A 66,143-nucleotide genomic window follows, 5' to 3' on the forward strand; every position below is an offset into this window, starting at 1 on the left:
TATGCTATACGGCATTGATGCTACTGCTGTTGTTATGTGGCAACGGTCAAATTGGTCTATTATGTTGCAGGGCACTGACTTATCTCTTTACAGGAGCAACCTGCCTTTAGTAAGAAGGAATTTGTTGCCTGGGTGAAGAAATACATCAAGCTCCTGACTGGAAAGTTGGACGCTGAGAAGGCTGACGAGTTCAAGAAGAATATTGAACCAGCGACCAAGTTTCTCATGTCAAAGCTCAGCGACCTTCAATTGTATGTTCTTATTACTTGGTGAATTTAATCTGTGAAAGCAATGATTTGACATTTATATCCCACCATAGTAGTTTTGTTTAGATTGCCCTTTTTGTTCTTTGTTGACATTAGAGATAGGGTAGGATACGATTAATCTGGTGTTACCTGGCCATACAGTAGGAGTTTCTTAAATTTGATCTGGATACAATAGATTCAGGCAATCTACTATAGGAGCTAATTTTATTACTTTGTTAAATATTTGTTTGGTAATAGTGGTGTGATTGAGGATATTTTTGCATACTTGTGTATTGTCTTGGAATTGTAATTTTTGATAGAACTATAGATCCATTTTTCTTTGGTAAGTTTATGCAAGGAAAGTTGGACAGGGTAGAAAAAGTGGAATTGAGAGAGAGAGAAAGGATGGGGAGAAAGATAATTGGAAGTTAACTTGGAAAAAGAGATCAGCCTTTTTGCTCTTTAATGACATAGAAGTAGGGTTGCTTTGATCAAATCTTGTTTGACCTTGCTGCAGTAGGAGTCTGTTAAGAGGAATTGGGTAATGAAACTTGAAGTGGACATTGTTTATTTGGCCAGTTCATGTTAATAGTGTAATTCGTGTTTTCTTTGTTGAAGGTGGTAATGGTCGGTTGAGACGGGATGTTGAGAAGTCTGATAATTTATAATCAATAACTTGAAGGTTTCTGCTGTGTTTTTGAATTTGCTAATGATAATTCTTTCATTGTGCAGTTTTGTGGGCGAGAGCATGGGTGACGATGCTGGATTGGTCTTCGCTTACTACAAGGAAGGTGCTACTGACCCAACTTTCTTGTACTTTTCTCATGGGTTGAAGGAAGTTAAGTGTTAAGAGGATGAGTTTGTCCATAACACCTCTTAAGAGGTGTTGTCGTATTTTTAACTTTCTAGGTTAAGCTATTTTAAGTTACTTTAAGTTTTCTTTTTGCACTATATTTGGTCATTTTGGTGTGAGACTTTTGTTTGTTTGACAATGTGGAAGTTTGACATTGGTTGGCTTTCATACGTGTGTTAGTATGTTATCGTTTTGTTTCATTGAGAATTTTGGATATATATAACAATTATATACACTCCCATTTACTGATGAGCTACACAAAATCATAACAACCAATTTTGCATGGATGCTTTTCTTAATGGTATTCCAGTTAAGTTTTGACTTTGTGTGAAGCTTATGTGAATGTGAATATAGTGATGAAATTGGGCATAAGCTCTAGGTTTACTGGAAAAAGGTTCGAAGAACATATTCCCCTATGGGACTAGAGTGGGGAATCGGAAGTACTTGTGTCACTTTTTGTTTAGAGAATAGTTCTCTACTCAAGTATTCAACACTTGATATTGGAGTGGAAAACGTTTTGAATTGAATCTTCTTTGTAGAGGAAATATATAATTTAATGTTCTTATATCTGGTGTTTCAAAAAGGGGATGGGGAAAAGAAACAAAGAAAAAGCTAATTTTCCACCATTTTACAAACAAGAAACTAGTTTTCTTACAACTAAAAGTTTATCTTATGCCTGAAATTGGGTTACAAATTTGGTGGCATGAAACGGATGTTAATGATACGAATGCTGAAAAAGGAAGAACTATATAAACTTCTTTCAGCTAGAAAAAGTATCTTAGACACGAGCCTTGTGAAAATTCTGAAAACTTTCACAGTAGGTATCCAAATAATCGAGATTACTATTTCTCATAATCATAAAGTTTAAAATAGTACTTCCGAAAGTGTTGCAGTTTTGTAGCAGCATGATAAAGTACTTTTGATATAACTCGTTTCATTTTTTTTAGGGAGAAATAGTAGCTATAACTTGGTCTTCCGATGAGCATTAGACATAACTCATACAATAATTAGCCAGCCAAATACTTCCAAAGGATAGAAATGTGTCAAAAGGGGTTAAACCACCATCGCTAAGAGTCTAACATCAAAGAGCTCATACCAGCAGCTTGATCCCTGTTGCTTGTTACTGTTAGTAGCACCAACTTCAAGGCCGACCGAACATTCTTCTCAAAAGGTTCCAGAGTCCCAACACATACGTGTTGTATATTTCTTCCGGGAGCTATCATTGAGAATACTTTCTCTAGCGCCCAAGAATAAAAAAGCTTATGGTCAAGAGGGACAGGAAGAACCAACAAATTCCAAAGCCACCATGAGGTAGGATTTTAACATTACATAAACATAGTGATCAAGAATATCATGTATTAAGAAGTCCAGAAACTTGTGGATATAGTGGAATGGAGATTAATCAGGGTCCATGACTGATATCTGGTAGTAAATACTCTCAAGAGTGTAGTGAGGTACTTAATATTAAACCTTTTACGTATAATGCAAGAAATCGCGCAAGTGAATTATCAAAGAGCGCAGATTTATCATCTATCCAGGCACAACCTTAACGCTGCCAACAAAAACCTATTTGCAAAACAACTAAAATTTCAAAACACAGAAGAAAAAGATTACTAAGCATAATAGTTCAAGCTTGCTTTCTTCTTAGCTTGAACTTGAATAATGCCTTCATTGAAGTCCTCATGGTTCACCTGGAAACACAGGAATTGATTTTAGCAGGTATCTATCAAAGAGGGGGAGGGGTGGAGAGGGGAGAGAGGTAGAGAGAGAGGGACCTCAGTGGCATCTCGGCGAAGAGCCAACATGCCCGCCTCTACACAGACAGCCTTCAGTTGTGCACCATTGAAATCATCTGTTGACCGAGCTAATTCCTCAAAGTTCACATCTGGGTGAACATTCATCTTTCTTGAATGAATCTGCAACAGAGATCCAAAAAAATCAATAAATAGAACAAAGAGCTTAGTATTTAGAGCCAGATTCCCCATGAACCATACAAGGATGAATTAATAATTTGATATCTCTGGAATGCATACCTGCAAAATTCGAGCTCTAGCCTCTTCAGAAGGGTGAGGAAATTCAATTTTACGGTCCAATCGACCAGAACGCATGAGGGCAGGATCCAGAATATCTGCCCTGTTGGTAGCTGCAATGACCTGGAATATATAAATTGAGAATAAAATTGTTATTCTATCTACAAGTATCACATTTGAAAAATTGCCAGCAAAATATAAGTTTTAATGTGAGAGATAAATGACATCTGAAGTCTGAACTCAGAGATATATTTTGTCAGGTAGAGGGGAAGGGGAAGGGGAAGGGGAGGGGGAGGGGGAGGGGGAGGGGGAGGGGGAGTGGTGATTAAGAACTAACAATACCTTAATCCTATCATCGCTACTAAAACCATCAAGCTGATTTAACAACTCCAACATTGTTCGTTGCACTTCCCTGTCACCGCTCACTTCACTGCAGAAGAAGGAAACAATTAAAGCCCCTTAATACCAAAGATGTCTAAAGAGAACACAGTTTTCACTTGCATCAAGTAGGCTAACCAATACAGAACCAGCAGTGCAGCAAATAGATCACATAATGGTCACACACACACATCTGATCACCTGTCAAATCGCTTGGTTCCAATGGCATCAATTTCATCAATAAATATGATGCAGGGCGCCTTCTCTTTTGCAAGTTGAAAAGCATCACGTACAAGCTTTGCTCCATCACCAATGAACATCTAAATAATCAAAAATAAGAAATTCAGACCCACGCCTTGTATTTATGACCTGCCTAATTAGTAATGAGATGCATCATGCATAACAAATTCTACAAAGCAACTTCAACTTTTTGCTACAGCAACAAGATTAATAATCAGATCAGCTAGCAAGCAGGAATTTTTGAAGTGTATCTATATCCAGAAATAATTACTTAGCAAACTGGCATTCTCCCACAGATACATAAACTAGACACTAAATTTTTATCCAAATTCCATTCCTCATGCACTCACAAACCTTCGATCCTTTTTCTCTCTGCAGTCTAACATTGTTGAGTACCCACCCACAATCACAATGATTATCCATTAGAATTTTAAGAAGAATGAAGGTAGAAAAGCACAGATGTTAGGCTAGCCATTCAGCAGTAAAAGCAATCAATAGCTTTTCTAACCAAAATAATCTTCGAGTTCAAACCCTTGAAAGCACCTCAATGACCAAAATCCTCAAATTCAACATTGAACCCTATTCCTATTGCTGGACAAAAACTTAGACTTGATGTCTTAAAGCACTAAACAACCGCCTTAATAATACTGCTCTAGTCTCATAGGGCCAAAAGAGATGACAAGGACGGAAATAAGAAACTCCACGAGAAAGACTATGATGAAGGTACAATGGGAGGTGCTTACAAACAGATCAAACCAGTGAATGTGGCCAGGACTTGGGACAAATGATTTTACACCAAAATAAATCCCAGATCCGAAAGACCAATGAAGCAGGTAAAGCTCCTGATGTATAGACTCCTAGTCTCCTACCAATCATCCAACAATAGGCACCTCTCACGCATAGAAATTTCTATAATGGATTCAACATAACCTTAAGCATTATCACAGCACTCTATGATCCATCTAGAAATATTGTTCGGCTAGTGGAATCGAAAGGTCAATATCTGGTATGGGATTCTCAAAACAGGCGAAAGAGAGGATAATGCTTAAGGTTAGTAGATAATATTGAGCTTTTCTAGAAATATTGTTCAACTAGTGATCCAACATAATCTTAAGCATTATCACAGCATAACCTTAAGCATTACCACATAACTATAATGGATTCAACATAACCTAAAGCATTATCACAGCACTCTGTAATCCATCTAGAAATATTTTTCTGCTAGTGGATATCGAAAGGTCAATATTTCGTATGGGATTCTCAAAACAGATGACAGAGAGGGAAATGCTTAAGGTTGGTAGATAATATTGTGCTTTTCTAGAAATATTGTTCGGCTAGTGATGCAACATAACCTTAAGCATTATCACAGCATAACCGCATAACCTTAAGCATTATCATATAACTATAATGGATTCAACATAACCTTAAGCATTATCACAACACTCTGTGATCCATCCAGAAATATTGTTCGGCTAGTGGATATCAAAAGGTCAATATTTGGTATTGTTCGGCTATGTGAGAGAGGTTAGTAGATAATATTCATCTAGAAATATTGTTCGGCTAGTGGATATCGAAAGGACCAAACACTTCCAATTAATCAGATCAATGATAAGGTATGCATTCTCAGAATAGGCAAAAGGGGGGGCAGGGGGAAGAAGTTACATTTCAGGTGAGTATATAGAATAGACACTACACATTCCTAGCCAAGCTATTCAGACCCAACTATCCAAGTGCTACCACGAACTATTTAGGCCTGATTAATCATCTAAAATCTACACAACGTAGCCTACAACGAACCATCTGATCATCCCCAGGAAGTGTTTACCATCACGCCAAGCTCAACAAGATAAAACACTTTCAAGGAAGACCTAATAGATCAGCAAATTTAATTTTGCTCATATTCTAATCATGATCCCACCAAATTTTGATCTGAAGCATGGTCCAAAACCAACCATTCAGAAAACTAGTAAACTTGCAAAACCTCATATGCCAGCATCTAATCTCCAAAAGCAAGATAGACACTATGAAGTATGAATCTACCTGGACAAGCTGAGGGCCAGCTAACTTCAGAAAAGTGGCATTTGTTTGCGCTGCACATGCTCGTGCCATGAGAGTTTTCCCAGTTCCAGGAGGACCATAAAGAAGAACTCCTTTAGGTGGACGTATACCTATTGTCTGGAATCGTTCTTTGTGCGTCATTGGCAAAACAATAGCTTCAACAAGCTCTTGAATCTGTAGAAGCCAAAAATTAATTACAAAAAAGCTACAGGCTCTACTCATGGTTGGTAGAAGAGCAGAGAAAAATTGCCTGTTTTTCTAGGCCTCCAATATCACTGTAATCCTCAGTTGGTTTCTCGTCAACCTCCATAGCCTTTACTCGAGAATCATATTCGGATGGCAGTGTGTCCAGGATCAAATAACTATCTTTGTTAACCCCAACTAAATCCCCGGGCTTCAGCTCATCAGGATCAACAAGTCCAACAACAGGCAGAAATATGGTCTGCGAAAAATAAAAAGAATCAATCCTGAGTTTTGTTCCACCAAGTTAAAACCTAGATATGATAGAGAAAAAAAAGGAAAGCAAAGCCCAATAATTCATTAGTATCAACACAACCTGAAGACAAGGGCAGATAGTAGTAGAGTACTTGTTCAGTCCGAAGTGACATCAACTAGACAAGTATCAGCAATTTTTACATAATAGTTTTCACTGACAATGTATCTACTTCTTTTATTAGACAATGGAAAGTCCAAAAATTCCAAGGAACAAAACTATCTGAAAGGACAAAGAAATCACCTAGTCTAATAGGAACCCAACTCAATAGCACACCTGTCTGGTCGATGTTTTGAGCACAACACACTTCCCTTTTCTTTGAGAGTCAAGATCAATATTAGCACCATCTTCTTCAGCTTCATCTTCTGGATTCATTTCCAAAATCTGTGAACGTTAAGAGAAGAAAGAAAAAAAATGAGCCATACGTTTCTAGAAGAGCATACATACACACCAATCTCTATAAATTTCTTCAATCCCAACTCATATCCAGTAAAATGCAATCAAGATTCCAGCTAGTTAATTTCAGTCCTTACCGTAGCAGCATAAAGTGAATACATAATCTAAGACAAACATGAAATATTCATAATTAAAATAATGCGTGGTAACGACTCAAACTGATTAATACCCTTATACGCCTAAAACATAAGCATTGTCATATGGACTCTTCATTTCAACATAAAAATCATAACGTTGGATATCAGTTATTTAGGAATTGTTTCCGATTTCTCAAATTAGACCAAAAACATGCAAATCATTCAGAAATCTAATAAAATTGACACTTGTATTTGTGTCAAATGTCAGTATTTAAGTCTACATGACAGAGCAACTGACACCATAGATGCCGTAAACAGAATACCATACACTTCCAAAGTAGTAGTGATGCGGTAACTAATATATATGAACAATGCATTACAACCAGAACCCCAATGATGTCAATTCTTTTCTTGCATTAGGTCAAATAGAGGGACAGCACATCCTTATTTACAATCTTAACAGCAGTAAATTAAACTGATAGCTAATACATCTGATATCAAAATTTTAAAAAATTCAACCCTACAAAAATATAAACCACCTTAATTTCTTGTTTCCACAAGCCATCCAACATAAGGAGGTAGCCACAGCCCTAACTGTACTTTGACAACGATCAACTTTTAGATTACACGCTACACGAACGTAATTCTAGCAGACATTTGATTCCCAGAAAAAGCAACAAAACACAATAACTCGTCTTGCTTCTCAAATACCCCAATTAACTTGATTATAATCGCAAGCACAATCAAATCAGAAGATATCGATTGCATTAAAATTCAAATCTGACAAAATCAATAGTTTACCATTTCCAGTAACCAAAACCCTAATTGTATAGAACGAAGTTCAACAATCAAATTTGCATAAATAAGAAAACAACTAGCAAATACTAGATAAAATTCTATGAAATGCAATAATCACGATTAGTAATTTTAGTATCCAACAAAATCGCAAAAAGTTGTACTTCAACAATATTGCCGACAAGGTAAGGAAGCTGCTTATTAAGCTTAATTTTCTCTTGATTCTCCTTAGTTTTCTCCTTATATGAATCCAATTCTAAAGTTGTCCTCTGCACATCCTCCTACATAACAATAAAAATATGATTCAGTTTTGGCACAGAAAATTCCGCCATTTTTTGAGCTACGAACATGATTTAAACGATGAAAAAGACGTAAGTAAAGTGAACCTTTATAATGCGAATCTCGTTATCGAGGATGCGAGTAGCCCTAACGATGTCTTCTGTGGTGAGATTCGCGAGCTGGTCTTCCTGTGGATCTTCCACCATTGCGGAAGCCATTGAAGCTAAGCAAGTAGAGTATAGTTGACAGTCGACGGAGAGAGAAGACAGCGAGCGCAGAGAGAGAGAGAGAGAGTGTTGCTCAAGAAAACAACCCAAAATAAAGAACAAGAAGAGAGTCGAGTCCCCAAGACTCAAATAGAGGAAATGACATTATACATTTATACTAGTCTTTAACTATAGACAGATTTAGGTCCGTTATTTTGTATTAAGAGAACTAAACTGAATTGAACTGTATTGAACAAAAATTAACTGAATTAAACTGAAATTAATTGAATTAAACTGAAATTAATTGAATTAAAATGAACCAAGAAAAACTGAATGTTAGAGAGAAATTGAACTGATCTAAATTGAACTGAACGAGAATGTTTAGAAATACACCCTCTTTTCACATGAAGCCAAAAACTACATTTAAGGATAATTTCGAGTGTTGTCGAATCGTTCATTTGAGGTAAAAGGACGGAAAGTGGTTAGTCTTTATCAACCAATTGGTTTGGATCACCTTTAAGGAGGTGATAAATTTTTTTATAAAAGTGATGTTATATGATCGTAACTTTATTTTACTATGTTGAATTTTATATTTTGTATTTTTAATAAATCTAATATAATTTACGTCCATTGGTTGAATAATAAAAGGTCAAAACATAAGGTTGAGGGGATATTATAACATAATATGCTCAATGGTTGAAGTTATGAGCTTATGACTAATATAATATGCAATTAATAAATTTATGAAAAATCATTAGTAACACATATCAAGATTCAACAAGTCCAATGATTAAGAAAAATATGTAAAAATACACACTATTGATATTCGCTGAACATTACAACAATCAAATCTATTACACATATGATATGGCCGATCATTTCGGTAAGACCACTTATGATTGTTTTAAAGGGATTTAACAGATTATTCATTCCAATAAGATGCATCTTTCTTTTAGAGAGCTCAATTCCTTAGTTACTGACTGTATGGTGAATGAAGTAAGGCTAGAGCATCCAGTATATCTTGTGTAGCAACTAGCGAAGTTTTCTGTTTGGCTGTGATTTCTCGTGAGAACGTGGTTCGGTATTATTCAGCTTGGTTCAAATCTGAGATGCTGGTGCACATGAATTTCCAACTGAATCTCATGGTGCATATGAATTTCCTAGCGGTTTTGAAGAGGCTTTCATGAAACCGAAAGCTATGCTCTTTAGAATTAATTGTCATGTTTATTCATTTGGTAGGAGCTTTATTCTACTTCTTTGGACAAGTTTTTCAAGCCAAAAAACATGTATTGGACAAATTTGGAAAAATTGTAAGCACATCGTACAAGGATTGCAGCACATCCATGCAAAAGGAATTAGACATGGACATTTAAAGCCACAAACATATTCATTGTCGAACCAGACAATGTCAAAATTGCTGACTTTGGCTTAGGCAAGTCAACGATTACTATGTTAAGTTTTTACAGTTTTGCAATTTTGAATACCATAAATCCTTTCGATATAGTTTACCCTTACTTTTTTAATCATATCATTTGTCTAAATTTTTAAAATAATAATGGTTAATCAACCAATTAAAATATTTGCCAATTTTAAAATTTTAGGTTAAGAAGAAGGAAAGGCTAAAAAAGTTTTAAAAAAACAAAGATAGCAAATTAATTTAAGAATATCAAAATCTTCCATCAAAAGGAAAAATTGCCAAAATGATCATTTTAATGGGTTTATAAAATTTCAATTTGTGTAAATCAATTATATAGAGGATAATAAGATTAAATCAAGAACTTATCTGAAATTAATTTTGCTGAAAATAACTTGTAATAAGTCGAACAGAACATAGCCTTTATTGAAAAAAATTGTCAACTTAAACTATTATAATAAGTTGTCGCTACATATATTGTGTGCATGTAAAAATAGCTACTCGACATTACGAAGTATCATAATGAAAAAATTGTCATCACACGCATCGTGTGCTTAGAAAGCTAGTAATAACATAAAGACTAGAGCTTCCAGTATATCTTGAGCCGGTGCAAAATGCCAGCAACAACAGCCCAAAACAGGATTTCAGCAAAGATCACATACAATAAGATGCCAACTCTTTTGGAATGCCACACTCCTACAAAAACATGTTTTTTGGTCCAATATACCTGCAAAATTTGTCATCCAACAATACTTAGTATGAAACATTGATTCTTATCTCGAGTGACTTTAAGAACTTGCGTATAATTAAGGACCGATTTGTAGTAATATATATGATGTAATCACCCAATAACAATAACTTGGTTTTTCACATGATCTCATTATTTACTATGATGTTTCTCCAGTTAAGAAAAGAAAACCAAGTCTAGGAATTAGCCCCGGATATCACACAACGAACAAACTTAAAATGTTTCAATTATTTTAGCAGAGAGATAGAGGCGTAGAGCGACTCGAGGTGAAAAGCTCACCCCCTCCTCCAGGCTCCATCCCTACCAAGAAAAGGGGAAGTTAAAACAATAATAGTGATATAAGCATACCAGTGTATTATGAGGATCGTGATAGTACCACCCATTTATGAATCCTGCAAAAATACCCTCAGCAGCCATGACAAAGACAAGCATAGCGTTCATGCCAATCCACTTGAATGGGAGAAACAAGAATTTCGTATCCATTACGTCAACCTGCCATGATATATAACCAGAAGTTGAAAGGGGAGGTGGAAAAATGTAGGGCTGATACAGACGAGATGATCATGATCATGTTTATCCCTAACAAAACTGCAGAAACTTATGTTAAGGTTATATACCAGCAAATAGAAGGCCGAAAATACAAAGGCTGCTGCACCAGATGTCACACACACGTAGCTGAATGTATATAGTTGCTTGTTCAAAGGGATTGCTGTGTATATAAGTAAAGAGAATATTTAAATCCTTGTAAAAAAAAAATGTCACCCCCCCCCCCCCCGAGTTCTTGACTGTACCGTTGGTGAAATGAAGCAAGAGTCCCACGATAAGGAGGGCAAGACCCATTGAAACCCAATGCTTCAGCCTGTCAGTGTGATTCTGTAATTATTATTGAAACAAAAAATCAGTTTGCATTTGGAAGTGGAAAAGTATCATTCATGTCATACAAGCATTATGTTCGTATTAGGGCCAACCTTTATATGAATAAGCACATGGCCAAAATGTACTCCAACGATTGTTGAAAGTATGGCGGATATTGAGCTGCAAATCCATGAGCATATATGGTCTAAAGAATCTCTCTCAACTGCTAAAACCGGTGTAACTTCTTGGAGATTATTGTAAGGTGAAAGCAGGTATAAGCAGACAGAGGTAAAAGATAGCGACAACAACAATAAAAAAAAAGGGATTCTTTGTCTCATATTATATCAAAGATCCATGAGTGCATTGCAGCCGTTCTTTGCATGATATGACCTATACCTTGGCATTGTCACTCTTCACCAAACCATCTATTTTTTCAATTTCTATTGTATTATTAATAACCCTGAATTTGAGAGCTGAATTCTACACCTATCACACATGAAATTACAAAATGGATCTTATCAGAAATCTCTTTATCTCTTATATCCATATTGAGGGGCCAATCGTCCGTTCACAACAATGGCAACTGGAAAGGATAATCTGGTTAGGGTAAGTACAAAGGTAGTAGATCGTAAGTTCTGGCAGTTCTCTGAACACATAAGGTAAACCAGTTATTTGATGCAAATGGCTATAACTTGCGTAACGGGATATTGTGTGTGTAAATCATCGATCCAAGAAGAAAATTCAGATTATTGAAGAGCTGAGCCATGCTGCTTTAAACTTCAGAAGGTTCAGAAGGCATTAGGAACAAAATTTTGCAGTACCAAATAGGCAAATATCATGTTAGACCTAATAACAAGTTAGATTACCATCATTCAGTTATGTTTCATCTGTCAATTAGTCATCAACCATAAACAGGAACATAACCTCCAAATATAGAGTTAAAGTGAAGTAAAAACCTCAAAATTCCTTCTGGTTCAAATGGTGCATGACACCAGGATGGAGCATTTTCTAGAAGAGCCCCCTCAAACGGAGAGTTTGCTGTGCAATCCTGCAGTGTTTTCGACAAGAACACCATTATATAATCTCTCATTCAGGATCTAGATGTAACTCTATGACAGTACGTAATACTGTAGTTTTATAGAACTAATAACTATGTTCCACGGACCCTCTATTTCACAACAAGTACCCATGTCGTACCTTGACACTTTGACACATGTAATCTGGTACGCACACTTGATTATAGAAGTGTTAATTTGGACCAAAAGTAAAAAAAAATTCGTAATATAATTGAGTGCCCGAGTCCGTGTAACATAGACTAATATAAGTTTTTGGTTAATTTAATCTTTGTTTCTATTCTTATACCTAAAATCCACAGTTTCATCACTCACCTTAGATCTCCTCCATGCCGGATGCTGATACACATGATTAATACCCAGCAACTTTCTATCAACATATCCAACTGCATTACAAGGAGGATTTAATTTTCCTCTCACACCACAGGCCACCTGTGATAGTATAGTTGTTCTGTTACTATTCAAAAGCAGCGCAGTTCCATAACATTTTAAAAGTTCAGCAAAGTTAATAACGTAAGAACAAGGCAAGATATTACGTATTGATTCTAATCACTCTTCTAATACTAAATAGTTTGTAGGATGAAAGGTGAACTTTTGAGAATACTAGAACCACGATTTATCATTATTATTTATTTAAAAAATTCTATGAAGGTCCAATAACATGGAGGAGACTACTATACTAAGACAATAAATTCCTTTCTTTTTCCTTAAATATATAGCTTGGATAAGTTACGAGAAGTGTGAGCAGGGAATGACTAACAGTGAAATTTCTTCCATGATCAGGGCTCTCTGAAGTCTGAACGCTGAACTGCCAATCTGGGACATATACTCCATAGAGCACCGATAAGTAAATAACAAGAATGCATGCTCCAGTCACCCTAGAAAGTCAAGATCAATAACATAAAATTTATGTCAGGACAATCCAAGTCTGCAAGCAGAAGATCACCAAGGCCACTTTAAAATTGATTGATAAACATTGCGCACCACTGCCAGCAGTATAACTTAAATACAGAGAAACGGCTATCTAACTGGGTTGTGGCTTGAGAGGTTTTAGTTGCAATCTCCAGAAAGGCTACAACCAGATACGACAGTGCAATTCTCTAAACAAAGATCAGAATGGCTCATCAACTCCAAATTTCCACTTTATCAGGACTTTTTTATATGAAAATGTACTGATTACATTACCTGAAGAATTCCACACCATCTTATTCTTTTCATGTCAACTCCATATGTCAGCTTGTCAGGAGCATGAAAGTACCCTCCTTCAGATCATTGAAACTTCTAGTATCAGGTTCCAAATATTCTTCTTGTTTAGCATTCTTACTCATGATATTTCTTAATGATCTAATAACAAAAATATACTAATCATGCACATGTTTAAACTTTAAATCATTAGATAGTGAATACGAAATGGAGGAAAAATACTTAGTGTCCCTTGAATATGTAAGAGTCACATGCTTAATGCTTATGTATTATGTAGCATATGAAAGGAGGAAAGACAAACTAACCTTGCAAGAGGATGCCCCAAAATAGAAGTTTGAGGGTCCTGAAGATTACTTTTCGGCTAGCCATAATCTTGTTTGGTATCCTCTAAAAGAAAAGAACATAAGAAACACAAGCAAACAATTTGATATACTCTCTAAATGCCCACATGAAGCACACAGAAGATGAACCAAATTAGTAGAAATCGTAAGAAACCAACCTTTAGAGCTAAAGGAATTGCCATGCCAATGATGAACAAGAAGAAAGGCATAACGAAATCAGCTAGGTTGCAGCCATTCCATGGTGCATGTGAAATCATTGGCCATTCTCCTCCAGCATCATCTACCAATATCATCAGCTACAATCAATAGTGGTTCCAAGACAATTTAGGCCAGCAATTGATGATATGTAAACAAAAAGTGATTCAACTTCAATCTAAATCGTGTACAAATGTTAGAACTCTCTCTTTCTCCCATATTTAATGTAATCCAAATTCAATAAAATGAATACTAAGAGATAATAAATATCCAAGTAAAGATCAAAGAATGATTTTGACAATAGCAAACGGACACCGTTCCTCTGAACCAGTGGGCTAAACAGCTTAGGTAGCAAGGACATCCTAAATTCCTCCATGTTAGTTGCAAAACATCATGCTATATTTCTCCTTTTTTTTTTAAGATAAATTTCAAAAAAGATATCTTTATATCATACCTAATAGAAATTTCTTGAAGCAATCTTGATAGAGTATAAAACTATTCCTGGGAGGCTAGGACTCCGACCATCACTATAAAACTATTTCTGGGACTCCAACCATCAGCTTTAAGCTTTTGTTTGAGTTCGTTCTTTGACAAATCTCAACAATATTTCTTTTGCACTTATTACAGTTACAATAACTCATCTTCTTTTTGCTATATTGCACTAGATAAGCAGCTGAAAAGAACTTAACCAAGCTGAAATTGAGATAAAACTTTCATAAAATTCAATGAACTGGATTACATTTTGGTTCTTGCATAGACCAAAACTAGCTATTTGACATTAATCTTAACTAGTTCACTCCATGAGTTTAAAATAAATCCTCCTCTTTTTTATTGCACTGATTATTTCAAACTTTGAAGCTAATTATGAGAAAGAAAGGTAAAGACAAGTAGAGAAATGAAAAGGGTAAAGAATTTACAGCAACAGTGAAGCCTCTAAAAATGTCAAGAGAATCAATGCGTTTCTTCTGGTTGGAATTCTCAGGTGGAGCTACATCTGGTTTTGCCTTTTCAACACCTCCTATTCCTCCTGTTTTAGTTTCCATTTCTTCATCCATCACAACTACACTTTGCTCCTTCGCCTTTTCTTCTCTCTGGAATAACCCACTCACTGTGCCAACCTCAACTTTCAGAGTTGCAAATTAGCAGATTTCAGGTTTCAGCTTACCAAGAGTGCATGTTTAAGTTGGAGGAGCGGGGTCCTCGAAGAGAAACGTAGTCCCAGCTGTTATAACTAGGGGGAGTTAAGGGTACAAAGAGGACCCAAATTATCACGTTTTTCATTATTCAGGACCTATAATTATTTTTTTCATCCTTTGGTACCTGATGACAAGAATCCGGCAAGTTAACTCAACTTTAACTCACCTGAGGTTAACTAGAGCAAAAAAAAAAGCAAAATTAAATTGAAAAAGTAACCGTTGGAATTTTTGGAACTTTAGTTCCTGAAATACAGCTATAAAAACAAACAAACACAAAAAAAAAACAATTAAGATAAAATAAATAATACTTAATATCCAAAAAGTACAAGAACACCACAAAAATAAACTCCATTAAAAGTTCAATCTCCATTCTCATCTTCTCCAAAGCTTAAAAAAAATGATAATTAAAACCCCAAATGAACAAGACTAATTAGATCTTTTTTTTAGTTTTCTGAATGAAAATGAAAAACCCCATTTGCCAAATTCACATTTATCACAAGCCTTAGAAAATTCGAATTTATTGCTCCATTCTTGAAGATTAAAGAATCGAACAACAATACAAAACAATACGACCCAAAAATAAAAACAATTCAAACAAAAAAATCAAAACAATTCGAAAGAAAACCCAAAAAAATCTGAACAATTCCAACTGGAAAATAAGAACAACCCCAACAAAAATCACAACAAAAAAATCAAAACAAAAATCATACCACAAAAATCAAACATACCCATAAAATTTAAACAATACAAACAAATCCAAAAAAAAATCCACAAGAAAAAGAGAGTTCAAGAGTGAGAAAGATAGACCATACGACGAAGACCAACTTCGAGATTCATCCACATTGAACATATCTTGTGCTAAAAACCCAAAAATACGAATTTTTTTGTGTTTGAAACATCTAGATTCAAACTGAAAAATTCGATTTTTGGATTTGAACATCTTCTTCCAATTTGAATGATTTCAGATGTTTTTTCCCAAAAAAAAATGAAATCGTAAACCATAAATGGTTCAAACCCACAAAATAATGATCCATTAACTCGAAAAAAAACATAATAAGCGAATTTGTGGTAAATTTTGGTAGAAATTGGTGAACAAATGAGGAAGATCTGGGAAGAAAGAATAACGGAGGAGAGAGAAAAAAAAACTGGGTTAAAATTCTTGAGTTCTTAATTTTTTTTGGGAAAAACAACAAATGATAGTTTTTTTGGGTTTTAATTGTCAATTGGGTCCACAAGTTAACCAAGGTTAACATTTATGCTCAGAATCTCATTTTAGGTCCCAAACGGTGTACAAAAAAAGATCAGGTCTCAAACGGTGAAAAATCTGATAGTTAGGGTCCTCTTTGTACCCTTAACTCTAACTAGGGGTGATAATGATACGAGTCGAGTTCCGAGTTTGACCTAACTCGACTCGACTCGATTCGTTAGCATTTCGAATGAGTTTTAGTTGAGTCGAGCTTACTTGAGTCGAGTTTTGATCGGGTCGAGTTTTGACTGAGTTGATTTTGAGTAGCTTGCAAATGTCTCATGTTAAAAGCGACAATAAAGGTAAAAAGATATTGAATTTAAGTATTTTGCTATTGATAATTCTTATTCAAGCTTCTCGCGAGTTTTCTATTTGAGTATCGAGTTGCTCAACTCAATTCACCAACATCTAGAGTCGAGCTCAAGTTCGATTCGAGCACATTCGAGTCAAGCTTTGACCGAGTCGATATTGAGTAGCTTGCGAGTTGTCGAATCTTTATCACCCCTAGTTATAACTAATTATAATGAGTGATTTAGGAAAGAAAGTTGGCGGCATATAAATATATAAGAAGGCTTTTTTAGATGAATATACTTCATAACCTAGTAATAAATTTGGGCTATGCGGAGTAATCAAGGGACAAGAGGAGCACTTGATAGCCTAGTAGACGCATATGCTATCATTCTTACTATACTTCTGCCACTTGATTTGTAAGTTTAAATAGCGAATCAAGGTGATAAAGTTGAAGTTACTCCAAGTTGTCAATTTCTTGAAGAGAACTCAAAATTTGTCCTAAAACATTAGTTCCGAGGTGTTATTCTTAAATAATCCCATGTTTACTTTATTCAAGGACAATATTAATATGGTATAGGATTCATGTTTAACTATCCAAAATCTTAGAATTCCTTTTCTAATATTCATCTATATTATTATGTTTGATGATATATTGATATTATACAAGCTAGGGGATACTCCCTCCGTTTCCTAAAGATCTTCCCTCTTTCCGTTTAAGGGTGTTTCCAAAAGATCTTTCCACTTTTGCTTTATTCCTTATTTGGCAAAACAAATTTCCCTATTTACCCTCTCATGTCACTATCATATGATCCACCATTACATTATTAATTCAATTTTACTCCCTTTCTCTATCCTACTTTAACCCCTTTTTATTTGTTTATTTATCTTAACCTCTTTCTCTCTCCTACTTTACTCACACCATGCCTCACACAACTTGATTTTCCTTGGTATCTGTAGGAACAATAAGTGGGAAGATTTTTAGGAAACGGAGGGAGTATAACACAGGATTGAGAGTGCAAACATGAGGTTTGTCGAAGAGAAAAACCTAAAATATACATGTTAAAAGGCTACGTCGAACATGACTCCTCTCTAACTTATGCAACGCCATCAACAACATACTACTTGGGATTATTTCAAACTAATAGGTAGTAGGGCTATGATCGGTATCATTAGTGTCAAATATTTTGAAAACAAAAAAAATACAGCAAAGATTGTCAAATCAAAAGATTTTGTATATCATGTGGTACATTCAATATTTTAAGAAGTGAATTGAGAAAGATAATGTGATGCATTTGGAGTTTCTTGAACTTATTTAACATAGACGAATTAGAGTCTAATTCACCCATTAAGCACTATACTATTTCTGTATTTTTTTAATTGCACCATTTACTTTTTCACATATATCGAGACAATTATTTAACGTCAATATCTCTTATTGAGTGTGATTAAAAATTATTAAAATTTAATATTTGAAATTCTTACATTGAAAAGAATCTAATAAAACCCCACTTGATTATGTTTTTTTTTCTTATATAATAATGCGAAACAGTTTAACAAAGTTAATTAATGAATAGTATCACAAAACCAAATGGCGTAACTAAATAAATACGAATATAGTATCTATTGTGAAAGGAGAGGATTACATAAGCCGACATAAGTTAGGACACTTAATTTTTTATTATTTCCTCTAATACTTGTGTAGTGGGTATTTTCTTGGGCAGCTTCTGAGAAATTTCTTCTTTACTAAAATTGAAGAGCATGAAAGCAACTACCAATCTACTACTCTAAAAGAGATAAGCATCCAAGTAAAATACAAAGGGGAAATTGTGTTGATGGTATGATGTATCAATGTATGTGTCCACTTGAATTTCTGAACCTTGAAAGCAAACGATAACCCATTTCTCCTATTTCAATGTCTCTTCTACATGCATATTTAACATTATTTCATTCAGTGAACAATTAATTTTTAGTCTATGAACATTACCTTTAAAGACAAACTTAGAGGGAAGTTTCCGGGTAATAGAGGAAAGAGATCTCTTATTGCAAATAGCCAAAAGCCAGACAGCTTTCAACGAGAGCAGCATATTGTCTGAGATGACTAGAGCTAAGTAGTGTCGAGACTCGAGATCGAAGAAAAATTCCATTATCTCTTTGACAAATGCATTGAGAACTATACAATTGACTTATGAGGAATAGCCAGAATTTACTCTAGAAGAAAAAAACTGGACTCGTTTGCTGGAGCTTGACATAGATCTCAGTAACTGGGTGTTGCCGCGCTAGAGCTCAGTTGCGTCACTGCTCTGCTACATGAAGGTGTATGATCGGATACTGCTTCACCTGACCTGGTAATCCAGAATTCAGAAAATTTGAAATTGTATATTGTAATGTACAGGAACTGTAACCTAATGCCTAAAGCCACATGAAAATGAAAATGGGCAATGGCTCACTAGAAGTCTAATAAACTAAGCAAAATTAATGAATTTGAACCCACAAACAAAACATTTTCATCAGGGTACTTGAAATTTTAGGGGAAGAAACCAAGGGCGCAAATAAACATCACCTTTCAAAGTGCTCGGATGCAATATCATTACATTAGCATTTATAAGGTTACCTACCTGTGCTTAACTGCTTATGTAGGCCTTTCCATTATGTTGTTCATGGACAACTGGTCCTTATGTGCCACCCTGTAAAGCACCCTTGATAGAACCTCATAAAATGCTCACTAACTACATCTTCAAGGATGTGCATTCAGCGACAGCATAAAGGATATTTAGTCTCAGGAAAAACTCGCATGACGAGTAAAAGAAAATAAGTCATCAGTTTTAAACAAATAGAAGAATGTAATGAGCACTTCTCAACAGAATGGTTTCACTCTAGGTGTGAAAAGGAAGGAGCTTAAACCACTTTTGACAAAAAAGCGCTGGTAAGAGCAGTTGCAAAAAACTTGCTCAATGACGAAAGCACAAGCATATTCATATAACAACCAACCTCCAGAAAATTATCATCTACAGTAATGTACACAATGAGCCCAAGGAAGCTATCTGGTCAGCATGTAAACCGATCTCCAAAAGTTATCAATCACACAGATACGCTACAACTCATGACATCTCATCTAAAGACCAGCCAGTGCACAAAGGAGGTCACTCGCGTGACTTAGGATGGCAAGGTAATGACCTTAGAAGAAAATGCCACAAGGAGCACATCCATGTCAGATTTGGCTAAATTGCATCATTCCAGCAAAATCGAAGGAGGGCAAACATAACAAATTATAAGACTTGGTATATAAGATATCAAGAAGCAGGAAGGAAGCAGGAAGGAACCAGAAAATTATCTTAGGGGTGAGTGGTGACCATATTTATTTCGAATTTTTATGGGGGACCTTTACAAAAATGGCCCATTTCTATATCAAAATTAAAAGTTTGGGGGGGGGGGGGTACTGGGTTCCCACCCGTTCCCCAAGGGCACCCATGTCAAGAAGGAAACATAGTATTATGATTTATGAAGAAGATCAGCATATAGAACAATTAAGTGTGAAATTATTGATGATTTTTGTGCTTTGACTTAATTTCAACTTCACAAGTGTCTCACCGATATGGGTTAAATTGCAGCAAAATACACACAGCATCCAGAAATAGGGCCAACTAGTCACTGGCAGCAAAAGAAAGAGTGAGCTTCATAATAACTTAGAATGATGTATGACAGTAGAGAGAGTGATGACATTAGGACTACCTTAATTTACCTTTATGAGATTGAATGAAGCACGTATGGAGAATATACAACATTTTTGGAATCCAGGCCCAATCCTTGGGTAATGAGTACAACAGCCCCTTATCTTAACAGGTCTCCAACATTGTGATTTGCGACTTTGAGCATCTTTGTGATGCCAATCATTTTTGTATCGCCATAAAAGATCATACTTCACAAATAACCAGCTCAAAAGTGCCAGCCTTTCGAACGCCAATATCTCCTTGCATTTTCATTAGCACGAGCTTGTTTTACTTTCAGGAAAAGCTTATATGCCTTCTCTACTTTATCAAAGGCCATTAGTTTCTTATTCAACTTGCTATATGTGAGCCTACTTGGACAAAACCCCTTACGTAGAGCCTCCTCCATAACACAAAGAGCAGTGTCAAGTTGTCCATTATTGCACAACCCATTAACAACATGCTCATAAACATCCATGTCAGAGGTATGTCCGCTCTGTTGCATCTCATCCCACAACTCCAGAAGCATTCCACATTTACCAAAACGGGAAAGCCTCATAAACAATAACTTATAAGCAGTCAGTGATATTACACATCCACGTTTTCTGGCACTTTTGTAAATCATCATGGCAGCATGGGGCGGACCATAACTACACAAGGGCTCAATGAAAGAGGTTACCATCCCCGTAGAAGGATTAACTCCTCGACATAACATCTCGTCAAACAATTCAAGTGCATCGGCCACTTTTTGAGCCTTTAGTAAACCAATAATTAATTTTGCGTAAGTGTCTACGTCCGGTGAACAATTATTGCTTGACATTTCTTTATAATACTTCATGCATTCGTCAAAATTACCCACAGACACATAGTTTGCAATTATCGCATTATAAACCCCTATATTAGGTTGACAACCTTGATCCTCCATGTTTCTAAATATCCTAATAGCATCATCAACCTGACCAGCTCTACCCAAACCTTCAATAAGACAACTATACGTCTTACAATCTGGACAAAACCCATCTTCCACCATCTCTTTCAGACACTTCTCCATTTCACTCACCCTACCTAATCTCGCCCATCCTCCAATCACCACATTGTAAGTCACACAATCAAACACCATTTTCCCCCTCATTGAATTCAGCAGTGAATTTGCGGTCCCCGCATGCGATCGCTTACACAAGCAACTCAACAGCACATTGAATTGCTTAGTATCACACTTCACCCCAAACTCTTCCAAGTTCCTAAATACCTCAACCGCCCTGGATATGCACCGAGCCCTAATAAAACTATCCAACACAATTTCAAGTGTCTCACAAGTAATACTAATCCCTTCTACATACATTTCCCGATACATATCCGCCATAAAATCAAATAACTTCCTCCTCCCTAACGCCTTAAGAATCACATGATATACCCCTATATCTCTACCAACACTAGGTTGCTTAATTGCCCACTTAAAAAACAAGGCCATAGCTTCACCCCCTAAATCCCCTCTATCTAAAACCCTAGAAACAACATCAGCACTTAGTTGCGCATCACCTAAAGCTGTAAATAAGGCATTTTCTATCGAAGCTTTGCCCTTCAATTTCTGAACAAAGACTCCTCGTAATTTATCTTCTAACGGCAAAAATCCATCAGGAGAAACACTAATTAGGGGTTTATTTTCAATTAGGGTTTCTTCTGAACTTGGAGAATATAAATTTTTGGGGATTGAAGTTGTTCGGTGAATTGGCAAAAGATTCGAGAGCTCAGCGAGAACCTTGGATTCGTGGAGAGATTTGGGAAACGTTGAGTGTTGATTATTACTATTGCAAGAGAAATTTTCTTGTTTTTCTTCTTGTTTAAAGTTACAGGAAGCTTCTTCAATGGTGGAAAATTGAGAAAACGGGGATAATGAAAAGATAGAGAAATGGGGATACCTGGATTGTTTCGCAAAAGATATGAATCTTTGAGAAGAAAATGACATGGCTGATTTATCATTGAAACTCAGCTTTCCACCATTGCAGCAGGAATACCAGCATTCATCGAAGAACGAAGAATGAAAATGAGAAACGAAGATTTGAAAACCTAATTAGCGCAATAATTGGAAAATGGAGGGGGTATCTGATGAGGTAAATATAGGAGAACGGCTGACCACGTGACCAATTGAGATTAGGGTTTCTTATGGAGTAACTTGCTTATTTACCAATGTGGTGTTATGAGAAATATGGTAAACTTCTCTATGAATTTGGATACCTCTAAGGCTCTAAATTCAGACAAGGTTTAAAAAACGCTATCAAGATTTAATAAGTTTCGTTAAGTTTATATAAGTTATGATAAGTTTAGATTAACAAAATTGAGTTGAATATAATACATACTGATTTACATTTTCGTAGACCATACATGATTTTAAGCTCGAGTTCAGCTATCTATTAAAAAAAATGTTATCCAAAGTCCAGAGGTATAACTCGTCATTTATTAAAAAGTTGATATATTACCCACATAAGTACTTGTATTCCTATATTAAGTAGATTTTTATATGTATTCTTACACTTGCATTATAATCATAGTTTTAAAAAAAATACAACTCAATTTTACAAAGTCAAGGGCTCATTCGTTGTCGTTTTCTGTTTTCAATTTTCAGTTTTTTTAAAACTAAAAAAAATTAACATCTTTAGTATAAATATGACTAATTTTAAGTTTATTATCCCCCTTATATCATACGATTTTTATATTTATAAAACCAAAAACTGAAAATTTACAGTGATGCCGAACAAACCTAAACTACAACCTTTATTTTTTAAAATGTAATATTCGATTATTTTAATCCACTCACCAAAAGACAAATGTTGCATCTTAAAAAAAAATAATACTTCAAATACTAAAAGAGATATAACCTTTTACAGTAGACTTAGAATAAGTGGTTGGAAATGATATTGGATCCCAATTTTAGCAATTTATAAAGCATTTTGAACTCCTAACTTTCCATACCTAAGAAGTTTCTTCAAATCGGGAGCATTACCTTCTCATTCCCTCCTTACAGTCATAGTGATTATTCCTACAAGTCTATCTTCCACATTTCATCAGCAAAATAAATTGGTTGGCCCTAGAGGTTAAAGACCATTTTCCACGTTGCAATGACATGCAACATTGGGAAAGAGGCGTTAAGAAGTTGCAATTATCTCAGATTTAACTTCTCAGCAACTGATGATTTAGACAGATCACGACTTTTTACAAATTTTAGGAACAAGTTTCTTCCTTGAGTTATCTGCCTTCATATTGATTGTTTTACCAAGCATGAACAAGTTTCACTCTTTTCGCTTAATCATATGGGAATTCAATCTATCAACTGTACACTTTTACATCAAATCAAAATTGAAACAAATGCATTGTCATCAAACAATTGATAAACCTTAAGAGTGAAAAATTAGGTTACAGAGGGAGGGAAATCTAACTCTAAAAGCTCCAACTCATTCACAAAGACCGAGGAATTATATACTGGGACAGCCTTGGCATTGCTCACTTCCGAATGGTAAGTTCCTTTGCGATATCTCTTGTTAAGCTGAATTGCATAGTGCTGTGCCAAGGAAACAAAGTTCGAGTAACAGGTAGTTTTCTTCGAAGATCCTGCCATCACCATGATATTAAGATCAAATCAGAAGTCTTACATTGAAAATATACGACCTTTTGAAGTATATCTCTGAAACTTTATGGATCATGTTTTTGAACTTTTGGGCATGACTTAGTTTTCCTCGAAGATCCTCCCATCACAATGACATTATGATCATATCAAAAATCTTACATCGAGTAAATTACTTGTTCAAGTACATCTCTGAACTTCTATGATCATTCTTTAAACTATTTGTCATGACTTAATTTCTGATTTGAAGGGCTGATTGTTGAGAAAATACAGTTTTAAGCTAGTATCAAGATGTATCAAAATTTGCTAGAGTAGATAATTAGCAGAAACAATAACAGCAAGAGCCTTGATAAAAAGTACCTTGAAAGTGGTGTCTGGCAGCTTTAAGTAGGAAGCCTGCAAATGAAAAGTAACCGACAAAGGATACAGAAAATCAGAAATTATACACATGTCAACCAAAATTTACTTCAAGTCGATAATTACTACAAAAGTGGTATGGAAAGAGAGGAATTCTGATTTCATTGTTATAGCAAGGACAGTAGCAGATCAATGAAATGAGACTTAAATCGATATAGATTTGAAGACGTCTGAAAGAATAGGAACCATTCTCCCCTTTACTATCATCTGATTATACAAATATTTCTTCCTCCCTTCCACATTCTACTTTCATCCAGATGCTCAATGTTGTAAATTACAATATACTATGATCAATTAAGCAGTACCTCAAGAGATGCTAAGTACTCTGTTTCCTGCTGCCGAATGATGTTGGTAATGGCTAAGGCTGAATCTTCTGGGTTCTGAAACATAAATGACAAATACCCAGGACAGAACAGTTTAATAAAAGCGTTGAAGAGGAGTAATAGATCAAATAGATAAACATTGGTTGCATATATTCTCATAATAGACTTGTTACTTCTTGCAAAGGAAAAAGGGAGAGGAAACAATTTGTACACACAACCTTTGCAGCCAACCCCACTCATGAAAGCCCGTGTGGGAAACAAGCAGAATAACAGTTAGGACTGGGAAAAGACGCCTTTATACTACTGGTGTAAGTTCAAGAAAAATATGGAATGTATAGAATATGATTTGAATTGCAGAATTCAGCCTCTATTAATTATAAAAAATTATGAAAAAAGGGGGAAACAGGATCATTCAGCACCTTAATTGTCACAATTTCACAAAAGACAGCCCTACTAAGTTCACAAATAACTTGTAAACTCAGTAATCTTGTTGTACCATAAGACTGGTTTCCTTGCTGAATAACTATGTGGCAAGGCTGCCGACCAAAGACAAGCCATAATTATGATAAAACTATTGAAAAGAGGCAGATTCTTCACAGGTGGTTCAGTTAACAGCATTTAGTAGGAAAGAACAGAAAATGACAGGAAAAGGATTACCCCAATTTTGTTCGAATTTGAGCATGGGACTGGGAAGGAAAAAATGGCATTGACAGGACAGGTTTCTTTAAGCAAATGCTCCTTTAATTTACAACCAAATCAGCAAATTTGGGATGGAAAAGAAGCAATGACATGAATGCCTCTCAAATCAGTTCTAGCTAACTAATCGGAAAAAAGATGCCTCTCAAATCAGTTCTAACCAGCTAATCAAAAAACAGATGCCTCTCAAATAAGTTCTAACCAGCTAATCGAAAAAAGATGCCTCTCAAATCAGTTCTAACCAGCTAATCGAAAAAAAGACGCCACTCAATTCCAACTCAATAAACCAAAAGGAAATCATGAAGCTGCTCATTTCTTCTCTTTTTTCCCCTACCAAATGATGAAATCATGAAGCTGCTCTTCCTTCTCTTTCTTTTCCCTACAGTTGTTATCTTTCTCGATCATCTTAAATACCAAACAGGCTGTTAGTGTTTGAGCACCTAAAATCTTCATAAACAATTTCTATTTCAGTTGCATGCTTCATGGTATTAAGTCTCGGCCACGTCATCACATCGTGGCCACGTTATAGAGGTTTTTAAGCTTATCGTGAGTCGTGACCCAGATATTAGGCTCCAATAGCTGCAAAACTTTCACATTGTTGGCGAAAGTGGTTCTGCAACTGTTACCATCCAAGATTTAAAACCATGGTCTGCATACACGTGTCAAAGTTGACAGATCCGAAAAGTTAATCTTCCGAATGCTAGTAATCTATTTGGTATATTAGTAGTTCTTAACTTTTAAAGCATTTTAATAAACTAAATTGAGTTCTTAACTTTTTAGTAGTGTATTTTAACCAAGAATAATATGTCGCAACTAAGATAACACATCCATTATGAAGTGATATAAAGCATTTCTTACTAGGGAGATTGCTCAACAGGATAGAAATAAGAGTGTGACTTAGCTGACTCATCTCATCAGTTATAAAGTTTGCAAACGAGACAACCAAACAAGTTATAAAGGGAAATGTAAACCCGTCACTTTGTGGGCAGTTTCTGTTAAACTGAAAAAAAGATCAGTAGAAAGAATCCAAGATTGTGAAGATTCTCATCCACAAATGATAAGAACACCATTTACCTGGCTAAGCACAAAACTAAATTGCCTTGGCCAGATATTATTACATTCTGCGATAATAAGTTATAAATTTCTTTAGCTTAGACTTTATGCACCTGAAGTAGAGTTGAATCTCTGCATTCATGATTTGCATCTAACTGCACATTTCCCTCCTCAAAGTAATGTGCCCCCACCTATACAAGTTAAAAAAATGTATGAATAGAAAGAACCCAAAAAGGTGAACAGACTTCAAGATTTCCCTTTCAAATTTTTCTTCCATATAACACACCAGAATCAAAAATTTCCAAAATCACATATCTGATCACAGATCACTGCAACCTACCTGTAATCTTCCTTTAATTTCCACCATTTGATCCTCATCATTGAACTCAATATTCCATATTGATCTCCAACTTCCGTTGCTGGGTAATACATGGGAAATTTAGAAAAAAAAATGAGATCAGCTGGAGAAAACAAGCTATATAAATAAATCTGATTCCAGTAAACGACCAAGTAAAAAAGTCAAGCAACCCAGGATACTATTATATATAGCAGAAACTAGCACAATGACAACTCTCTACTCCCATAAAGTTACTTGATCTTTCAATCTTGCATAGAGGATTTATAAGTGAGGTTTAAACATAACAAGCCCCATACTAGAATGACTGAAAAACCCATTATCACTCAAATAACTTAAAAAAAACGTTCCCTCCGGTTCTCTGTAATATCACGCCTAACTTTATTTGTTTCAGAAACCATCATTGAAATCTGTGTCAAGTTAATAGTGCCAATGATTACTTAGCTTGTCTAAATAGCCCAAGTTGAAGGGAGTTGTGACGATTCTTGTCGGGAAATACACCCTTCATACGGGCTCAAGGAAGTCCTACAACATTTATTTTTGTTCAGTAACTTCAAGCCAAATTCTAACTTCTAACCACTAGACAGAAGATGCCACAACCATAGCCCACAAATTGATGAAAGTTCTTGTGTGAAGAGAGAAAATTAACATGCCATTTTTTTTTATGTTGCAAATTTATTACTTGTACCTTTTCTTTGAGAGTTCATGCTTAACAAATTTCGTGATAGACCAAAGACATTAGAAATCACAAACATATGTACCCAAAATAGACCTTTTTACACTGATTCAGCTACATATTACAGACAACTCTCTAAATCCAATCATATAATTATTCCATGGATTGCCCCATTACTATTCTTTCAATTTGTATTGGGCAGGTAGGAAATTTTGCATGCAGGGAAGGAGAAAAATAGAAAGAGATTGTGTGGGAAACATATTACCTTAAAAGGAAATGCAAAATCTTATGAGGATAAACCAAGATGGAAAATGGGGTAATCTTTTAGGGACAATGGGGTAAATGTTTCAAAGAATTGCTTTTACAGTGGTTTAATGCTATAAACTAGAAACAAGTCTTAACAACCTTCTTCCCATTAAAACAAATTATAACCTTCTTCCCATTAGTTGCCATCATATGGTAACTGGAAAAGGAGGAAGACCAATTAACTAAGTCATGTGAGTATGTGACTGTACATATATATATGGTGGTTTCTACCAATTAATAAATCCAAATTCTAATCCATTATATCATATGTTAATCTCTCAAGACAAAGATATGAGTCCTCATCACATGGGTATTACAGATATAGACTAGAATCATTGTACTAAGGTTTCACATAAACTATTAGCGAAATTTATGATTCATATGGAGAGAAACATTGGATAATTGATAAAATCCACTGTCCTATCTAGATGGCAGCTACTACTGTGGCATGCAATCCCTAATAAGTAATACTCTATTAGTATGCTTTAGGTGGATTCAATAGGAGAGTTTGAACCCATAATACTATAGTTAGACCTTATGAGGCTTTGTCCCTAACATAAGAGCATAAGTGCATAATAAGCCTAAACATGTACAAACCGCACAGTTAAATGATTAGCAAATGATCAACTAACTAAAATGGGTATTAGTAGTCTTCATCCAACCTGATTTTGTACACTAGGAAAACAATGGCAGCCATATTCTATCAAGTTCTCACATGATCACCATTGATAGAGATAAATTTTGGAAAAATATTGAACACCTTGAATCAAGTGTAACATAATCATTCCTCAGAAGCAATTATGACTCACAGAATAACAAATAAATAAAAAACTTGCAGAAGACAGGGGAGTTGCTTCTTGAGGAAGTAATAATGATCAATTGCGTTCGATGATTTAGTGAGTGACAAGGGATGCTGAGTAGGTGTTACAGGCTATCTGAAACACAAGGGAGAATGTAAAATGAACTTCAAGAGCAAGGTCAATATTGGCTTTGTATACATTAAAGATAAAGAAATTGTCATTTCACACGATACACATATTGATTTTTATCTTTGAAAAAGAATATTAACAGGGTAGAGCATGATACGTGCTCTCTATAAATAATTGTATGCTTGCATACATGTCCAAGTTCCAACCACAAAATTAGCATAGAGGCAGTATGTTCTACATGTAATGCTGCTGCAGTCAGCTACTAGTAAATAGGATAATAAATGAGTAAAGCCTGACATGCAGACTGAGAATAGTAGCTCTTCAGGACAGTTAGTGCAGAAGAACTCACCAGAAATTTTGGGGACTCAGCCTGGAGGCAGAAATCACAACAACAAACTCAAAATCAGATCCTGGCTCTTCCACATCTTTTCCCTTTACACAATAAACTGCACATACACCTTTTGGATAAGCTTCACTAACATATTTCATAATATCAGCATCCAGAGCACATCTGTAACACAAGATTGAACCACAGAACAAGAGCACTGGATATCAGAGAGCAACAATAAGAGGTGTTATACATACATATTAACCAAACCATATATAAGGAAAAGCAAAACTTGCTTGTCAAAACTGAAATTGAGAATATAACACAGATAATGAACTTAGTCCGCACAAGAAAAATCTGTTGTATATTATCTTGCACGCGCAAGGAAAAATCAAGTTAAGCAAATCAATCATGCTTACAGCTTGTAAATCAGATTAGCTAAAAAGTATAGTTTCAGGAGGTGGCAAGTAGCATTAGTTTAAATACAAAAATATAATAAGAAATTAAACCATTCAGCACTTTAATTACCAAGTTCTAGACTTAAGTAGAAATTTATACTCCAGAACACATCATCATTTGCCACAATGTTTCCTATCAAGGACTAAACTACCAAAGCATAAACATACCTGAATTCCTCAATGTAGGAAGATGGAAGTTCCTCATCACTAGCGGGTCTCGCCTCTGTACAAGCCTGAATCAGTTTAGATTAGCAAGTCAATTTGATAATGCCAAAGTTACAAATCTCAACATATATATGAAAAAATTTATCCAGTCTTCTGATATTAAAGAATACCTCAGAATGGAATAACAACCCCCCCCCCCCCCTTTCAACCAGAAATAAAGTAAGAGAAGAGGGGAGGGTCCTTATTGTCATAAACAAGCAAAAAGTTTCACCGCATGGGCATAGTAAACCATATAGCAAAATATTTCAGCAAGCTAGCCATTTACAGATCAGATGAAGGTATAGTAGACAGAGAGCAAGTACTTAATAAGAAATTAGCATGATCTTGTCAACGTTTCATCATTTACAGATACATAGGAAACTGAAAATAGATGATCCCCAAAATGTCCAAGCAGTTCCTACTAGAGATATGGATTTTCTTTCTTGATCCTTGCTCTTTAACGTAAGGCATAAAAAATAAAGGTTCTATTAGATAAAAAGCATCAAGACCTATACAGACTATATATTCAGAAGCATAGAGAAAAAAGGGATAGCCAAAGACAGAATAGACTCACTTGTTTGACATGATCCACGATAGCAACTTGGGCCGTCCTAGGATCAAGATACTCATTCTCAGCAACCTCACTGAATTTAGTAATTATCACCTGAAGCAAAATCAGGACGTCAGATTTCATAGTTTCGTACAGATGACAAGTGCGCATCTCATATCAATACATTACATCTTCCAATATCTAGTTAACTTTTAAAGACCATTATAGACATTGAACATATACAAGTATCATAGACTAGAATAAGTAAGAAGTAACATCTTCATCTGAAAAAGCACTAAAAAGGAAATATTGGAACAATCAATAAAACAGGAAATAGTTTAATACTGTTGATTCAATTAGTTACCTAGTACAACATTTCACTCATGAAACAGAAAGTCCTTCAGCAAATCAACATTCAATTTAATTGAACCAGGGTCGTCTTAAACATATTGTATCCCTACACTAAATATAAAATCGAGACCTTAAAATAAGTATATTCAATCATGTTATCACATTAAGATTGTTTTCTTTCCAACACCTAAAGTATTAAAGTTAGACAACATCAAATCTAATAGACTTATGATTTTTGGACCATCTAAGATGAGTGGTCCTGCGTTGTAAATCACTTTTCACACAGTCCTAGACGGCGCTAAATCTAACCAATTAAAAGTAAGAACTAGCGTTTCTATTTGTGTAAAATTGATAATTCTAGCAACACCATGCCATAACACCTCAAATTTGGCGGATTCTCCACAATGCAGACATAACTCTCCACATTATTACTCAAAAACCCTAGAAATAACACATATTTCATCCATAATATCATAAATAAAGTTCATAGCTTAAAAAACTTAGAAAAGAAACTTACATCACTACTTCTATCAGGAAGTTCAAGACAAATCATATGAGATTTATTATACTGAGGAAACGCCTCCAAAGCAGCCAAATTATGCACATTATCATCCTTCAAAATCGTCCTCAAATCTGTTAAGTACAACAAAATGCAATTCGAAATTGAAAAAAAAAATGCAAATTAGTTTAAACAAATGTCGAAAAACAACGAACACGAAGAAGAAACGACGCTAAAATTGGAGAGAGAAAATGCGAAAAAAGTTGCGTTAAATTGAGACCTTTGAAAACGTATTGGATTTCGCCGGCGGGAGAATTCAAGAGAAACCATTTCGCAATCTCAAGTTTCTGCTTATCGTTAAGTTGCTCTGTTTCTGATGAGACTTCTTCATCGTCTGCCATGGAAGTTGTGGTTTTGTTTCTCTCTCTTCTGGAATTTTCTCTCTCCAAATTTAGAAGGTGGAGTTGGTTTGAAGTTTTTGAAGGCTGTGTGTTTACAAGAGAAGGTAACGTGGTTTGAAATGATTTCAGCGCAGAATTAGCGACACTCGTATAAGAAACTTTTTAATTATTGCGTCAAGTAGGGTGGGACTTTTCTTTGTTTTGTCCGTTTCAATTTTGAAATGAGATTTAGTAACATTCTATTTTGGAAATTAATGGGAACTAAGATTTCATTTATTGTATTGTTTGGATTTTGGACGTTTATAGTATTCGAATTCAACATACTATTCTTTATCAATCTTTTGTGATTTTAAATGAAAGGAAAAATATAGTCGAATGCAACTTGTTGGATTTATTTAATATGTGTTTTTAAAATATTAGAAAAAAATTGATTTTAACAATTTAACATTTCGTTGTTCGGTAAACTTAATTCCATCTATTGATGATTTTTTTTTAAAATAATCCAGTCTTGTAGCATTATCTGCTCACTTTGACTCGAAAAGATGGTAATTTGTTCAAGTTATATTTATCTCTTTTTTTGTTTTATTTTTTCCTTTCTCTGTTTTAATTCCCTTTATTTTCCTTCTTTGATCCTCTCTCCTCCTATCTTTTTCTTTCTCTTACCAAAATAATGTTGTCAGTTTGTCACCTAGCCGTGTGGGTTGTGGTTCTTGGGTTGGTCATTGTGGTCATGAGTGGGGTAGTTGTGTGGTTGGGATCGTCTTAAGTGGGTTGTTGTCATTTTAGGGTGGTCATGTATGGGTTATTGTTGTTTTGGGTGGTTGTGGGTGGGATTTTAGGTGGGGTTGTAGATGGGATTGTGGGTCGTGCATGGGTTGTGGGTGGGTTTGGTAGTGATTTTCAGTTGTGGGTAGCTATTGGTGGTTGCAATGGTGGGGTAGGGTAGTGTTGTGGTGGGGTCAGTGGTTGTGAATATTTAGGGGTCGTTGAAGTGGTGTGGGTTAGATTGTTGAGAGGTTTGATGGTGGTTGTAGTAATGTGGGTGTGTATAGGTGGTTGCTTGTTGTGGTGGTTGTGGTTGTGTGGAGCGAAATGGGGGTGCTTGGCAATGGTGCTGGTGGTGGTGCGATTGGTGGTTAATTAGTGAAATTCATTTAAGTTAAGTTAATTAAATTTAATTGATTAAATTAAAACGAATTAGAGCAGGTTATTTGTCTAATTAACCTATTATGTTGGTCACCAACGTGTTTAAATAGGTCAGAGATTAAAACGAGCAGATTATTCTAAAAGGGATTATTGAAAATTAATAGATGTGTGGGATTAAATTCATCAAATCGGCCAACCGTATATATTAACTTGATCTTTTTATAATTATTTCGTTACCATTTTAGTGATTTTTTTCCAACAGTATATGTTAATCCCTCCATAGTCCATTCTATAATAATTCGTACTTTGATTTTTTCTTACTATCCATATAATTTCTTTGACTATATTATATTTATGTAATACTCCTTCTGTTTTTTTATCATTCTCACTTTCCCTGTGCGCGTCTCCCAATGCTCTTCTTTGAACTTAAGTATCTTTCATTATATATTAGTAAAAATTATAACGATTGAATATTAATAATGTATTAATTGAGACGAATCAAACAAGACCCCACATGACTATATTTTTTCTTATAGATTGAAAACAATTGAGAAGATTCTCTCTAAGTATGAATAGTGTCAAGCTTCTAAATGAGAAAGATTAAAAAAAAAAAAAAAAAAAAACAGAAGGAGTACTTCCATATAAATAAAATTGTTATTACAAAAATCTTGTCGAATTAGTCTTAATCCATATATACAAACTATCAAAAAAAAATTCGTAGTTTCTCTTCATGGATAATGAAAATATATTTATTGTAAAAAATGTGTTGACAACAATACACAACCAAAGTGTGTTAAATCTTAATATTGGGGAAAAGCATAATGAAAAGGTTAATATAGAAAAAAAGATGATAAGTTATTTGTCATGGAGGTTTCCCAAATCATTTCATATAATGAGATTAATTTTATTAAAAATTAAGTGTAAAATAATTTTACTTTTGTTGAATTTCGAGATTAAATTAGTTCTTGTCTCGAACCATACGCCCGGATTATCTACCAACATGCATTTAAAGTCTTTAAAAATAAAAATACATCTTTTAATAATATTTTTACTCATAAAAACAAACATGAATATTGTAATATAATTAATTAGTACATTACATCTGGTAGCATACATTATCATTTAGATTTTTGTTTAAATTTTGAACCAAGATCCCTTCACTTTCCTAGTTCACTTGTGTTTGGTTCATTATACAAGAATCCAATCCCTTCATTTCCCATTTTCCCTCACTCTCGTTTTTCGCTTACTCCATCTCCCATCCACGAGTTCGCTATACCATTTGAGCCAACTGCAATCCCAACTTAGAGCGCCAATGCCGCACGTATATAACTGTATCCTCTACCAATCGAGCACTGCAATACTAGCTTAAGTGCCACCGTCACACAACCATGTCCATAGCCGCTGCCCATTTTCTTTTAGTTGTCCAAGGTGTTGTGTCCTCACTCCCCAGACAAAGAATTGGAGGAGAAACAGAGTCATGCACTGTTAGAATTTTCAACATAGATTCCTTTCACCAACTTGGAGACAACCATTGCTCTCCAGAACAAAGGTAATTAGTTCATATATACATTTATCATACAACATTAGTTCTGTACATTTTGTAGGCTTATAAGACGCTCTGATGATGTAACACCCTGTTGAAGAAAGGGCCAAGCCAGCTCAAAAGAATATTGCCGTCGCTGAAGACAGATGCTTGTTAGATTAGACTTAAACTACACAGTGCTAGCATAAATGCACTCTCGCACCATAACTAGCTTCCAGATACTGTTTCCATGCCCTCAAGGGATTCAACTGCCGATAATCTACAGGCCCACGATTTAACTGATTCAGCAATGCACCTCTTGCTGCAAAACCCATACACTCCGAGGTATCCACAAATCTCTGGATTCTTGACAAAATACCATCAGTAATCCCTGTCCTATTGCTATAATTTGTAAAAGACTCCACTTGATGTGAGGGAACCACTTCTTCATTTTGCCTTTCTGATTCAGATAATTGAATCTCATCAGGATATGATGTATAACTACTCATGCCAAATGATTCCCAATCAAGCTGCTGTAAGATCTCAGCAGCTCGGTCAATGCCCTCTAAGGCATATTCTTTCATTTTACGCGGTTTCTCGAAAGCCAACTCGTCTACCTGGACTTTTAATTCATTCAGTCGTTGACCTACTCGTGCAGACACAGCATCATATAAGTTCTCTCTCGACGCAAGCCCTGTCCCTTCAGAGTCGAGCAAATCATCAAACTCCACAGGATCACCAATAAGTACCGTCACCTACAAATTCCATGTGTATAAGACATATATATCAGCAAAAAGATTAGCAAAAAGTCAGTTGTATAAAATTAAAAACGCCTTGAGCTGATGACATTGCACTCCATCAGTTGCATACATTTTCAGCATGAGGTAACATATACAGTGGTAGTTTAATACCTTAATAATCAAAGAAATAGTATTGTTTTGTGGAAAAGCGGTGGCTATATAACATTCTAAGTAATGCATGCCAGAAACTCAGAAGATATAAAGTTTTAACTTACTGTCTTGCCAATCCTCGGGAAGCTGGCTCCAACAGGCATGATTTCTTGCATTCCAGTATGAACAAATGGGACCACAATCGGAGTTTTGTCGGCATCCAGGACTAACCTGTAGAGGCAAAGCAAAAACGCATGAACACACAAACACGGTAATACCACTAGTGAGAAACTTGAAGAAAGAAGGCGCTCAAAAGTGTAATGTATAAAAAGCAGATCCTTAATTATTCGAGCCCAAAACAAAAGAGTAAGGCCCTTTTTGGCAATTAAAGGTTAGTTGTTAGCTTTTAGCTGGTTTGATTAGCTGTTTGTGTAAAGTGTTTGGTAAACAGTTGTTAGTGGATTGGTATTTTATTAGGTGAAATGACTATATAGAATATTGGAATTATTTATTGGTGGAGGTTTTTTTGGTAAAGGTAGTAAATTTGGCCAACTTTTAAGTATATTAAGACATTACACACCTACATAAACCTCTCTTTTAAAAAGCTCCTACTAGTAGCTTTTTCAAAACTAGCCATTTGAGCTCAAACCTCTCTTTCAATCCTCTCTCAACCAAGCACTCCCATGAGAGGGTTGAACTAGTCAGACCTCACTATTCATCTTAAATTCTCTTTTTATCCCGAAACTCTCTCAATCAAACGCCCCCATATCTATAAAAAAAAAGTGGAATAAGAAAAACATAAAAAAGCGACGAGAAGCAAGATGAATTACGCCTCTTAAGTTTAGAAACACATATTTTATCTTCTGATGTTTAGTCGTCATGCTTCTCCACTTCTCTCTGATCTATATAAACAAGTGCCATAAGCACAATTACCTTCCAACACCCCTCTTGGCGGTCCCCATAGTTCTACCACCATTACGTGACCGGCTACCTTCAGGGAAGATGTGGACCCAACCGCCATTATTTAGTTTAGAAATAGCCATGTCCAGCCCCTGAAGCAGGCAGCCACAAGATACAATGAGAAAACAATTGAAACATGATGACGCATCAATATTAATCATACAATATACATCATAATGCCACATAAATTACTGTTACAAAGGAATACTTCTGATAAAATCCCAATCACAACCAGGAGAAACGGAAGAATGCAGAAGTGACAGGATTTTTAAAACATCGATCAGTTGCACAAAGGGTCCATCTTAAGTTATGAGCATCCATGAGAACATGTGGAGGGAGCAATGACGCAATAACAAGTGGATCATCCATCGAAGCAACATGATTACTAACCTGCAATGCACAAGCAGACAAGCAGTTTAAGGCCATAGCATGCACGATTTTTTGCCGTTCACAATGAGCCCTATCCCACGATGAGAGTATACCATTATCATGCTTGAAAAAATCTTTATGTGCACTAACAAACAAGGCAGAATGCATATTTCCACTCACGCCTGATGCGCAGTGTAAATATAGATTTATCAGCCTACCAAGCCAAACTTTTCTGGAGCGTATCTGACTTATCAAACAACTGATAGACTTATAAAACCAAGCCAGAGCTAGTACACTAGAGTACAATCAATATAAAATCATCAAGGGCTAATGATACGCTGATGCAACAAATATAGAATACATGTCACAGAAACAGTAGCCTTTAACAACACCACAATACCATGATCTAGGCAATACAACAGTTCAAAACCTTGAATGGGAGATAAACAACCCTATATCCAAGTGTAAAGATTATTTTACAAAAGTATATCTTCTTTGAAAATCAAATCAACTAAATCAACCTAAACAGAAGGCCATAATGCACACACCATCCATAACATACAAACATCTCAGATACAATGTCACAGATACCACTAATTGAGAAACACTCACATGATGGCGGGAAATAGACAATGCAGTAAAGAGAGAATGGGCATAAAGTACTCACTGTTATTAAAGGCTTGTCTTTAGATTTACGCTGCACAGCATTAAGTAACTTTTCTGCACCATAAACCTGTTAATTGAAAAGGAATCAGTTTTCAATGAACAGGGGAACATAAAATACAATAGTTATCAGGTTAGCTGATCAAATACCTGGACACGATTGAGTCCATGCATAAATACATGGCAAACATTCCCAAGAACAGGTACTGCCACAGCTTGAAGCATGCGGATGATAGCTGACTCTTCTTCAGCATAAATATCCCTTTTAACTGCACAAAATTAACATCCATTACATATAAATAATATTCATCCGAAAGCGCATATCTGCGATCAATTATCAACCCAACCAACTAGAACATTAGCAACTTAACGGTTGCTAAACATACAATTAGGAGGTTCAGTCACGATCAACACATTGCTACCAACCAATAGGAGTAATTCACTAAGCTATCCAGGTCTCCAGAATAACATATAAGTACGATTCAATCTATTACCTCACTTCATAAATATATAATAATCTATTTCATAAACGATATTAACTTCACACAATAACAAATAGTACTACATGATTGAAAGCATTTAAATCGTTCCACTATGCTCTACGAGTTACACAATATTTTACTTCACAGATCATCAACGCCTCAAAAGCAACATTACAACATAAAAATTTAAAAGCTCAATATAACACTCATCTACTTGTAATTTATCATCAAATAATCATGATTAAATATATTACCTCAACTCATAAATCTTCCATAAACGCAACAAACAAAGTACCAAATGATTAAAACCAGTCTAATTAATTATACATGATGCTCGTAATACGAGTTAGGCAATATTTTACTTCATAGATCATCAACGAAACATCACAACACAAAAAATTTAAAAAAAAAATCATAAAAACACTTATCTACCTGTAATAGATCATCAAATAAGTATGATTCAATATATTACCTCAACTCATAAATCTTCCATAAACGCAACTTATATATTGAAAGTACTACATAAATTGAAGCAGTCTAATTAATTATACGTTATGCTCGTAATAACGCAATATTTTACTTTATAGATCATCAACAGCAACAATTCCATGTGAGTTAACGTTCTAACAGCAAAGATAAAAGAAAAATCTAATAGAAACCTGATCCGCTTATGATAATCATCAATTCACCACCATTACAAAACAATCGAACTATCTTCACATTGAATCATACATGATCTGATAAAATCTGAAAGTAGAAAGATTCGAGAGTTACAAAAAAGTAGGTTACCTCGTTTTAAGCGGGAGAAAGCGGAAGACGTACAATCGGAGGTAGAGGAAGTGAGAGATTGGCGACGGAAATCACGAATCCGGTGAAACCAACGCTTAACGACGGAAGAAACGCGTCCATCGACGGCTGAGGAGAGAGAATCTCGGCGACGGTAAAAATGGCGATCGACGGCGACGCGGAAGCGTTGACGGAGCTGAAGCTGCAAGAAGTGAGCATTGGCCTTTAAAAGATCTCCTCTGTCAATCCAATGGTGATACTGGTATTGATGTCCAACCATTTTTAGTGCAGAAGGAGGAGAGAGAAAGTGAGGTTGGGAATTTAAGAGGAGAGAGAAAGAAAGAGCGACGGAGAAGAAGGGGAGTTCGAGGGTTTAGGGTGTCCGAGGAAAGAATGATGTGGAAGTGTGCTAAATTGCGCAGGGAGAAGTACATTTAAGTCGTGCGCACGATAATGGATTTGGATAAGGGAAAGTCGGTCTAGAGGTTGGTGGGACCCGCAAGAAAAGTATGTGGGTTGGTCTTAATTTTTTTTTAAAAAAAAAATTGTTTTTTTCTTTATCCATATGAGCCAGTACAAAGTACAAAGAAGGGGAGGGAGGATTGATATGTCTATTTTATATAGAATTTTACCCCCATTTCTCATGGATTATTGGTGTTAATTGCGCTCTTCGGAGCCCTTTTTAGTACTAATGTGTGTCTTGTAGTGTTGTTGTGTTCTCAGATTGATTTTTGTAGGAATAACCTATTTTCGGTGCATTTCCTAATCTTTGAGATCGCTACATGAGACAAGAAGTCGGGACGTGCAAAAATCTCACATCGAGCCCAAAAATCTGGCAACCGCCCGACCGGGCATAATCCGCCCCAGTGGTCGGGCGATTCTTACTTAGTCAGAATTCAGATGCTGAAACTCCAAGTGAAATTGCTCCCGCGCCCGACCGGGCGAAATCCGCCCGGGTGGTCGGGCGTACCTTACTTAGCGCATTTTCAGAAAAGTTAAGCTGCCAGGCAAACTTAACATGCGGGCCCGACCGGGCGAAATCCGCCCGGGCGGTCGGGCGAGGCGAATGAAGACCTGTTGAAAAGCGCCCGGCCAGGCGCGACGAAGGAAAATGACACCTGACGACTGCCCGACCGGGCGAAATCCGCCCGACCGGTCGGGCGAGACGAATTTTTGAGCATTTTAAGCGCGTGTCGCGCACCTATCAAAAGTAATTACCTAACCAACTACCCAACTATGTAGCAGAGCAAGTCAGTTAGTCCCCGGCAACCGCTGCCAATCATTTTGAGCTCAAGCCACAATTCATCCAGTTTATCTCACAGGATTCCTATGCGGGAACACCCAAAGAGAGCCCTACTGATCATTTGGCTAATTTTTTAGAAAAATGCAATACTTTGAAATTAACTAATGTTTCTGACGATTTAATTCGGTATTGTGCTTTTCCCTTCTCTCTCAGGGACGAAGCAAAGGAATGGTTTAAGGAAGAAGAAGTGAGGAAGATTGCCACATGGCCAGAACTGAAGAAGGCTTTCCTTTACAAATTCTTCCCTCCTATGAGAACTTCCAAGTTCAGAAACGAGATATCTGGCTTTCAACAACATGAATTGGAGTCTCTCTACGAAGCATGGCAGAGATACAAGGCTTTGGAAAGGCAGTGTCCGCACCACGGCATTCCTGAGTGGTTGTTGATTCAGACATTCTACAATGGTCTGAAGCATGAAGTTCGAAGTTCTATTGATGCCGCATCTGGCGGTACTTTCATGGCAAAAACTCCAGAAGCCGCGAAGACATTGTTGGATGATATGGCTGCCAACAATTACCTGAATGACTGGGTATATCTCGTGGAGCCCCTAAAAAGGGAGGTAAGTATGAGGTTGATGCTATTGCTACCTTAACTAACACTGTGAAGTTTTGGCAGCTAAAGTTGATCAGTTGAGTAGCGGACCAGTAGCGCCTATTTGTGTGATTTGTGAAGTGCAAGGTCACTCCTTTACTGAGTGTCAATATAATAATATGGGAGCAGGAACTGAGCATGTCAATGCCCTCCTAAACACAAACACAAGGCCACAAAATAACCCATACTCAAACACATTTAACCCAGGTTGGAAGCATCACCCAAATTTCTCTTACAAAAATAACCAACCTCAACCTCCACACACCAACTACTCTCAGCCACCTGGTTTCCAACAAAGACCACCATTCAACCCTTCATCATCATCCTCTCGACCCAATCTTGAGACTATCATGGAGAATTTAGCTTCCTCTCAGGCTAAGCAAGTTGAATACCAAGCCAAGCAGAATGACTTTTTCAACAACTCTCTCCAACAAATCACTGCTCATAATAAATTGATGAGAGTCAGATGACCCAACTAGCCCAACAAATAAGCCACCTCTCTAAACCTTCAGGCCAACTTCCTGGGCAAACTGAACCAAATCCCAAAGGGCATATCAATGCCATTTCATTGAGGAGCGGTAAGGAATTGCAAGAGCCTACAAGGAGGATAACTGAGCACCACAACACTGCAAAAGAGGTTATAGAGTTGAGTGAGGAAGTCCAAGAGAAGACGGGTTTGGAAGATGAAGCTAAGAAGCCTGAGAAGGAGGAGCCCACTGTCGTTCCTATTAAACCATACAAGCCACCTGTTCCGTTCCCTCAAAGATTGGCACAGGCAAAACTCGAAAAGAAATATGGGAAGTTCCTTGACATTCTGAAGAAGTTACACATCAACATACCCTTCTTGGATGCCATATCTGAGATGCCTTCCTACGCTAAGTTTTTGAAAGACATGCTCTCTAACAAACGAAAAATTGAAGAAAATGTCACTGTTTCACTAACTGCTGAGTGTAGTGCTATTTTGCAGAATAAGCTTCCAGAAAAGCTAGGAGATCCGGGCAGCTATTCCATTCCTGTCAAGCTTGGAGACATTGCTATCAAGAATGCTATGTGCGATCTTGGGGCTAGTGTTAGTCTCATGTCGTTATCTATCTGCAAGCAACTCAACATGGGCGAACTAAAACCCACACGCATCTCTCTACAACTAGCTGACAGGACTGTGAAGTTTCCACTTGGTATACTTGAAGATGTTCCTCTTCGAGTGGGTAAATTCTTTATTCCTTGTGATTTTGTCGTCATGGAGATGAAGGAAGATGCACAAGTTCCCATAATTCTTGGAAGACCTTTTTTGGCCACTGCTGGAGCCATTATTGACATGAAAAGGGTAAAATCACTTTTGAAGTAGGTGATGAAAAGATGGAGTACACACTCACAAACTCCATGACTTCTCCTTCTATGGGAGAAACTGTTTATAGAGTGGATGCTCTTGATGAGGTGATAGAAGCAGAGGCTTTCAATCTGCAATTGGATGATTCGCTACAAACGTCTTGATGGGTAGTGCTGATGAGGAAGATTGGGAGACTAAGGAATACAAGAGACTTCTAGAGGAGACACGAGCCACTGAAGAAGCTGAAGAGACTTCTCAGATAGTAAGTGGGTTAGCCCTGTTCAAGTAGTCCCTAAGAAAGGAGGTATGACCGTTGTCAAGAATGATAAGGGTGAGCAAGTTCCTACTAGGACTGTGACAGGGTGGCGCATGTGTATTGATTATAGACGATTGAATAAGGCCACCCAAGGATCATTTTCCCCTCCCTTCATTGATCAAATGTTAGAAGACTGGCAAAACATCCTTTTTCTGTTGGTTGGATGGATACTCTGGTTTTTTCCAAATTCCTATTCATCCAAGTGACCAGGAAAAGACTACGTTCACATGTCCTTATGGCACCTTTGCATATCGAAGGATGCCATTTGGCCTGTGTAATGCTCCTGCCACTTTTCAGCGTTGCATGATGGCAATTTTTTCCAGTCTTATTGAGAACTCTATGGAAGTATTTATGGATGACTTCTCCGTCTATGGAACATCTTTTGACGTTTGTCTTGCTAATTTACAAAAGGTGCTCCATAGATGCAAAAAGTTAATTTGATTCTCAACTGGGAAAAAGTCATTTTATGGTGCAACAAGGAGTCGTTCTGGGTCATATTGTTTCTCATCGGGGCATTGAAGTCGACAAAGCAAAAATAGAGGTCATTGAGCGTTTACCACCTCTAACTCTGTCAAAGGAGTAAGGAGCTTTCTTGGTCATGCGGGATTCTATCGCCGTTCATAAAAGATTTTTCCAAAATTGCTCGACCTCTAACTGAGCTTTTAGGCAAAGATGTCCCTTTTGTGTTTACTGATGCTTGTACTGAGGCTTTTCACAGGTTAAAAGCGGCTCTTATTTCTGCTCCTATAATTCAATCGCCTGACTGGAATCTCCCTTTCGAGATTATGTGCGATGCTAGTGACTACGCAGTGGGAGCAGTATTGGGTCAGAGGGAGGATGGTAAACTGCATGCCATCTACTATACAAGCAAGACTCTTACTCCGGCCCAGATGAATATGCCACAACTGAGAAGGAACTGTTGCAGTGGTGTATGCGATGGAGAAATTTCGGTCCTATCTGGTGGGGTCGAAGGTGATAATTCACACTGATCATGCGGCTCTTAAATATTTGATGAGCAAGAAGGATGCTAAGCCCCGTTTGATTCGGTGGATTTTGTTGTTACAAGAGTTTGACTTGGAGATTCGAGACAAGAAGGGTTTGAGAATGTTGTTGCAGATCACCTTTCTCGAATTGTTCTGGATGCTGAGGGTGATGAGGCTCTACCAATTGATGATACTTTTCCTGATGAGCAGCTTCTAGCTTTAGCCACTGCAGAGATCCCATGGTATGCTGACATAGCCAACTATTTGGCTAGTGACACTATTCCTCATGGTATTCATCGCAACAAAAGAAGAAATTTGTTAAAGATGTGAGGAGGTATTTTTGGGATGATCTCTTCCTTTACAAGTCTTGTGCGGTGGGGTGATTAGAAGGTGTATTCCTGGAAATGAGGTATCCTCTATTATATCTCATTGTCATGATTTCCTTGTGGAGGCCATGCTAGTACTAATAAAACTGCAGCGAAAATTCTTCAATGTGGTTTTTATTGGCCTACTTTGTTCAAGGATGTTCATCATTATGTGCATTCTTGTGATCGCTGTCAAAGAACGGGAAATCTTTCCCGTCGGAATGAGATGCCTCTTAACGCTATTCTTGAAGTGGAGTATTTGATGTGTGGGGTGTAGACTTCATGGGTCCGTTCCTTCTTCTTATGGGAAAAGTATATTCTGGTTGCTGTGGACTATGTCTCCAAATGGGTGGAGGCTCTTGCTTCTCCAACTAATGATGCTCGTGTGGTTAGTAATTTTCAAGAAAACTATTTTTCCTCGCTTTGGCATTCCACGGGTTTTGATTAGTGATGGAGGTAAGCATTTTCTGGAGAATAAATTTGAAGCTATGCTTAAGAAGTATGGGGTGCATCATAGAGTGGGACTTTCATATCATCCCCAAACTAGTGGACAAGTGGAGGTTTCCAACCGTGAGATCAAAACTATCCTAGAGAAGACGGTTGCACGAACACGAAAAATTGGGCTGCTAAACTTGATGATGCATTATGGGCTTACAGGACAGCATTCAAGACCCCCATAGGTACCACACCATATCGTCTTGTTTATGGGAAAGCATGTCATCTCCCTGTTGAGTTAGAGCATCGTGCATTTTGGGCTATTAAGAGCCTCAATTTCGACTCTCACACGGTGGGCGAGAAGAGACTCCTTCAACTTGCTGAGCTTGATGAGCTTCGTCTGGATGCTTATGAGAGTTCTAGATTGTACAAGGAGAAGACTAAGAGATGGCATGACAAGGGAATTGTGCGCCGCGAGTTCAAGGAAGGGGACTTGGTTCTTCTTTTTAATTCTCGTCTGAAGCTATTTCCTGGTAAACTTCGTTCGCGGTGGTCCGGTCCATTCAAGGTCTACAAGGTTTTTCCTTATGGTTCAGTGGAGCTTTGGAACCGGCAAGGAGACACTTTCAAAGTCAATGGCCACCGATTGAAGCATTACCGAGCTGGAGATCCCACTGCGGAGCAAGTTGACATCATACTCTCCATCCCTTCACCTGAGTGATACAAGAGGAGGTCGAGCTAATGACCTTAAAAACTAGCGCTTATTGGGAGGCCACCCAATTCCTACTTTTTCATTTCTTTTTCTTTTGATTTGATTTGATTTATTTTTCTCTTATTATTTATTTATTTTTTTATTTTATTTTTGGGTGATTTGCAAAAAAAAAAAAAAAAAAACGGACTAAAGCGGAACAAAATTATGTGCACTGGGAACCGCCCGGGCGGTCGGGCGAAATCCGCCCGGTCGGGCGCGCAAGCACAAATCCAAGAGCGAAATTCAGAAAACACGAAAAAACTAAGGAAGAATTCTCGCCCGAGCGGTCGGGCGAAACCCGCCCGGTCGGGCGAGCGCAGATTCTCGAGTAAAACCCACGATTTTTTTTTTTTCCTTATCTCTTTAAACCCCATCTAACTTCATCTTCTTCCTCTCACTCTTTCTCTCTCCTCTCAAACCCTAACCCCAATTCTCTCTTTCCTCACCATCTCCACTCTCAAATTCCTTCAAAATTTCTAATCTTTTACTCATCCTCACCAATTTCCCCGTCTTACTTACAAACTTTTCCCCCTCACTCTCTCTCCTCTTCCTCCTTCTCACTCCTCCTTTTTGGGTTTTTCTTGAGTAAAGGTTTGATTTTTATGGTGATTTTTGCTAGATTAACCTTGAAAATTGCGTTTTTCAACTTTATAGTGCATTATGAGATGAATTCCTTCAAATTTTTGTGAAATTCTCAATTTGTCCACCATTGCTCTGTTTTTGCAGGTTTTCATCATCTCTAATGGCGGGTCGTCGAGGTACACGTGGCTCTCACCTACTGCAATTGAGGTAGATCCTGACTTTCCTCATATAATTTTCAAGGATGAGGCTCAAAAGGTGCGTTTTCAAAAACTTAAGCACCGTATGATTGCCCCCACCCGATTTGTTCATAGTGACCTCTTGCATGTTTTGGGTATTGCTGAAATTACCCGCACATTATTTGTTGGAATGGGAATAGAACAATTCCTCACCTTGTACCATGGCACATATGCAGACCTGACCCTAGAATTTCTAAGTTCCTTAGAGATTCGAAAACACGCTCAAAATGACCATGTCCTGTATTTTCGCATTTCCAATGTGGATAGGAGACTGACCCTCCGTCAATTTGCACAGCTATTTGGTATGACCGTTAGGGGGGAAAGGAAGAAACCAGAGACATTTCTGCTAGGCCAACTCTGGGAAGCCCTCACTGGCGTTAGACCACCCAACTGTCAGCATTTACAGATTAAGTCGGTCCATCATCCTAGCATTCGATTCCTGTTAAAATTCTTGGGGAATACTATCTTTGGGCGGTGGGAACCCAACACCTCTAGGACTGAGGAACTAAGTGCTCTTGGCACTTATCTGTGGCCCGTCACCATGCCTATGCAGTTTGATCTTGCGTATGCATTTATGCATCATCTGCATAAGATTTTACGACTTACCCCACTTTTGAGGAGGACGGCAGTGTCCGTTCCTCCGTACCTATTGTCATTGGGGACTAGTCACCCACATCGCCTGTCATTTCGGCCATGTTGAGATTCGGGCCAATGCTGTTCCGGGGCCTTCTTACCTTGACCTTGACCACTTCTTATGCGCCCGGTATATTGTCCCTAGTGGTCGGAATTATAGGTGGATGATTGCCGCTAACCAGTCTATACTTCTTCTAGACCCCACCTTAGCCCAGCCGCTTATAGAGGATGACCACACAGGGAATGCCGCTCTACCTACCTATCTCCTTCCTGTTGGAGATGCGGCCCACCACTGATGGTCCCGTACCTGAGCCTCCACACGTCTACCGTAGGCGAGAGGCCGATTCCTTATGCCCTCTTCCTTCATGCCTCCTCCTCTACCCAACCCCCTCCCCCTACTGCTGACTTTGAGGGGATGATGAGTGTGTTGCAGCGTATGGAACTGAATATGACTGCAATCAAGCTCTATAGCGCTAGAGCGCCGCGTAGACACCATCTACGATGATCAACGCCTTGCTATGTTCCCTATGTATGATGATTATTGCAGGCTTGGTACGATCGCACAGGCGGGTCCCCACCCTAGTTGGTACACCTGGAACCCCGCCTATGGTGGAGCTGGAGGGAGTGGCAGGCACCGGTACTCAGGATCCTGCTGCTGATGATTCTGATTCCGATTCTATGGCCGACTGAGGGTCGTGTTCCTTGCCTTCTCCTTGTTGCAATGCGGACATTGCCAAGTTCAGCTTGGGGGAGGATCTTCAGTGCACATATGGTATCTTCTATCACTTCTTAGGTAGTTTACAGCTTTTGTAGTTCAGTTTAGCATTGTTTTCTTTGTGTGTTTGGTGTGTTTTGTGTGTTAAAAAAAAAAAAAAAAGAAAAAAAAAAGAAAAAAAAAAAAAAAGAAAAATCAAAGTCAAGGTTGAATAGTTGTTTCCCTGTGCCCCATGCTTCATAATGCTGTTTTGACTTTGGATTGTTGATGGACACGAAACAATGATTGATCACCAAGGCATGGCATAACTGTACTTAGATCTATGATAAGAATCAAGATTGTGGCACTCTATATGTCCTGCAAGCATGTTTAGGCTTAACTGTGAGCTTCTGTGCCTTAACGTCATGCTTTTCTTGTGTGTATGCCCACTTCATAAGGGATGCTAGAACTTGTGTTTTCTCTCCATTGATGCATTAGTTATACAATGTCTAAACAAAAATGATTATGACTCACGTAGGAATTTGCACCAAAAGACCAAATGACCTTCCCTGCATTCATTTCCCCTAGTTAACCACTCTGAGCTGAGCCTGTTTCTTTTGACAACTACATTATGAGCTCCTCATTTTTCCAAAAATACGTCTCTTTACCATTGGTAGTGAAGTATTTAGGAATTTTTGGTTGATTAACTTGTGGATTATGAAATTGGTTGTTGGTATGAATGAAAAGATTGCAAGAAAGAGAACAAATATGATTGATTACATGTGCAAAAGAAATTCTTCTCTATCCTCATTAGCTAGTAGCTAAAGTAGAGAACTCCTAAAAACATGACAAGTAAGATTTCCAAGAGCAATTATGAAAATCAAATTGAAAAAAAAAAAAAAAAAAATTCTAAGAGAGAGATCTCATTTGAATTATGTCATATTGGAAGTCATTACTTGGGTTATATGAAGAATAAAGGAGGTGAGATGAAAGAAAAATGGGTCATAGTTGTGTTGCAATTTATTTGATGTGTGGGATGTTCGTTCAAAAGTTGTAGTAATACTTCACTACCTTAAGCACCACATTCCCAAATATATGCCACACCTACCACCTTAAGCCCCATTACAACCTTAATTGAGTCATATGATTTGTTTGCATGTATAACTACCTGATGTGGAGAGATGATACAAGCCTATGGACTAACTTGGTGAAGTGGAGCAATTGAGCGCCATATATCACCCTTCAAACACACGAGTGTGAGAGTAGGGACGGGTACTGGGGATGGAAAGAAGCAGTCATTTTAACTGCTTGGAGAGTGCTTTACAAATGAGTGGTGAGTCCCCTTGTGAGATCCTTCTCATTGATTTGCAGCGCATATTTAGTGGCCTCTCATTGATTCTTATCCCTGATTGGTATTTGTTTTTGTCGAACCTTATCGATTATGACTTGTGGTGTGTTTGGATTCGATCTATTGTCATTTCAAGAATTTTATGATGGGGTGAAACTACTATTGATGCTTTGAACTGTTGATTTTCAGACAGGTTTTGCTTAGGGGCAAGCAAAAGTCTAGCTTGGGGGAGTTTGATATGTCTATTTTATATAGAATTTTACCCCCATTTCCCATGGATTATTGGTATTAATTGCGCTCTTCGGAGCCCTTTTTAGTACTAATGTGTGTCTTGTAGTGTGGTTGTGTTTTCAGATTGATTTTGTAGGAATAAGCTATTTTGGTGCATTTCCTAATCTTTGAATCGCTACATGAGACAAGAAGTCGGGACGTGCAAAATCTCACATTGAGCCAAAAACCTGGAACCGCCCGACCGGCGGCAATCGCCCCGGTGGTCGGGCGATTCTTACTTAGTCAGAATCGATGCTGAACTCCAAGTGAAATTTGCTCCCGCGCCCGACCGGGCGAAATCCGCCCGGGGGTCGGGCGAACCTTACTTAGCGCATTTTCAGAAAGTTAAGCTGCCAGGCAAACTTACATGTGGGCCCGACCGGGCGAAATCCGCCCGGGCGGTCGGGCGAGCGAGATAATGTCTGAAAGGCGCCCGGCCAGGCGCGACGAAGGAAAGACACCTGACGACCGCCGACCGGGCGAAATCCGCCCGACCGGTCGGGCGGACGATTTTTGGCTTTTGAGCGCGTGTTGCGCCGGATTTGCAGACATATAAATACTATTTTATTAGAGTTAAAAACTACGCCTTTTTACTAGAGAATACATTTTATAACTTTTTAGAGAGCTTTTGAGTTTATTCCTTGTTGAACATTGATTACTACGCTTTGATTCCTTCAAGTAAAGACTAAGTTTTCTTAATCTCTTCTTTCCTTTCATTATTATCATGTCTTTTAATTTGTTCATTATTTGTTTTGCTATTTCAATTATGTGTGAGTAGTCCATTAATCTAGGGTTAAGTAAAACCCTAGCAATGATTTAATATATGAATTCTTCCATTAATCCCAAGTTTATATGATCAATTGTTCTTGTTTGATTGGATTGTTCTTATGCTCATTATCATACTAGGGATAGGTGATTTTGATTTGACTCCGTATATCTTATTTTCAATGGGAATTGAATCTAGATGGTTTTGTTGATCCAATCAATGGTATGAATATCTTCTATGGGAATAGTTAGATGGGATTGCTAGGAATTTAATTGTGATGCTATGCTTAATGCCTCTTTCTTGCATGATTCTATGGGACTATGTTTGATTGCTTGTTTAGAGTAGCCATTGGTACTCGGGAGAGGTCTTTGGTAGTTATAGGGTGCATTACTCCTCTTGAACCATTGATTATGTCTATTTGGGATGAAAATTATTCATGTATTGGTCATGCTAGTGGTGATGCTTAATTCTAGATGTTTTAATTAACTGATTATACCTTGTGCGTTTCTAGTGATTGTCGTAGTTTACTGTTAGAATTAGTTCAACACCCCTTTCATCATTGTTTGTCACTCGTTTAGTTAGATTGAGTCAAGATATCTAGTGTTTGATGTTGTTTGTCCCTGTGGATTCGACCCTGACTTGCTCTGCTACATAGTTGGGTAGTTGGTTAGGTAATTACTTTTGATAGGTGCGCGACACGCCTACCAGGGATCCGAACCTGTGACCTATTATTCACAGCACCTCAATCTTAACCACTAGGCCAAGATATCCTTGAGTAAAAAAATTTTGTCATGGTACTTTGATGAACAATTTCCTTGAATAATAAAAATAAAAAATCCATTTGAATTGGAATATTTTTTTACAGTAATGCATTGGAATGAAACCTATTTACAATATATATTTTTGACTATTTTAGGTTCGCTCTCGCAATAGGAAGTTGGTCTAGTTTTTCTTTTCTTGGTCCAAAAAAAAATATTATTGACCATTTCAATTTGTGTAAAACTTTGCGTACTTTTTTTGACTCTGATGTAAGTTGCAACTGAAAGTAGTGACATCAAGTTAGAGTCACGATATGCATCACATATAATCTAGTATAGTATTGAGTTGAAGTTAAATTTTTGTATAGTATGTTATTGGGATGAAATTAGGGTTGTTAATGAAAGTTAAGGTGAGACTCATAAAAAGATATACTTTTTACTTTTTTTTAATCTAAATATATTTCTTTTATTTTTAATCTACACATTATTACATTTTCTTATCTTGGTCATATGTCTCATCTACTTTCTCATCTTTTTTCTAAACACATCATTCCCTTTTTCATCTAACCCACATTTTAGTTTCTCTCTCATATTTTTGGGCTTACTCCTTGGTTCTAACCCAAAGTGAAATGAGTATACGGAAAACAAGCAAGGAGTTCTGTACCAATATATAGGGTTGTAATATAAAGTGTGATTAAATTTGTGACAAATGATGCAAATGCAACTAGTTTGATCTTGATAATAATCATAAGTTTATTTAATTATGGATTTGGTTAATATTGAGAGTTAACAAGATGTTCAAAAGCTTAATTAGCTCAAAGCCAGATTGTAATAAACGTGGATAAGCAAGGATTCGAGCTTACAAGCAAGTTATACTTGTGTTCTAAAGCTAAAGCTCTTTTCGTTATGAACTTAATTAGTGTTTTAATCTTACTTAATATTTTCTTATTTTGGTTAAGTAGGATTAATTAGGTTTACTACTTGCTAAGTATCCTAGAGTCAGTTAAACAAGCTTTAAACAAGCTTAACTAAGATGAGTTTTGCTGTAACACTTATAACATTTTTTCTTACGCTTTTATTCTGATTTTTGTAAGGTGCTTAGTCACCTAGGTGGTTAAACAAGTAGCTTACCAAGTATGATGCCGCTGCTTGCTAAATAACCACTTAATAGCTTTCTTAAGCTTGAAGAAAGTTGAAAAGTCAACAAAAGGGACAAACTGTGAATGAAGCTGATCGTTCTTGTAATAAGGTGGCTCACTCAATGGCTCAACTCTCTCTATCCTATGAAGAGATGAGGGTGTGGATGGAGGATCACCCTCCTGAATTGTTGTCCCTTGTCCTTGCTGACAAGGTTTTGATTCCTTAATATATTGGTTCCTGTTTCTCGTCAAAAAGAGTAGGATTGGGAAGCAACATTCCGTCATGATCTTGAGGCGTGTGACGCACTGTGACCTATAGTTGGAAAGCCCTAATTAATCCTCGGATACTTAGCACTAGTTATGATCACAAAATTGATAATCGTTAATCATTAATGACACATGCGAATTATCAATAACTTGAGGGATATACAATGAATTTTGAAAACGTCAAGGGTATATTGTGAATAAAAAAAAATTGTCGGAAGTATATGGTGAAAAATCCATAATTCGGGGTATTTATAGGTGATTAACCGCACTAACACAACACATCCGTTCAATAATCGAAAGAATCAGTTCGCTCTTTTTGCGAACCGTAACAGTTTACAATTATCGCCTAGCGCTTAACCATCTTTTCCGTCCGTTTTTTCGGTTAACCATTTACCGTTATTTAAGTTATACTACTCCCTCCATTCTGTTTTAAATGAAACATTAGGTGACCGTGAAATGACACTATTCATTGATTAATTTTGACTCCAATTTATCGCCATTATATAAAGAAAACACATAGTCAAGTGAGATCTGGTTAAATTCTTCTCGATGAATACTATCAAATTGTAACTTTTTATATTTTTTACGTGTGCACAAATAAAGATATTAATGATTAATAAAGTGTGTTGAGTTGCGTGAAAAACCAAACGTTTTATTTAAAACAAAACGAATAAGTATTATATTTTACATAATATAAATATATATTTTCTATTTTTTTATGCATATACTTTAATATTATAAGTCTATTTTTATATAAAATATACTCCCTTTGTTTTTTTTTTATCTTTCTTAATTTCTTGTGCATATCTCTTGATGCACCTCTATAAAGTTAAATATCTTTCATTATATATTAGTGAATATTATAACAATTGAATATTAATAAAGTACTAATTAGAACGAATTAAACTGAACACCACATGACTATTTTTTCTTATAAATTGTAAGCTATTAAAGATTCTCCCTATAAATAGTGTCAAGATTCCAAGTAAAGTAGATAATAGATCCATTAAAAAACATAACAATACTAAAAATTTACTCCATTTCCTAATTATATTGTTTATATTAGTACTAAAGTTTCCAAAGAATCATATACTTCCTCTAATTAGTAATGAATATTAGAATTAATGTAATTGTTGGAAAAAGTTTCAAAATAATTAAATAGAAGAAAAAGTAACTTGGTTTTTCGGTTAACTGTTTACCCAAAAATCATAACCGTAAATATACCGTTTAATAGTTCTATCGGTTCGATAACGGTACCATTAAAACTTTTTTTACGGGTACGTTTTATCACCCATTTATACCAGTTTTTCAATTTCGCTTTTTTATGAACAATACTCTTAGTTGTAAAGATCGTGACATGAATTTTTGAAGATAATACACATACAAGCTGGCAATACAATGTTTATAGCCTTCAAGTATTCAGCACAATCAAGAGAAAGAACTAAAGGAGCCTCAACCGAGCACCTTTAGTACAAATTACAGAGATCAATATTACACAAGCTCGATGAACATAAATGTCCCAAATAGATGTATTTGAATCTGAAAGCTTAATTTTTTTGTTCTTGAAAGAGAAATTACCTTGATGACAATCAACAAAGGAAAATCTGATAATCTGGGGATTTGCTACCCACATCTAGGTAGTTGACATCAACAGCTACTTCTCCCAAAAACTCTGTTAAGATTAAAACTTATAATCGTACGATTCTTTTACAATGGGAAAAGAGAGTTGAAGGCAACAAATAAAAAAAGCCAAACCTTCGTATAATGTCCGTGCAATTTGCACGTAATCAGGTATGAGATCTCTGTATATAATTCCATCCGGACGAGCATCCAAAACAACCAAGACACCTAATAGAAAGAAAATTAAAACCTAGTCAGTGATCTAGTAGTTGACCTCCATTGTAATGCAGGGAAACAGTAGAATTTAGAGTTAGCATAGTGATGCTATCTCAATTTCCAGAGATCCCCACCCACCTGCATAACAAGCTCCAAGAAAAAGTACACATGATAGTATATGCAAATATATTCGGTTTTGGATATAGAGTATAACAAGCTCATGTGAATCTTAATGTGACAAGGTAAAAAAAAAAGAGAGTAGGAAGAAATGTGAATGTACCAGGTGCAACCCAAGCTTTACTCGAATTGCTTGGCATTGGAGCCAACCAAAGAATATTCCTTAAGTTCATTGTACTGTCGTAAGCTACATCAGATCCTGAAAATGATAGTGTGATTTTAGAGAACTTAAACCATTATAATTAGGTACAATTTATATTGACTATTGGGAGAACCAAGGTAGTGTCCTATTCTAATTCATTTCGGAAAAATCAATGTCAGATAAATATTTGAGTTTTTTGTGGGGAACTAGGGATATACCAAGGTAATAGGGCATTTTGTGGGGATATACTTCACTAATTTTTTTTTGTGGGGATATAACAACCAAAATTTAATTTATGTTAAAAGGTACCAAAAACACTATTTTCGACGAGAAAGTCAAAAACTCTTCCCCATAGTTGGATTTACTCAAGGATTGAGAGAGATCGATCATAGTTTAAACAAGGGTTTGCATGTAAGAGAGGTTTGTTACAGTGGCTGACCTGTTTGGCAGTACCCCATGTTCAATGGGAAGACTTTTTTCTCATAGGCTGGGTATTCCTTGGCATGAAACCTGCCCATTTTGGCAGATAGACGACAAAAGGTGAGCAAGAACCACTTTGTGAATAAAAAGATCAGGAGTTCAACAACAAACTAACGAACAGAAAAAAGAACCAATAACACTATTATATCAGTGAAAATATCCCCACCCCCCGGAAGATAGAAGAAAGGAACTTACTTGCTTATTCCTCAAGTTACTTCTAACTAACTAATTATGCAATACGAAGAGTGCCCTAGGCGTATTCATTAAAGAACGTTTACATGCCTCTAAATAGCATTTACAATCCGTTGAACTGAAGTAGAGAGTCATAAAATTTTTATTGCTTGATTGTTAGACCTATGTGAAAATTCCGAAGTTGATTTTGGAGAAACAGATCGAACTAAAACACATCCTTGATTCAGCCTAAAACCTCTTCGCTCTTTGTATACACTTTACACAGTTTTGTCAGGTGAACAGAGGTTCTAGAGAAGCCAAGCCACTGAAGCCATTGCACAGGAACTCAAATTTAGGTCAGAAAAATGATTTTCTAGATGTTGAGAATATAGACAATGTCAATACATATGACACCATAATACCCAGATAAAATTGAAAATAAAACAGACCATCAAGTGGAAACCCAAAATATATACAATCGGAGAAGATAACAATCAAAATCGATAGTATGATTTCTAAATTCAATATTTAGGCTATGTGCAGAGCATCTGTTAGATATCGTTTGATTATCATTTCTATATAATCACGATGTTTGGTTTTGTAATAGGGAGTCGAGATCTAATTGCTTAAAAAAACATACCACCATCAGCTGTTGAAACCATTTTTTAGACACTAAGTCAGTTTCAACAGCTGATGGTGGTATGTTTTTTAAGCAATTAGATCTCGACTCCCTATTACAAAACCAAACATCGTGATTATATAGAAATGATAATCAAACGATATCTAACAGATGCTCTGCACATAGCCTAAATATTGAATTTAGAAATCATACTATCGATTTTGATTGTAACTTATTCTTTAATGCTCCACAAAGATATAATCACACTGCAGCTCTAGTTATAGCTCTGATCAATATGTCCACTGTGCAAAAACTGGAGACAGGACAGGCTGCCCTTTCTACTATGCTCATTTCTTGAGCAGTATAGTTGGACCGGAACTTTAACTTACAATATTCCAAGTCTTCCAGTATCTTTGGCAAGAAAGAGGTGACCATGAAAAAAGTCATAACGACTCAATGAAACATTCAGTCCCACACTTGGACCGCAGGAAGCAATCATTTCAAATAAGAAAACAAGGTAGGCATTCAACTCCTGCAAATGGAATAATATCTCACATGTGAAGAACAAATGAAACTATAGTCATAAAAGAGAATAAGATACGTCGTGCAGTTTGTACAAACCTCATTCATGAAGTTCCAGCCATAAGGAGTTCTAGTGAGCTCGCACCTACATTCCTTTGATCCTTCAACATCAGGCACCTATTATAAGACCATTACACTTAGAATTTTAGATACAAGGTTCGAATTTAGCCTAAATTAGATATCTATCAGTAGCATAGGCTAGCATAACATTATGTAGTGTTTGGAGTTCATCACTAAGAGCAACTTCCTGATTTCTTTCAACATTTTCACTAAAGTTTGTGCGCATGTTCCCCTCGAGTTGAATACATCATGGTGTATAAATTGTTTAGCCCCCAATAGTTGTTCTTTTTCACTCTTAAATTCGTTAGCGAGATTCCTTTGTAAATGATTAATAACCCCCAAGTCCCAAGAGCATACCCCTAGGCCCTAAGGCACTTTGATCCTTAAGTGATAGGGTGTTATTGGCATAAGCAAAGTTTAGGGAATTTTTTACTTACTAGCATAATTTATTGACAACTACCTTATATACTACAGCCATTCTTTTAAGTTGGTTACTTACAAGCATATTATGGCAACAGGAGAGAGGTGGTGTTGTTTGCAGTAAAGTAAGAAAATGTGGAGGAGAGAGGTAGTAATGTATGGGTAATGGAAAATATACGGCCAAGCAGAGCATCAACATAGTTAATCATGCAACAAATTCCCCTAATTCCGACAAGAATGTCGTCGGTGATGGAGAATATGACAAAGTTACGAGCGGTAACAAAGATCTGAGTCACTCGATGAGGGGAGAAGCAGTTGTTGAGAGATCTAACAACAAGAAATTATTGCAATTGTCTAATCGAAATCCGCCAATTCAGACTCAAAAGGTGGTAGACACACCGAATAAACATTCCAGGCCACAGTACAGACAGCATTGAGTGTTCCAATTGAAAATTTTCAACTTTGGAATTGAAATTGCACTCACTTTCCAAACACCACCCGAAATTTGAAATGATGGGTTTATAATTCTGAGTTTTTGCCAAACAAGTTACTTGGAATTGGATATTAGGATTTCAATTGCTGGATTTGAAATGAAATTTTGATCCCAAACACTAACTAAGATACTTTGCATACTAAACGCAGAAAACAAGCTCAAAAATCAATTTACCGAATCCTGCAGAGAAACTAATTACTGTCAAATGTGTAAACTAAACTGTAACCTATGTTACTTCGACATCTTCATTTACCTCAAGAATCGCATATAGTATCGCGTCCAAAATGGCACTTTGATACTTCATTTCAAACTAAAAACTTGACTCTTTTCTACAAAATAGCCGAGTCCGACACTTAGACACCGGTATCCCTAGTGGACACTTCATCCGTGTATGAGTAACATTGATTATAATTGACAATCACCCGAGAAAAAAACCTAATTAACATTCGATTAACTAAGTCCTCATCTTTGAGATCACAAAACCTAAATTCTGCTTCTTCATTTCCATTTGTTTTGTAAAAAAAAAAAATCATACATCACGCAATTCACAAAAAAGATAGTACAATGCAAAAACTCACAGGTATAATCGTCGGATCTAGAGCACGATGAATAACACCAGGATCACCACCAGAATCAACAGAAAGCCGAGCGAGTTCCAAAACCGGCGTAGGCGGCCACCAAATCAACTCATTTTCTTCATTCTCTCTCCTTTGACCAACACCACTAATCATTGACCTTCGTTTGACCAAAACATCATCCTCTAATTTCGCATCAAAAGGAACAAGGAATTTGAAGCAAGACCAAATATCTCGCGCTTCATTAAAATCAACCTTGGAAGCTTGATCTTTAGGACCGAGGAGAGAGAGAAGGTCTGCAACTGTAGCTTTGTGAGTTCGTGCAGGAAGAAATCGAGAGGAGATAGAAAATGGTAAGGATGAAGATGATGACGATGATTTAGGGTTTGATGAGAAAGAGGAAGAAAATGAAGAAGAAGTAGAAGTGAAGGAGAGAGAAAAAAGTAGCGCCAGTTTGAGTGTGTTGGAGAGAGAGGGGAACTTCATTTGTGTTAAAGTGTGGCTTATCCTCTTCTATATTTGTGCTTTCTCTCTCCTTCCTCTGCTTTTTTTGGTTTCCTTCTCTTTCCCGGGTTTAATTTTATTATTATGTACTGCTAATACTGGTAACTTGGCGTGAATGGTTTTTTAATTCACATGAGTCACGAAGATAATATAAATTACAAAAAATAGAAGGGGGATTCGAATTTATGAGTTTGTGATCTATCATTCATAGTACCTCTATCTTAACCATTAGGCCAAAAACATTCTTGATATGATGTGAATTGTGATTGTATAAGATGTCATTGTCATTTGTTTTTGTTTTATTTGATTTAACGGGATTTTCTTGTCTCTAGCTAGTAAGAAATTGCACAAATCGAGTGAAACTATATCTTAACCTAAAAAAACTATGTACTTTTTTCGTTTTAATTTGGATGATATAATGGAGAAGTTTTATGAAAGGTATACAGAGAAAGTGGGAAATATTTTGAAACAAACAGAATAAAAAGATTGTAAATTGAAAGATGGTAAATAACTGAAATTTTCTTTCTTCATGTTGTGTATATTGCAACTTACGACAAATACCATATATATATATATATATATATATATATATATATATATATATATATATATTTAATATATATATAAAATAAAAAATTTCAAACTCAACTTCAATGGCTTGATTCATGGATCTTCTGCTGCAACAGATGTTATCATCAGGGATTCTGATGGAGACCTTCACAAAGCCGCAACTTTCATTCAATTTTCATTGTTGAAGCTATTGCTCTTCAACAAGGGATTCACCTAGTTATCCAAAAAAAACATTTGCCACATCCACATAAAAGCTGATGACCTTATGGTCATCAATTCAGTAAAAATTATTTGGTCTCCTTTTTGGCAGATTCCTCATATCATCAAGGATATTCAAGCTTTACTTTGTTCCTTCACTTCGTGGGTATTCATTATGTTTACCGTGAAGCAAACAAAACAAGAAATTAGATCGCCATGTCGGACATTTAATTGATCATTCTCAGTTAAATATAGAAAATTGTACTCATCCTAGTCTTCATTTTATACATGTAAACAATACAGTTGAAGTTCCAGTTGTGCGGAACGACTTTTAACCCTTCATTTTTCCTTACCTTCATAAAAAATAAAAACCTACTATATAGGTTTTGGGAAATATGTCGCCAAATATTAAATGCATCGGTGTTCATCTTTGACTTATAACAAGAAAGAAATGAAAGTTTTGATTCTCATGTTTGTTTAGTTAGGGGAGGGAATCGAGCAGTGGCGGCAGTGGCGGATTCAGGATTTTGCATATGGTGGTTCATCACCAATTATCGATCACCATCAACTAATGACTTCTTCCTTTTAAAAGTCAAATCCCTTTCATTATTGCAATACTTTAATTAGTAAGTTCTTTCTTGCTCTCATTAGATTAATTTCAATAGAAATGCCATCTCATAAAAGGCAACAACAATAACTAATTCGTCAGAGTGAGAGTTCGAGAGATGCTTATGGCTTACGGAGTTACAAAAACCTAATTTGTCGGAAGTTTTCCATCCCGACTCTTTTTGGTTGGACGAAAAATCATTCTCTAAGAACCCAAAGGTAGATTTTCAATGTAAGGTAGAAAAATATTTCCTCTTATACAAAAACTTATTTTCAGTCATTCGAAAAACTATATTTCAAGCTTTATAAACCAAACAAAGAAAAACGGATTAGTATTATGAAAAAACGCTTTCATTCCAATTACCAAACAAAGCTTAACTACTTCACAAAATCGAAACTTGAATCAAACACCCTAAACCCCAAACCCCAAATCCCAAAATTCACTCTCACTCAATGAGCCAACTTCCCCCATAATCAAACATGAACATAAAATTACAAAATTCTAACTTACAAAAAATTCCAACAAATACGTTATTTCCTTTTCGGCTTTCCCCACATAAGTATATCACCCACTTTGCCATTCCTTTCTCCATTTTCCTCCCATTCTCTCTCCTCCTGCATTTTCACTCTTTACAAAGCAAAACTAGAGCAATAATGTTGGAAATAATTGTTGAGAGTGACAGAGTCACCAAATACTGATAATCACAAATTGATTATTAACGAAACCTAATTCATTGACAGTGGCAACATCAGTCGACGAGTTTGGTCGGCACCGAAGTGATATGCGTGGGTTTCTATTTTGAGAAAAGAGGAATTAAACTATAAGTTTTTTTTTGGTATGGTGGTGCACGTGCACCAGGGTGGTGTGAACTACATCCGCCCCTGAGAGTATTTCAAAATTGAAGGACTACAAAATGAGACAAAAAATATCTAATATTAAAAATTTTACAACGCAAAAATTAGGAGGCGAAAAAACCTAACATACATAATAAAGACTCTAATTGATTTCTTGCCATCGAATCCCCAACAAAAGCTATGTGTTTTCATTCAAAAATCCCCATTTGTATAGTCACAAGTTGATGAGATGTCATCACTACCCTTCCCTTTTAGTAAAACCCCATTTTCACTTTCCTTTTCCGCTTAAGAAAAGAGAAAAAATTGATACTACGACTATATTTAGTTTACCTTATTTTTGCTTATTTCGGGTCAGATAAAAAAAAATAAGTTCAGATCAAATAAGTTCAGATCAAATCAGTTCAGATCAAATCAGTTCAGATCATGCTTATATTTAAAAATCATTATTACTATTAAATATCTTTCATTACATATTAGTAAAAATTATAATAATTGAATATTAATCAAGTACTCATTGAGACGAATCAAATAAGACCCCACATAATTATATTTTTTCTTATATATTGAGAAAAATCTAAAAGATAAGATCTTGTAAATCATATCAGATCAGTTCAAATCAGATCAGATCAGAAAAAATAAGTTCAAATCAGATAAGTTCAGATCAGAAAATTTCAAGTGAACTAAACATAGCCTACGCATGTCAATTCCAACCCTATATTTGTAAATTTTCAGGTATAAATTCAAATGATCAAATCCCATAAACTCTAAACATATATAGATCATATGCAATATAATTTCAAGTTTAGCAAAACCTAGAACCCTAACTTGGTAATTAATTTTCTTCCAAAACACAAATATATTGAGCAAAAAGATCTCACCTTTAGTAGGTAATGATGTTATTACTGGATGAAATCCCCATTTTCATTTCCATTTTCCTTTTCTGCTTAAAATAAAATTAATTTAGTATATATACTCATGTCAGTAAATAAGAATACAATACCCAAAAAGATAGACAAATTTCAAAAAAAAAAAAAAAGAAAAAGAAAGAAAGATAAAAATCTCACCTTCAGGAGGTAATGATGGTGAATCTAACAACCTATTTCCACTTTTCAATTCTGTACCAACAAAGCATAGAACTGGACGCGTGGCCCGTGCCCTATACTGACTTTGCCACTGAAATCGAAGATGAAAGTAAGATTAATAAGAATTTTTATTATCTAAGGGGTAAGTATTTTAGGACAAGAAGTAAGATGACAACTTTACCATTAAAAAAAAAAAAAAAAAAAAAGTCATATGAGGGGGCAGTAATTTGTGTACGGAACTTTTCTCTCTCCCCTCTCTCCTCCCTACTTTCAAAAACCTTAGCCTCTATTGTTGATTTTTAAGGGGCTTCCATCGGTTTTTACTATTCGAAAGCCCCCACCTTTGTTTTTTTTATTTGTTTTTAGGTTTCCAATAATGATTTCTCCCTCGAAAGAAAGGGTTTTCGATCTCCTTCGTAAGAAAATGTTTTTCGATCTCCTTCGAAAGACAAGGTTTTTCGACCTCCTTCGAAAGACAGGGTTTTTCTCCTCTTTTAGAGGGGGAATTTCTACAGGTTACAATCCGGGATACTAGATCTAATGGATTGCCGTGAAATTATTTTGTTGGTGAAGAATTATACGGGATCACAAAGGTTATCAATTTTTCGAATACGGTCAGATGAATCCGACGGAAATCATCCTCACGACTACAAGGGATCGTTAGATTGTCTCTCCAACAAGGCTGTATTTTCCAGCGATATAAGCAGGAGATGTTCCACATTGCAAGATTTGTTTGACGATCGTAGTTTTTATGAAGGAAATTTTGTTTGATTCAACTTATGTATTTGTTTGATTCGATTGCTTATGTAGATGTTGTATGACTTTTTATTAATGAATTAATTTTACTATTTAAAAAAAAAAGTAAATAGAAAAAAGAAGGTTACTAAAGAGAAGTGATTTGCAGCTTAGTTATCTGTATTAATTTTTATTATGTAAATTCTAAGGGGCAAGTATTTTAGGTAAGTGTTTTGCAACTCACTCACTCTAGTAGTTGCACACTAGAGTCTAGACACTAAACACTAGACACTAGACCGTGTATTGAGTATACTCCCTTTTTTTTTTTTTTTAATTGCTATATTTTTTAAAAATGGTTGTTTCTTTTTAATGGCTACATTTTTCTTATTTGGGGTATTTGGCCCACCCTAAGGTAATACTTTTATATATTTTTTTTTTCCAACCCAAAATTAAAGTACCATTTTTCACTTTTTTTCATTGTTCTACATTAAATGAGTCCAAAAATACAGTACAAAAAGTTTAAAAGTAACATTGCATAAATTGTTGTGCATACAACAATATAGCAATTAATATGTTCAGTTCACCTTATTTTTGCTTATTTCAGATCTAATCAGATCAGATCAGATCAGAAAAAATAAGTTCAGATCAGATCAGTTAAGATCTTGCTTATATTTAAAAATCATTATATCTTTCATTACATATTAGTAAAAAAAATAATAATTGAATATTAATAAAGTACTCATTGAGACGAATCAAACAAGACCCCACATGATTATATTTTTTCTTATAATCAGATCTTGTAATCAGATCAGTTCAGATCAGATCAGATCAGATCAGAAAAAATAAGTTCAAATCAGATCAGATAAGTTCAGATCAGAAAATTTCAGGTGAACTAAACATAGCCTAAATAAAACGGATGGAGTACTTTAATAAGTTCCCAAGTAGTGCACTAACACTGCTCCTCATTAGGTTTAGCAATTGATCCATCAATAAAACCTATTTTGTTCTTAGCTATTAAAGCTCTTCTTACATTTATCATCCAACTGATGAAATTGTTAATATAAGGTTAACGGTAACTAGTTTCGCAACATTTTGATTAGAATTTGATATGAAAAGAGGATCGTTATAGGCACAACTCACATTATTTTCAGAAAAAGAATTTGAATTCTAACCTCCATTGTTCGCTTCACCAGAATTTTGATCAATTTCCACCATTTTCAAGAAACAAGAACTTAGCACAAATTAGCACAGATTTGGCCCTTTAGACCCTAGTGTTGCCTCTGATAGTTGCAACATTAGGGTTAGAAAGTCTTTTCAAAAGGGGACACCATAGCTCCTTTTAGCTTATATGATAGAGATATAACGGAAAATAAAATAAAAAAATCTTATTCTTTACCCTCTTCCTGCCTCACCATCAAGTAATTCTCTTCCACCCCTAAAAAAAATCTTCTTCCATGCAAAAAATAATTATCATCAAGAAGCTTTTGATACAGGCTTGTGCACAACATACAGTACTCGTACAAGTAATAGTAGTACCTCTCGCATCCTTGCTCTTCGCACAACATACAACACTCAAAGATCGTAGAGGATACTTCATAGTCGAATATGACTAAGCCAACATCTCATCTATATATATAAAGCAAAGTTAAAATTGCCTATGTGTCAGGCTATTACTCATTTCGCCACATGTCATCACTATATTTATTCTCATTTTTTGTGCCATGTGTAAAATAGATCAATTACAATCTTATAAATTTGGTAAGTTTGACTCAGCAAATGGAATTGCTTTACAATCATATTGGTTTGTTATAATTCCGGCAAGGTTGCTAACTAATAATAAACAATGTTAATATTGATATACTCTTTCAAAAAAAAAATGTTAATATCGATATAACTTACCATTTTACATTACCATTTATGTAACTTACCCGTAGCGTAGTTTGATTTATATTGTAGACAATTTATTTGGAGTTGCGGGATTGATAATTTTCACAACTTTTTATATTGCTTAATTATTACTCCAGTAGAGTACATTATTATTAGATATATTGTAGTATACAATAATTATCTTTACGTGTCATTGTCTACATTAATAATGTAGGGTAGTAAAAAATCGAGTTGGATATATTTCAAGTTCACCTGATTTCTATTTGGGTCATTACCACTAATTCAAACTTGACTTGATTCTAATTTCGGTCAAAAATTAGAATTTGACGACTTTTCGGTTTCAGTTTGACCCGAAACCAACCCAAAATCCTGACTTTAAATTTAATCATTGCAATAATTCAACATATTGATGAGTTTGAATTCAAATGCCAACTTAATCAAATTTAGAATATTCAAGAAACGAGTTTGGTCAAATACAAGTTAGATAAACATAGGTTGGCCTGCCTTGAATTTGACCCACTTCAAAGTCATATTATTCGAGTTGTTTTGAGGTTAAAAATTCAACTGAACCTAACCCATTATTTTTCTGGTCGGTTGGGCTGACCCATCTTTTTTTTCAGGTCGAAAATTTTAACCCAAATCCGAAATTTTCAGGTTAGATTCAAGTCGGGTTATCATATTGTATCAACTTTAATTTTCACAACCCTAATGAAAAGATTATATCATGAAATATAAATTTACAATTTATAATCTTTCAATTTTAAATGTAGTCATTCCAATAATTTTGAATAAAAAAATCATTGCATTATGCACGGGTCCAGATATCTAATATAAATTATTTCTCAATAGTCAAGATGTAAATTATTTCGCAATCAATAGTAACAAATTTTAAAAGCCATCTAATCTTTTATTTCTCATTTATATCTTTCTTAAATTATTTCAATATTTATTGTGTATGATCACATCATGATTCTGATGTAAATATCACAAAATATCCAATTTCTAAATTGAAATATTTTGGGTTTTCATATTTTTTTCTTAGATATATGCTATTAATATTAATTATCAGCACATATTTTGCTGACCCAATGAAAATCATGCTATCTAGGGGGATATGATATTTTTTTAATATGTAACAATATTGATATAAACAATTAGATTCATTGTAAGAAAATTTATGTGAGCTTAAAGCAATTTGAACAAGTTTGACCACTAAATGTTACTTAAATTAATTAAATTAACCTAAGCAATGTATGTGCTTTAACTTAGTACCATTTAATCATTTATAGGATAATAATAATAATAATACTGATTATTATAGATAATTTATATTTTAGTATAGTGCATCGCACGGGTTGTAACCAATTTTAGACTATTCTCAATACAATTATCATTCATTTTAGATAACAAGCCCATTTAGTTCTTTTGTTAAGGTTAAACCATTTTAATTTATACGATTCTCATTACAAGATCATAATATCGTGTAGGATATTTCTATATATTCATTTCTTAGGTATATATTAGAAGAAAAATTTATACATTACAATATATATTTCATTATATTTACAATATACATGAAATTTTTTTATGATAATATATGATTAATAGGTCGGTCAGGTTGAGTATTTCAACCTGTTTATTAAATGTTTAGTAAACCCAACGCAAATCCAACAAACTAAACTGATTGCCAGCCCAACTTGGTTGCCTGCTCTACTTTTATGTTTATACTATTTCATTACATATTTATATAAATATATACACCATGATTTCAAGGGACGTATTATTAATTTTAAATAATATTGTTCATATCAAAGTTATTAGCAAAAAGGGTTTGAAAACATTAATAACTGATATTTCTATATTCATTTCTTAGGTATATATTAGAAGAAAATTTATACATTACAATATATATTTATTTATATATTACAATATACATGAAATTATTGTCTATTATAAGATGAGTTACAGGTTATTTTTTTAATAAATTAAATTGAAAAATGTATTTTCTCTTTAATTTTTTGTTAATTTACATTTACTATACAGGTAAATTATAATGTCACTACTTTATGTAGGGTTTGCAAAAGCTAACTCAATACGAAATACGATCCGAACCTAACCCAAAATAAGCAGGTTGGGGTTGGAACTTTGACCGATTTTCTAACCCATTGATTAAACAGGTAGGTTAAGGTTGACATTTTCGACTCGAAATTGACATGCTTTGACTTTATTAACTTACATATATGTAGAAAATTCTCGAAAAATATATTGATAAATCTAAAATTTGGTTAAAAAAATAAATATGCTAAAATTGGTTACAATTATATAAGAAATATTAAACATGTATATTTTCAACGGTGAACTCTCTCATATATACTTTTAAGAAAATAATTAATTTTTTGGATAATAGTAATTATGATTAAATGGGTTAAACGGGTAATTCGTTTATTATCAAATAGGTCGGGTCAGGGCTAGTATTTCAACCTGTTTATTAAATGTTTAGTAAACCGAAAGAATCAACCAAACGAACTGATATGCCAGCCTAACTTGCTGGTTGCCTGCTGTACTTTATGTTTATACTATTTCATTACATATTATATAAATAATACACCATGCTTTCAAGGACGTATTATGTAATTTTAAATATATATTGTCATATCAAAGATTAAGCAAAAAGGGTTTGAAAAACATTAATACTATATAAAGAATGTGAAAACTCAAATGTTACCACAAATGTATAGTACAAACGTGGTTCAAAATGTGTTTTAAAATACTCTTATTATTATTGTCATTAATAATTCATTTGTGTGTTCATTCATTGCGTTGAGATACAAGGGTTTTTTTCGTGTTTCCTCTTCAATAAATACTACATGCAGATTTGCAGTGTTTTACCATGTATAACATAATATGTACACATTCTTATTTGATATAAATCAAAAAAATTAAACTTCCCGTGCATTTTTGCACGGGTGGAAAACTAGTATGCTTATACACTAAAATGACAACGAGTCAAGGAGACTCTGTGCAATTA

The 66,143-nt window shown here is 35.7% G+C and overlaps 7 protein-coding genes and 1 non-coding gene across 15 annotated transcripts in view; 1 reads left to right on the forward strand and 7 right to left on the reverse strand.

Annotated features, from left to right (window-relative positions):
- The window catches only part of LOC104890318 (translationally-controlled tumor protein homolog), a 2,464-nt gene extending 1,117 nt beyond the window's left edge, over positions 1-1,347 (forward strand). Inside the window, exons 4-5 of the mRNA XM_010675755.4 lie at positions 94-251; positions 978-1,347. Of these exons, the coding sequence (XP_010674057.1) occupies positions 94-251; positions 978-1,095 (276 nt within the window). The 3' untranslated portion in view covers positions 1,096-1,347. The remainder of the gene's footprint in view (positions 1-93; positions 252-977) is intronic.
- Positions 1,348-2,553: 1,206 nt separating this feature from the next.
- Positions 2,554-8,263, reverse strand: LOC104890317 (26S proteasome regulatory subunit 6A homolog). The gene is made up of 10 exons (XM_010675754.3): positions 8,012-8,263; positions 7,790-7,906; positions 6,574-6,681; positions 6,055-6,246; positions 5,787-5,978; positions 3,708-3,826; positions 3,471-3,558; positions 3,132-3,251; positions 2,874-3,014; positions 2,554-2,789 (listed from the first exon to the last, which is right to left on the reverse strand). The coding sequence occupies exons 1-10, from the start codon at positions 8,120-8,122 to the stop codon at positions 2,712-2,714; spliced, it is 1,266 nt and encodes a 421-aa protein (XP_010674056.2). The 5' UTR covers positions 8,123-8,263; the 3' UTR covers positions 2,554-2,711.
- A 1,662-nt stretch (positions 8,264-9,925) lies between these two features.
- LOC104890316 (uncharacterized) lies at positions 9,926-15,588 on the reverse strand. Of its 2 annotated transcripts, none has more exons than XM_010675752.4 (13): positions 14,857-15,588; positions 13,903-14,040; positions 13,709-13,790; positions 13,386-13,462; positions 13,185-13,300; positions 12,961-13,078; positions 12,516-12,632; positions 12,084-12,175; positions 11,241-11,307; positions 11,064-11,145; positions 10,890-10,981; positions 10,621-10,764; positions 9,926-10,251 (listed from the first exon to the last, which is right to left on the reverse strand). In XM_010675752.4, the coding sequence occupies exons 1-13, from the start codon at positions 14,992-14,994 to the stop codon at positions 10,105-10,107; spliced, it is 1,410 nt and encodes a 469-aa protein (XP_010674054.2). In that variant the 5' UTR covers positions 14,995-15,588; the 3' UTR covers positions 9,926-10,104. The 2 variants fall into 2 exon arrangements, with proteins under 2 accessions (XP_010674054.2, XP_010674055.2); XM_010675753.4 differs by having other exon boundaries at positions 13,903-14,024; positions 14,857-14,998.
- Positions 15,589-18,692: 3,104 nt separating this feature from the next.
- Positions 18,693-22,573, reverse strand: LOC104890315 (putative pentatricopeptide repeat-containing protein At5g43820). Of its 6 annotated transcripts, XR_008969162.1 has the most exons (3): positions 20,412-22,573; positions 20,261-20,320; positions 18,693-19,014 (listed from the first exon to the last, which is right to left on the reverse strand). XR_008969162.1 is itself a non-coding variant. In XM_057394492.1 (1 exon), exon 1 carries the CDS (start codon positions 22,340-22,342, stop codon positions 20,606-20,608), a length of 1,737 nt encoding a protein of 578 aa, XP_057250475.1. In that variant the 5' UTR covers positions 22,343-22,573; the 3' UTR covers positions 18,693-20,605. The 6 variants fall into 6 exon arrangements, 1 of the variants encoding a protein (XP_057250475.1); XR_008969161.1 differs by lacking the exon at positions 20,261-20,320; XR_008969159.1 differs by having other exon boundaries at positions 18,693-20,320.
- A 1,096-nt stretch (positions 22,574-23,669) lies between these two features.
- On the reverse strand, positions 23,670-31,819 carry LOC104890314 (F-actin-capping protein subunit alpha). Its single transcript, XM_010675747.4, has 10 exons — positions 31,421-31,819; positions 31,159-31,274; positions 30,315-30,404; positions 29,705-29,769; positions 29,100-29,261; positions 26,825-26,903; positions 26,598-26,675; positions 24,718-24,792; positions 24,356-24,391; positions 23,670-23,982 (listed from the first exon to the last, which is right to left on the reverse strand). Exons 1-10 carry the CDS (start codon positions 31,539-31,541, stop codon positions 23,875-23,877), a joined length of 930 nt encoding a protein of 309 aa, XP_010674049.2. The 5' UTR covers positions 31,542-31,819; the 3' UTR covers positions 23,670-23,874.
- Positions 31,820-33,742: 1,923 nt separating this feature from the next.
- On the reverse strand, positions 33,743-41,551 carry LOC104890313 (hypothetical protein). The gene is given in 7 exon segments (XM_057394493.1): positions 33,743-34,964; positions 35,225-35,330; positions 36,033-36,151; positions 36,258-36,449; positions 37,096-37,161; positions 37,242-37,360; positions 38,363-41,551. Coding segments are annotated over 7 exon segments (1,434 nt in total). The 5' UTR covers positions 38,640-41,551; the 3' UTR covers positions 33,743-34,409.
- LOC104890312 (uncharacterized) lies at positions 37,242-57,258 on the reverse strand. 2 transcript variants are annotated; one of them, XM_019248897.3, is made up of 8 exons: positions 56,682-57,258; positions 55,170-55,247; positions 54,938-55,080; positions 53,718-53,788; positions 53,240-53,335; positions 52,879-52,971; positions 52,702-52,795; positions 37,242-37,360 (listed from the first exon to the last, which is right to left on the reverse strand). In XM_019248897.3, the coding sequence occupies exons 1-7, from the start codon at positions 57,162-57,164 to the stop codon at positions 52,713-52,715; spliced, it is 1,047 nt and encodes a 348-aa protein (XP_019104442.2). In that variant the 5' UTR covers positions 57,165-57,258; the 3' UTR covers positions 37,242-37,360; positions 52,702-52,712. The 2 variants fall into 2 exon arrangements, with proteins under 2 accessions (XP_019104442.2, XP_010674047.2); XM_010675745.4 differs by lacking the exon at positions 37,242-37,360 and adding an exon at positions 50,946-51,169.
- Positions 39,925-40,031, reverse strand: LOC125497261 (small nucleolar RNA R71). Its single transcript, XR_007273890.1, has one exon. It is a non-coding gene; the product is annotated as a small nucleolar RNA R71 (small nucleolar RNA).
- Positions 57,259-66,143: the final 8,885 nt, after the last annotated feature.

The sequence above is a fragment of the Beta vulgaris genome, chromosome 4, assembly GCF_026745355.1.
Source record: "Beta vulgaris subsp. vulgaris cultivar EL10 chromosome 4, EL10.2, whole genome shotgun sequence".
NCBI classification, from domain to species: Eukaryota; Viridiplantae; Streptophyta; class Magnoliopsida; order Caryophyllales; family Amaranthaceae; genus Beta; species Beta vulgaris.

What these genes read in the sequence shown, in the direction of transcription:
- LOC104890316 (XM_010675752.4), bottom strand. Translation starts at nt 14,994, where the DNA reads ATGGATGAAGAAATGGAAACTAAAACAGGAGGAATAGGAGGTGTTGAA. An exon ending in CGGCATGGAGGAGATCTAAG is followed by an intron (nt 12,176 to 12,515) that starts GTGAGTGATGAA and finishes AAAACACTGCAG; the next exon opens with GATTGCACAGCAAACTCTCC. An exon ending in ACGATCCTCATAATACACTG is followed by an intron (nt 10,252 to 10,620) that starts GTATGCTTATAT and finishes CAAATTTTGCAG; the next exon opens with GTATATTGGACCAAAAAACA.
- LOC104890317 (XM_010675754.3), bottom strand. Translation starts at nt 8,122, where the DNA reads ATGGCTTCCGCAATGGTGGAAGATCCACAGGAAGACCAGCTCGCGAAT. An exon ending in GGAACCAAGCGATTTGACAG is followed by an intron (nt 3,559 to 3,707) that starts GTGATCAGATGT and finishes CTTCTTCTGCAG; the next exon opens with TGAAGTGAGCGGTGACAGGG. An exon ending in GTAGCGATGATAGGATTAAG is followed by an intron (nt 3,252 to 3,470) that starts GTATTGTTAGTT and finishes TATATATTCCAG; the next exon opens with GTCATTGCAGCTACCAACAG.
- LOC104890315 (XM_057394492.1), bottom strand. Translation starts at nt 22,342, where the DNA reads ATGTCATTTTCTTCTCAAAGATTCATATCTTTTGCGAAACAATCCAGG.
- LOC104890312 (XM_019248897.3), bottom strand. Translation starts at nt 57,164, where the DNA reads ATGAAGTTCCCCTCTCTCTCCAACACACTCAAACTGGCGCTACTTTTT. An exon ending in ACTGGAAGACTTGGAATATT is followed by an intron (nt 53,789 to 54,937) that starts GTAAGTTAAAGT and finishes CAAAATGGGCAG; the next exon opens with GTTTCATGCCAAGGAATACC. An exon ending in TAAAGCTTGGGTTGCACCTG is followed by an intron (nt 52,972 to 53,239) that starts GTACATTCACAT and finishes TCTTTCTATTAG; the next exon opens with GTGTCTTGGTTGTTTTGGAT.
- LOC104890314 (XM_010675747.4), bottom strand. Translation starts at nt 31,541, where the DNA reads ATGGCAGACGATGAAGAAGTCTCATCAGAAACAGAGCAACTTAACGAT. An exon ending in CTGAGTCCCCAAAATTTCTG is followed by an intron (nt 26,904 to 29,099) that starts GTGAGTTCTTCT and finishes TGTATTACCCAG; the next exon opens with CAACGGAAGTTGGAGATCAA. An exon ending in TGCCAGACACCACTTTCAAG is followed by an intron (nt 23,983 to 24,355) that starts GTACTTTTTATC and finishes TGGTGATGGCAG; the next exon opens with GATCTTCGAAGAAAACTACC.